Raw genomic sequence first — 72,089 nt, 5'->3', positions numbered from 1 at the left:
GCCTAAAAACACAGCCATGAATAAAGAATGGTACCAGAATGTCCTCCAAGAGCAACTTCTCCCAACCGTCCAAGAGCAGTTTGGCGCCCAACAATGCCTTTTCCAGCATGATGGAGCACCTTGCCATAAAGCAAAGGTGATAACAAAATGGCTCATGGAACAAAACATAGAGATTTTGGGTCCATGGCCTGGAAACTCCCCAGATCTTAATCCCATTGAGAACTTGTGGTCAATCATCAAGAGACGGGTGGACAAACAAAAACTAACAAATTCTGGCAAAATGCAAGCATTGATTATGCAAGAATGGACTGCTATCAGTCAGGATTTGGTACAAAAGTTGATTGAGAGCATGCCAGGGAGAATTACAGAGGTCTTGAAGAAGAAGGGGCAACACTAGTGTTGAGCCACCCCCGTAGTGTTCGGGTTCGGTTCGGTTCGTCGAACACCGGGATGTTCGAGGAACTGTTCGTCGAACTGTTCGTCGAACACCTTAGAACACCGTCGAACACCGTTAAAACCAATGGCAGGCAAACAAAAACACATAGAAACACATAGAAAACACCTGCAAAGGTGTCCAAAAGCTGACAAACTGCTCAGAAGACACTCTCTTTAAAAAAGCCGGCCGGCAAATTCAGCAGCGGCATACACCGGTACCCGACAATTTAGACAAGAAGGAATAGAGCATCACACATAGATTAGATAGATAGAAACATGTCAGTCACACATATAAGAAGCACAGTGACAGTGTTGGTTACTGCACTTGTCATTTAGTGTAAAGGATTTATCAAAAAAAATATTAGTGTTTTCATGCACCGTCTCTTTAAAAAAGCCGGCCGGCAATTCAGCATCTGTACCCGACAATTTAGAACAGAAAGAATAGAGCTTCACACATAGATTAGATAGATAGAAACATGTCAGTCACATATATAATAAGTACAGTGATAGTGTTGCTTACTGTACTTGTCATTTAGTGTAAAGGATTTATTTAAAAAAATAATAGTGTTTTCATGCACTGTCTCTTTAAAAAAGCCGGCCGGCAATTCAGCAGCGGTACCCGACAATTTAGAACAGAAAGATAGAGCATCACACATAGATTAGATAGATAGAAACATGTCAGTCACATATATATGAAGTACAGTGATAGTGTTGGTTACTGTACTTGTCATTTAGTATTAAAATAAAGGATTTATTATTAAAAAAATTGGCGTGGGGTTCCCCTTAATTTTAGGCTCTAGCGGAGGTTAAGCAGACGGCTGGGGCAGATGTTTGAAGCCTTGGAAGGGGGTAATACCCACGGAGCTTCCCAGTCTACTAATATCAGCCCCCAGCTGAATACATAGCCTTTACTAGCTATTAAAATGGGGGACCCCCCCAAAAAAATGACGTGGGGTCCCCCCTAATTTAATAGCTAGCAAAGGCTAGGCAGACAGCTGGGGGCTGATATTAATAGCCCAGGAAGGGAGCCATGAATATTGGCCCCCTCCCAGGCTAGAAACACCAGCCGTCAGCCGCCCCAGAAATGGCGCATTCATAATATGCGCCAATTCTGGCACTTAGCCTCGCTCTTCCACGCTGCCCTGGTGCGGTGGCAGGGGGTAATAGGGTTGGGGTTGATGTCAGCTTATAATGCCAGCTGACATCAAGCCCAGGTTAGTAATGGAGAGGCGTCTATAAGACACCCCCATTACTAACCCCATAGTCAAAGTTAAAAAAAACACAAACACCCAGAATAAAGTCCTTTAATTGAAATAAAGACACAATCCTTTATTGTTCTAAATTAAACCATACTTACCATCACGCCCATTCCAGCTGAAGCCAACGATCTCCTGCAATAAAAGAAAAATAATAAAGCAACCTCATCCTTACCTTTCCATGGTTCCCACGACAGCTTCAGCTCTGCTACATCGAGATGACAGGCTGGACCGCAGCAGAACGCTGCCATCCAGCCTGTCATCCCGCAGACACTGAGAAGCGCAGGCTTGCTTGCGCTGCTCAGCGTCTCTCTGTGACGACATCCAGATGAGCCGAGTTCATGTCCAATGAACTCGGCTCACCTCATTCACGTCACTGACAGCGTGGGAAAATTCTCACGCTGAAGCGCTGATTGCAGGAGAATTTTCCCACGCTGTCAGTGACGTGCAGGAGGTGAGCTGAGTTCATTGGACATGAGCTCACCTCATGCACATCACTGACAGCGTGGGAGAATTCTCCTGCACTCAGCACTTCAGCGTGAGAATTTTCCCACGCTGTCAGTGACGTGCATGAGGTGAGCCGAGTTCATTGGACATGACCTCGGCTCATCTGGATGCCGTCACAGCGAGACAGTGAGGAGCGCAAGCATGCCTGCGCTTCTCAGTGTCTGCGGGATGACAGACTGGATGGCAGCGTTCTGCTGCGGTCCAGCCAGTCATCTCGATGTAGCAGAGCTGAAGCTGTCGTGGGAACCATGGAAAGGTAAGGATGAGGTTGGTTTATTATTTTTCTTTTATTGCAGGAGATCGTTGGCTTCAGCTGGAATGGGTGTGATGGTAAGTATGGTTTAATTTAGAACAATAAAGAATTGTGTCTTTATTTCAATTAAAGGACTTTATTTTGGGTGTTGTGTTTTTTTTAAATACTTTACTAGAAATTCATGGCGGTCATGTCTAATACTGGCGTGACCCCATGAATTTTGGGCTTGGGGCCAGCTGATAATACCAAACTGGCCCTAACCCCTTTATTACCCAGTGAGCCACCGCACCAGGGCCCTGGATGAGTTGGGTACAGCGCCAGAAGATGGCGCTTCTATGAACGCGCCATTTTCCGGGGTGGCTGCGGACTGCAATTTGTAGCGGGGGGGGCCCAGAAAGCTTGGGCCTCCCTGCGCTGCAGATTCCAGACCCCAGCTGCCTAGTTGTACCTGGCTGGACACAAAAATAGGGCGAAGCCCCACGTACTTTTTTTTTAATTATTTCATGAAATTCATGAAATAATTAAGAAAAAAAGGTGTTCCCTATATTGTTGTGTCCGGCCAGGTACAAATAGGCAGCTGGTGGTTGGGGGCAGCCCGTTCCTGCCTGCTGTACCTGGCTGGACACAAATATAGTGCGAAGCCCCACTTCAATTTTTTTTAATTATTTCATGAAATTCATGAAATAATTAAGAAAAAAAGGGCTTCCCTATATTGTTGTGTCCGGCCAGGTACAAATAGGCAGCTGGTGGATGGGGGCAGCCCGTTCCTGCCTGCTGTACCTGGCTGGACACAAATATAGTGCGAAGCCCCACTTCAATTTTTTTTAATTATTTCATGAAATTCATGAAATAATTAAGAAAAAAAGGGCTTCCCTATATTGTTGTGTCCGGCCAGGTACAAATAGGCAGCTGGTGGATGGGGGCAGCCCGTTCCTGCCTGCTGTACCTGGCTGGACACAAATATAGTGCGAAGCCCCACTTCAATTTTTTTAAATTATTTCAGGAAATTCATGAAATAATTTAAAAAAAATTGACGTGGGGCTTCGCACTATATTTGTGTCCAGCCAGGTACAGCAGGCAGGAACGGGCTGCCCCCAACCACCAGCAGCCTATTTGTACCTGGCCGGACACAACAATATAGGGAAGCCCTTTTTTTCTTAATTATTTCATGAAATAATTTAAAGAAAATTGACATGGGGCTTCGCCCTGTTTTTGTGTCCAGCCAGGTACAACTAGGCAGCTGGGGGCTGGAATCCGCAGCGCAGGGAGGCCCAAGCTTTCTGGGCCACCCCCGCTGCAAATTGCAGTCCGCAGCCACCCCGGAAAATGGCGCGTTCATAGAAGCGCCATCTTCTGGCGCTGTACCCAACTCATCCAGGGCCCTGATGCGGTGGCTCACTGGGTAATAAAGGGGTTAGGGTCAGCTTGGCATTATCAGCTGGCCCTAAGCCCGAAATTCATGGGGTCACGCCAATATTAGACATGACCACCATGAATTTCTAGTAAAGTATTTAAAAAAAACACAACACCCAGAAAAAAGTCCTTTAATTGAAATAAACACACAATTCTTTATTGTTCTAAATTAAACCATACTTACCATCATGCCCATTCCAGCTGAAGCCAACGATCTCCTGAAATAAAAGAAAAATAATAAAGCAACATCATCCTTACCTTTCCATGGTTCCCATGACAGCTTCAGCTCTGCTACATCGAGATGACAGGCTGGACCGCAGCAGAACGCTGCCATCCAGCCTGTCATCCCGCAGACACTGAGAAGCGCAGGCTTGCTTGCGCTCCACAGTGTCTCTCTGTGAGGGCATCCAGATGAGCCGAGTTAATGTCCAATGAACTCGGCTCACCTCATGCACGTCACTGACAGCGTGGGAAAATTCTCCTGCACTCAGCGCTTCAGCGTGGGAGAATTCTCACACTGAAGCGCTGAGTGCAGGAGAATTCTCCCACGCTGTCAGTGACGTGCAGGAGGTGAGCTGAGTTCATTGGACATGAGCTCACCTTATGCACGTCACTAACAGCGTGGGAAAATTCTCCTGCACTCAGCGCTTCAGCGGGAGAATTCTCACGCTGAAGCGCTGAGTGCAGGAGAATTCTCCCACGCTGTCAGTGACGTGCAGGAGGTGAGCTGAGTTCATTGGACATGAGCTCACCTTATGCACGTCACTGACAGCGTGGGAGAATTCTCCTGCACTCACCGCTTCAGCTTGAGAATTTTCCCACTCTGTCAGTGACGTGCATGAGGTGAGCCGAGTTCATTGGACATGAACTCGGCTCATCTGGATGTCGTCACAGAGAGACGCTGAGCAGCGCAAGCAAGCCTGCGCTTCTCAGTGTCTGCGGGATGAGAGGCTGGATGGCAGCGTTCTGCTGCGGTCCAGCCTGTCATCTCGATGTAGCAGAGCTGAAGCTGTCGTGGGAACCATGGAAAGGTAAGGATGAGGTTGCTTTATTATTTTTCTTTTATTGCAGGAGATCGTTGGCTTCAGCTGGAATGGGCGTGACGGTAAGTATGGTTTAATTTAGAACAATAAAGGATTGTGTCTTTATTTCAATTAAAGGACTTTATTCTGGGTGTTTGTGTTTTTTTTAACTTTGACTATGGGGTTAGTAATGGGGGTGTCTTATAGACGCCTCTCCATTACTAACCTGGGCTTGATGTCAGCTGGCATTATAAGCTGACATCAACCCCAACCCTATTACCCCCTGCCACCGCACCAGGGCAGCGTGGAAGAGCGAGGCTAAGTGCCAGAATTGGCGCATCCTATGAATGCGCCATTTCTGGGGCGGCTGACGGCTGGTGTTTCTAGCCTGGGAGGGGGCCAATATTCATGGCTCCCTTCCTGGGCTATTAATATCAGCCCCCAGCTGTCTGCCTAGCCTTTGCTAGCTATTAAATTAGGGGGGACCCCACGTCATTTTTTTTGGGGGGTCCCCCATTTTAATAGCTAGTAAAGGCTATGTATTCAGCTGGGGGCTGATATTAGTAGCCTGGGAAGCTCCGTGGGTATTACCCCCTTCCCAGGCTTCAAACATCTGCCCCAGCCGTCTGCTTAACCTCCGCTAGAGCCTAAAATTAAGGGGAACCCCACGCCAATTTTTTTAATAATAAATCCTTTATTTTAATACTAAATGACAAGTACAGTAAGCAACACTGTCACTGTACTTCGTATATATGTGGCTGACATGTTTCTATCTATCTAATCTATGTATGATGCTCTATTCTGTCTGTTATAAATTGTCGGGTACCGCTGCTGAATTGCCGGCCGGCTTTTTTAAAGAGACGGTGCATGAAAACACTATTATTTTTTTTGATAAATCCTTTACGCTAAATGACAAGTACAGTAAGCAGCACTTTCACTGTACTTCGTATATATGTGGCTGACATGTTTATATCTACCTAATCTATGTGTGATGCTCTATTCTTTCGGTTCTAAATTGTCGGGTACCGGTGTATGCCGCTGCTGAATTGCCGGCTTTTCATGTTTCACTGTTGGCACTGTTCCCATCGATTTGGGCAATCACTGTAATGCCACAACCACCATGGCTGTGGCATTACAGTGAGTGGCAGACAATCCCTGCATGATTGGTGCTCTAAATAGCGCCAGACATGCAGGACACGCTTTTGGTGCACGAACAGTTATCGAACATAACCTCGAACAGCCGAATTTTTTGCAAATCGTTCGGGTTCGTCGAACAACTCGAACACCACCCAAAACAGCTCGAATTTGAGATTGGCGAACAGTTCAAGTCGAACACCGCTCATCTCTAGGCAACACTGCAAATATTGACTTGCTGCATTAACTCATTCTAACTGTCAATATAACCTATTGGTACTCATAATATGATTGCAATTATATTTCTGTATGTGATATAAACATCAGACAAACACTAATAAAAACCAGAGGCCAGCAGATCATGTGAAAATATAATTTTGGTGTCATTCTTAAAACTTTTGGCCATGACTGTACTCACTAAACTAACTTTCCTCTGTTCCCTCCTTCTAAATATTATTTAGAATCTGCACACTACTATTCCTCGGTCTACACATCCTCCATGCACACGATAACTGCAGTCAATACTTGATTATTGCACTTAAGCATACTGGCTGATGACCGGATTATGCAGCTTTATATGAAAATCCCTACGTTTTATAATTGTCAGACCTGAAATAACAAGCACTTTTCACCTATTGTGTCCACCCATTTCCTTGTAGAATGCAAGCTTGTGAGCAGGGACCTCTCTCCTAATGTAACTGTTTAAACTGTCTTACCTTGTATTGAATTTATTGTATGTACATGTCCTCACTTAATTGTAAAGTGCTGCGGAATATGTTGGCGCTTTACAAATAAAAATTATTATTATTATTGTTGGATAAAATGTGTATCACGCGAGGATCTTGCCACAGACACTTACACATGAACCGTGCCATGTGGGCCAAGCTGCAAAAAGGCAAATGTTCTGTGTCCCCAACAGTAGAAACAGTACCCATCCTCTCGTCACGCTGACTCGCCTCCTCCTCCTCCTCTCCAGCCCATCCAGGCTGGACAGACATGTAGCTTGAGTTGGGTGTCCCCTCTGTAGCATTACGAGTCCCCTCGGTAGCACAGAAAAACAAGTTCTCTCCCTCCTCATCCTTCTCATCTTCCTCCTCATCACCCATTGTTGTCTCAGAATATTGGCTGGGCTGGCTAATAACACCCATTGGGAAATCTGGTTACATATTAACATGCTGGGCACTCAAAGCTTCCCCTTTGAGATTATGCAGTGATTGTTTCAAGAGACACAGCAGTGGGAAGGTTACGCTGATAATAGCCTGATCACCGCTCACAAGGTTGGTGCAGTACTCAAAGTTTTCAAGAACCTCACAAATGTCAGCGATCCACACCTACTCGACAGTTGTTATGTGTGGTGGCTGACTCTCAGTCTGATGGGCATGTTGAAGCTAGTATTCAGCTACTGCCCTCTGCTGTTCACTAATCCTTGCTAACATATGATAGGTTGAGTATCACCGCATGGGCAGGTCACAAATGAGTCGGTGACTTGGCAAATTCAAGTGCTTTGCAGCGCTGTAAGAGCAGCAAAGCAGTAGAGGAATGGAGGAAATGGGCGCTAATATGGTGCACATTCTGAAGTAGGTAAGGCAAGTCATGTGAAGTTTTCTGAAATTTCTGAACAACTAGGTTCAGCACAAGAGCCATGCATGGCACGTGTTCCAGCTTGCCGACCTCTAAAGCCGCCACCAGGTTATGCCCATTATCACAGACGACCAGACTGGGTTGGAGGTGCAGCGGGGAGAGCCACTGATCGGTCTGTTGTTTTAAAGCTTGCCATAGCTCTGCTGCAGTTTGTGCTTTCTGACCTAAACAGATCAGCTGTGACAGAATTTGGGCCCGCTATTCTTGGCGTGGGTAGGATGTATGATGTTCCAGTTTGCGCCTTTGTCCCACCCTCCACCAGGTTCACCCAGTGTACCGTGACAGAAATGTATCGTCCCTGTCCACAACAACTTGTCCAGGTGTCTGTCATTAGGTGGACCTTCCCGGTTACGGCGTTGGTGAGAGCATGGCTCAGATTGTTTAACATGTACTTGTGTAATGCAGGGGCGGCACACAACGGGCAAAATAGTGGCGGCTGAGAACACTGTATCGTGGGGCAGCCACAGCCAAGAGATCACGGAAAGACTGTGTTCCCATAAGCCTAAACGGCAACATCTCCACAGCTAGCAATTTGGCAATCTGCAAGATTATTATTTGTGTCTGTGGGTGCATGGCTGGGTATTTACGCTTTCTTTCCAAGCTCTCAGGCACAGACAATTGGAAGCCTTGCTGGGACAAGGAAGTGGGTGTGGCTGATGTTTGTTGTGTGTGAGCAACCGCAGCTTGTGGGCAGGAGGTATGAGCGCCTGCTTCCTGAACAGCAGATTCTGAAGGACATAGCCCAAGCGACATGGCATTGGTTTGACCCGCAGATGCAGATTTGGTACACTGGTGTTCCACCCACCTACTGGGGTGCTTGGCTGCCAAGTGGTTTCGCATACTGTTGGTGCTCAGGTTGCCTTTGCCCTGGCCTCTGCTCAACTTGGTATGGCAGATGCTATAGACCACAATGTTTTTCTCTGAAGGACTTTCAGAAAAAAAATTCCACACAGCAGCTGAACGCTCCCTTGACCTGACTTGGCGCACAGCGGGGGTGCTCTTGGGAAGAGTTGACCCAGTTCTCAGTCTGGGCAAACCACGACCCCTTGGTGCCTGTGTTGGTGCTACACATCCATCTTCCTCTGTGTTGCTGTCATGGCTATGAGTGCCAATGGTCCAGGTCAGATCAGTGGACTCATCATCGACTACCTCATCTTCCATCTCATCCTCCTTCCCAGTTGACATTGTAGGCTGACCTGAAGGCAACTGTGTCTCATCATTATCAGCCTCCACCACTGGAGACAGTAAATGACGTTCCTCCATGTGGCTTTCTTCTGGCCGTAGGTCCTCAAATACTTGTGCATCAATGCATGCCACCTCCTCTTGTCCCTCTTCAATGCTGCACGGTGATAGGCCAGAGCCAACCAAAGGATACATACCAAACAAATCCTCGGAGTGGCCAAGCTTGGGGTCATATGTCTCCTGTGACTGATAATGGCGGGAGGAAGGAGAGCCAGTTTCAGGATTGGACGGGCCAGCATTCTGTGTATCCACAGTAGACTGTGTGGTCGTGGAAGATTTGTTGCTGCTTGACAAATGCGTAGAGGCCTTGTCTGCTATCCAAGACAGAATCTGCTCTAGCTCTTCTGGCTTCCACACACCTTTACGTTCCAGACCGGGAAATTTTTCCAGGAGCATAGTGGATGCATCAAGCTTCTTCTGACCTGACACAGACTGAGTGCCTTCTCACGCACCACTGACAACACCACGTCCCTTAACAACAGGCTTTTTTGGCATTTTGGGTTTTGTTGACAGATTTTCAGATGTTGATGGCACAAGCCAAGCTAGCTGTCACAGCCAAAATAGTGAGTCAAGCATGACTCAGCCCATAAGGCTAATTTTTACAAACCCTATGCACATTGTGCAGTGGGCAAATCTGGAATGTACAGTGGTCCTACCAAACTAAGTCATTGGACGCCCTTGTCACAGGTTGCACCATATTGTGTGTTAAGGGGACGGTTGCAAACAACTTTATTATAATGGAGCGCAACCGACGCCAGGGTCCACAATGCAGCATGGTGGACTGCTGCCGATCACTTTCTGGGTGAGAAGGAAAGCAACCAACTTAAATGATAAACCCTTCCGTGTTACTGCACACGGGAACGTGTATAGAGGTTCGCTCAATCTCCGTTAACGGCACGGGAGATGTGCGACCGGGGAAGTAGCTGTAGTCCTGTTAGGACAGGGACTACGCAGTGGGCGCTAGGATGCGTGTGTGACTCACGCCGGCGTGTAAGTGCTCTCAGCCGGCGTGCTACCGGACTGAGGAGAATCGCTCCACGTGGCTCACAGGCGGCACCGGGAATACGGCGTTTGCAGACTGCTCGGGTTGTATGGCGACCCCCTAGTCGGAGCCAGTCTGTACGGCCAAGCTACCTGCCTATTTCCACTAGCCTGCCTATTTCCACTACACCTGCCTATTTCAACTAAAGCACATGTGGAGCTCTATAGGCCAAGCGTCCACACAACAGCATCACTGCTGAATGATCAGAGCGCGCCGCCATGTTTGTGGGTGGGCCTTTTAAAGATTAAGCCCTGCCCACCATCGCACCATTGGTGACGTCACCCGCGACCAATCAGGCGGTGCCAGGTCACCAGATCAGCTGACTCCCAAACCACTAATCACGGTCCGCCATGTCACGGGCATGCTCAGTACAGAGAAACCTGGACTTAGACTTTAACAGCCCTGTCTCCCTCCGCAACCTATACTTCATGTTGCTAGGCACAAAGGCCCAAGAGGCAACCTGTACTACTCGTGGACCAGCTAGGCGTTGGGACTGATGACGATGCTGAGCAGCATCAGCCCTGGCTGGACCAGAATGGAAGACCACAGAAGGTTCTGGACCCATTTCGAAACCAGCAAACGCCCGACACCTAACATTATCCCCCCTTCTAATATCCCCCTTCACTTGACGCTCATTTTCCTCAACGAGCAGGGGAGGATGAAAGCGGTTCACAGGGATGATCCTCAGGTCCAAGGACCCTCCAGTGTACTGGGTAACCTTTTTACCCATGAACCATTTTAGACCCATAATAGCCTGCACCTCAAGATTATCACCCCTGGTGTCTGTAGCAGGTTGGGGTTCAGCGAGTTTTGACAGGTGAACGGGTCTAAGGAGCGACATATGGAAAGTGTCGTGACTCCTCAGGTGTCATGGTAACTGTAACCTGTACAATACAGAGTTTACTTGGGCCAAAATTTTGAAAGGACCAATAAAGCTGGGGGAGGGCAAACTTAGCAGATTCCCCGCATACTTTAGTATTGTGAGCCGTGAGCCACACTCTGTCGCCCGGATAGAATACGGGAGCAGGACGACAAAGAGTGTCAGCCGACTCTCTATCTGTGGAGTCCGCCACGGGTAACGGGTGGAGAAAGCCAGCCGGACTTTGACGGGAAGATTTATCTCTCGCACAGAAGGCACACGCAAGAACATATTCCTTAAAGTCCTGGCGCCACCCAGGCCACCAACAGGACCGTTGAAGGGACTTTGTGGTACGTTTGACCCCAAGATGGGCTCCGATCTTAGGGGCATGAGCCCAGGAGAGCACCTCATTTTGTAGATTAGGGGGAACGAACGTCCTCCCCATAGGAACCTGGTTCTTTTTGACATAATCTGACAAGACCTGGGTCTCGGGTTCAGACAGAGGATCTGTGCCGGGGGCCATATCGGTAGAAGAGTCAGAGACTACCCTCTGGGTGACTGTAACCATACACTGAGACCCACAATTTTCACGCCAGGAAAAAATTCTCCCCGTATTCCAGTCAATGTGTGGAGTGTGACAACGTAACCATGGAATACCCAATAACACCTCATCTAATCCACCAGGAATAATAAGAAAGGAGATAACCTCCCAGTGACCCTGAGGAAATGACATGGTGAGGGGAATCGACTGGTGGGTGATTTGCGTGTCCAGGAGTGAAACGTTGACTACCCTAATGTTCATTGGTATTGGCAGTAACTCTATAGGGATGGCATGACTCTGGGCAAACGTAAATGACAAAAAATTGCCATCGGCGCCAGAATCCACCCACGCCTTGGCAGTAACCGTGGTTGCTCCGAAGGACAATGTCACCTTATACAATAATTTGGAGGAAGAAGCCCCAGAATCTAACACACCTCCTCCAACGGTGGTTAGACACACTCGTTTACCCGACTGCTTGGAACCCTTATTAACGGGGGACTCCAAGAGATGTGCAGGTCGGGAACGAGAAGAGCTAGACTCAGTTCGGGATATATCCATAGCCTCAGGCTCCGAGTCGGGAGTCGCGGGTTTGGAAATGGGTCTAGAGAAGGATGGTGCCAACCGATACTGAAGTATGGTGACCTGCAGCTCTAATTTGTGTTGTGCATGACGTAAATCTAGTTGGTTAGCGAGAGATATTAACTCCTCCAGGGAGGTTGGAATCTCTCTGGTAGATAGAGCATTTTTAATATGCCCAGCCAGACCCTTCCAGAACACCGGGATTAAAGACCGCTCAGACCAATCCAATTCAGCTGCTAAGGTTCTGAATTGGATGGCATAGTGGCTTGCGGTGGCCAAACCCTGGATCAGTGCAAGAAGCTTAAGAGCTGTATCATGCATGACCTGAGGACCAAGGAATACACTCTTTAGGGCATTAAGAAAGAGACCCGCATTAGCCACTACCGGATCATTGCTCTCCCACAGAGGAGTAGCCCACTCCAGAGCCCTGTGGGAGAGTAACGAGATGACATAACCCACTTTGGCCCTTTCGGAGGGGAACCGTGCCTCCATCATCTCCAATTGAATGGAGCATAGGTTAAAGAAACCTCTGCAGGATTTGCTGTCCCCAGAAAAATTTTCCGGGAGAGCAAAACGGGGTATTGGGGCAATTGCAGCTGCTGCAGCATTCACCGCAGCTGTGTTTACCAGATTGGCGGCTTGAGAAGCTGCCTGGGTAGCTACTGCAGTGATATCAGCGACCGGGGCAGCTTGTTCCAGAGTCCTAAGTCTGGCCTCAAGCTGCTGTATATAGCGCTGCAGTTGCTGATTGTCAGCCATGTTCGGCAAGACCCTGGCACTCTGATACTGTTAAGGGGATGGTTGCACACAACTTTATTATAATGGAACGCAATTGACCCCGGGGTCCGCAATGCAGCCTGGTGGACTGCTGCCGAACATTTTCGGGGGGAGAAGGAAAGCAACCAACTTAAATGATAAACCCTTCCGTGTTGCTGCACACGGGAACGGGTATTGCGGTTCACTCAATCTCCGTTAACGGCACGGGAGATGTGCGACCGGGGAAGTAGCTGTAGTCCTGTTAACTACACAGGGACTACGCAGTGGGTGCTAGGATGCGTGTGGGACTCACGCTGGCATGTAAGTGCTCTCAGCCGGCGTGCTACCAGACTGAGGAGAATCGCTCCATGTGGCTCACAGGCGGCACCGGGAATACTGCGTTTGCAGACTGCTCGGGGTGTATGGTGACCTCCTAGTCGGAGCCAGTCTGTACGGCCAAGCTACCTGCCTATTTCCACTAGCCTGCCTATTTCCACTACACCTGCCTATTTCAACTAAAGCACACGTGGAGCTCTATAGGCCAAGCGTCCACACAACAGCATTACTGCTCAATGATCAGAGCGTGCCATGTTTGTGGGCGGACCTTTTAAAGATTAAGCCCTGCCCACCGTCGCACCATTGGTGACGTCACCCGTGACCAATCAGGCGGTGCCAGGTCACCGGATCAGCTGACTCCCAAACCACCAATCACGGTCCGCCATGTCACGGGCATGCTCAGTACAGAGAAACCTGGACTTAGACTTTAACAGCCCTGTCTCCCTCCGCAACCTATACTTCATGTTGCTAGGCACATAGGCCCAAGAAACAACCTGTACTTCTCGTGGACCAGCTAGGCGTTGGGACTGATAAGAATGCTGAGCATCAGCCCCAGCTGGACCAGAATGGGAGACCACAGAAGGTTCTGGTCCCGTTTCAAATCCAGCAAACGCCCGACGCCTAACATTGTGATTGAGATAGGGGATATATATTCAATAGAAATGTACTGTCAGTCACCCTATTTGGCAAAAAAACATGCCTGGCTTTTGATACATTGTGACTGAGATAGGGGATACATATTCAATAGAAATTTACACTGACCAACTGATGGCCCTCTGAAAACTTGAATTGAGGGCCGCAACTATTACAGTACTCCATCATAAATAATGTTTGTCAAGGGAGGCCCTTGTCATGGAATCTTCCTGTACCTATGACAGAGCAGTATTTTTTGCAAATACGATGCACACTCTGCACTGTACCAAGTAGTACAGTATCAAGAAGTCTTCTCTTGCTATATAATTTGGGGAATATTAACAATCAAAATCTCTGAGCCATTTGAGAAGCTTCTCCAACCCATCTTGGAGAGGGGGAACCATATATCCTTTGTCCATTGACTTGCACAAGTGATATATTTGAGCTCATCATCCAGTTGACTAGTGCAGCTTTTTTTTCCGGTTCACAGGGTTCAGCCATACCTGAGGATCGCAGGCCGCACTCACTGCTACCTTCTAGTACTCCATGTCTCTTGGCCTTTTTCTCTGTAGTCTCTGCCCTTAAATTAGTTAAATAATAGAGTGAGTGCCGTACAATATGAATAAGTGAATGCACTCTCAAATGTACACAAGAGGGACCTTCAAAATTTCTAGAGGAAGGCACTTCAAAATGTGTGTTACAGCGCCACACTAGGGCTCTCATAAAACTCAGCTTTTCTGCCTACTGCAGGCCCTCTGAACATTTGAATTTAGGGCCGTAGTATCACATGGTGGTGGAGGAGGAGGGGGGTCAAGCCCAATGCTACAATGAGCATATTGTAAACTGCTATGGAATATGTATTCCACTATCTGAGTGTCAATCATGGAGGGACCGCCCAAATGTCTAAGTAACAGCTGTCCCTCCAAAACGCAGTGCTGGGGAATAGCAAACTAAAATTGATGTATGACAGAGGGACCTACAAAATGTATAAGTCAGGGCCTTCCAAAATTAAAAGGCGAAAAAAAGCCCCAATAGTATGTGTGAACAAACGCTAAAAGGGATATTTTTGGTTTCTCCGCTTTATTTAGCCTTATATACAAGTGATTATGCAGGAAAAACTGTTTCTTAACCTTTTTGGCCTGTTAAATGCAATTTAGGTTAGGTTTGGTAGTTGTTCTTGTGTGTCTGTAAAAGTGGCGTAATACTGCGACAAACTTATTCCCAGAAACCATATGTGAGTCAGAAATGCATTCAGGCATATTCTCCAGGCTCTTCTCATTCTGTTTCATCACTTTTCCATCCATTTCAGCCTTTTCCTCAGGCCCTCAGACCCTTTTGTAGGGTCCAGCAGAAAATTACTCGCATTTCCCATTGACTTATTGTACACTGTACTCGCTATTCGGAACGAATACGTGATTATTGCAAAGTACTCGTTACGAGTATAGCGATTACGAATATTACGGTACTCGCTTATCACTATCAATCAGGATTCTCCACATTTCCAAAAATTAGTGGCAGACACCCTCAAAGTGGCTTCAATTTCACTACAGTAGAAATAGTGTAAATAAGACCCACACCTCTTCGGGTACAGCCAACCCAGGAGATGGAGACCTAACCAGGACTGTTCACATTTCCCTAAATGATGGCCTAACACCAATGAAGTGCCATCAATTTCATCAGACTACAAGTAGTTTAACGGAGACCCAAACCTCTCCCACTAGAGCCAACCCAATGGATGGAGACCCAATCAGGATTCTCCACATTTCCCAAAATTAGGGCCTAAAACCTGCAGCAGCAGCAGCAAGAGCAGGCACAGAAGCCATATGACAGACTGCAATTCCGCGAGATCGATGCAGCACACTAAAAACTACAACATCGCCTACTCTGTACAGTCTGCAATTGGGGTTCAAAAGTCCTTGTAGATCCATGACTTGTTCATCTTGATAAAAGTTAGGCGGTCTACACTTTCATGAGACCTGAAAACGTTGGCTGCCGGGCATGATAAAGCCTCCAAGGCATGACAAGCGAGCTCAGGCCATTCATCCATTTTTGAAGACCAAAATGTAAAAGGGTCCAAATCCTCCCTGATGGTATTCATATTAAGCTCTAGATACTCCTCCACCATCCTCTCCAGTCGTTCACCACTTGTCAGACTTCTACTCTGTTGTACTGGTGCACGAGGTGGTATAAAAAATGTGTGAAAGGACTCACAGAAATTGCCTCTGCCACTTACTCTGCTGCTGCGAATCTTTTGGCGTTGAAGAACTGATGTGCTGGAGGTTGAAAGAATGCAGCTGCGATGCACACTGTGTGCCTCACTGCTATCTTGGGGAAAAGCTCTATTAAGGTTGCTTAAAAGCTTGTTTCGATACTCCAACATACTCCAGGGTTGGAAGCATCTGGCAAAATTGACTCTTATAACGTGGATCTAACAGAGTGGCAGCCCAGTAGTCAGCATTATTTTGTATCCTAACAATACGGGGATCAAGAAGGCACTCATATGTCGGGCTCTTCCAGGAGGTCCAAAGCCAGGATGTATTGTGGGTTGTGTAACACTGATGCTTGTTTCCTCCATCCCCTCCTGCCAACCATGTTCAACTGAGAGGGGATGATTATCCTCTTCATCCTCTGACAGCTGCTCGCCCATCACCTCTTCCTCCTCCATTAGTTCCTCAGCTCTTGGACCTTCACTAACAGTTTGCCTGGTATTACCAAACCCCCTTGATCGCAGGAATCCACCGTCACTTGGCATCCGCCTGTGTGACAAGAGTCTAGAACTTTGAGACATTCTCATCTCTTCTTCTGGGACCACCACCTCTGCCGCAGGTTATTCAAAGTCTGCTCCAACATGTAGATGACCGAAATAGTGATGCTGATGATGGCATCGCCAGCGCTAACCAGTTTAGCAGCCATTTCAAAACTGTGCTGAAGGGTGCAGAAGTCCTTAATCTGTTCCCACTCTGCAAACGTGATATGCCCCAAGTCCATACTGCATTGGCCCAGGCTATACGACATGACATACTGTGTCAGAGCTCATTGCTGCTGCCACAATCGCTGCAACATGTGCAGAGTGGAATTACACCGCGTCAGCACATTACAGATCAACCTGTTAACTGGCATGAACAATGACCTCTATATCCATGCAAGTCAATGACATGAGGGGTGTGAACGGCGGAAGTGAGCACACAGCTTCCATACTTTGTGAAGCAGCTCATGTAGGCCAGGATAGTGGCTGATAAATTGCTGTACCACCAGGTTGAGGACGTGAGCCGTGTAAGGCATGTGTGAGAGCTTGCTTCGGCCTAGGGCCGCTAACAGGTTTGCACCATTATTTCACACGATCTTCCCTGGCTCTAGGCTCAGCAGAGACAGCCATTGCTCAAACTGAGCCTGGAGAGCTGCAAAAACTCTTCACCTGTATGACTGCTATCTCATATTAATTTTAATACTGCCTGATTGCGGTGAGCCCTGACTGCGCAGTACAGAGGTGGTGTGGATTCGCTCTGCATCCTTGGAACGTGTGTCTCGTTAAGGCAGAGGTTGAGTGTGCAGGTGGAGGCCGTAGAGGAGGTGGAGGACACAGAAACAGTAGAGGAAGTGGAAAATAAAGAGGTTTCTTTTGCAAGCCTTGGGGATTCCGAGAGTTGTGGAACAGCCCCTTCCCTGCCTGACTCCACAGCCACCAGAGTCACCTAGTGCCCAGTCAGCGAGATTTAACGCCCTTGGTCATGCTTACTCGTCCAGGTGTCTGTGGTGAAATGCACCCTGGCACACATAGATTTAGACAAGGAATGGGTGATGTTGTCTGCGACATGCTGGTGTAGCACAGGCACAGCTTTCTTAGAGAAGTAATGGCGACTGGGCAACTGGTTCTGGGGCACTGTGACGGCAGCATTTCCATGGTCAACAGATTGGAGATGATGGAGCTCAACCCCTTAGCTTTGTCATGCGTAGGATGAAACAATTCATTACATTAGCAAGTGCAAAAATAGATTGAAAGTATACTCATGCATGGAGCTCAATACAAGCGGTGCACAACACTGTTCTATGGCATGGGCCCTGCTCATTCTGTCAGAATCTCAGTACTTGCACAAGAAAACAAAAAAACAAAAAAACCATCGATTGCACAGGTACACACACCAGGAATTATCTACACTATCTGACTTCCATACAAGTGCCCATCTAGCTAGCTAATATCGGTCATTATACAGAAACACACTGAGGTATATCTGTCTCCCCAGCAGTTACATGGATAGAATGCCGCTGAGGGAACATGGCTGCTTTTTATATAGGGAGGACATGTGATTTCAGCAGCCAATTGCACAAGCCCTTTTGTCTGGACACTGTGGAGGCTTCCTGCGCTCTGATTGGATGGCCGCACTTTGCTGACTTAAAGTTACCACCTACCGGAAAAAAAAAAAAAACTTGCGCCGCTGATCTGACCTGTTCTAAGCTCTCCACAGCCCCCACACTCACCTACCACGTCTCCCCGCTCAACATACACTTGCACTATGCTAGCAAAACTGTTCAAAATGCTGTGGTTGCCCGTATTCGCGTTCCCGCGCTTATTTGTCGAACAATTTCCGATTTTAACAAATTTTTATTGCCTTTCCGACCACGAATCCGAATGTGCCATATTGATGCCGAATTTGAAACTTTAGAACATTCGCCTAGCAAATTTGCTCAACACTATTCATAAACCGTTCAAAAGAAAAATGCAAACAAACAGCCTTTAGGGCAGGCAAAAACAAAGAAAATGGCATTTGCAGGTCTCTGCTTACTCAGGCCTGTGTAACACACAGGCTGGGGTAGCGTCCAGTGTCCTGGCTTGGTCTGAAGACAAACATACACAGGAGGCCTTCTCCCTCCAAACACACAGACCATGTGCCAAGCAACAGCCTCCATTTTATAGGCTGTTAACCATACCCACAGGTGAGGTATGTGGGTAGCTGGACCCGCACATTCTTTCCTAGCTACCCGTAACCCGGCTCCCAGGTGCACCAAACAATCCTCTTAGTGCTTATGTGCACTAGAGAAACACTGTGGGCTACATCACAGAGACAAGCCATCTCTGTGATACATACCTCCCATCGCCTATGCGACCATTAGCCACCTTGCAATATATATATATATATATACTGTATATACAGTTAAAACCAGAAGATTACTTACTGTACACTATATAAAAAGACACATATGCATCTTTTTCTCAATATCTGACATGAACTCAGAATAAACCTTTCCCATTTTATGTCAGTTGGGATTACCATAATTTTTAATATTTGCCAAATGCCAGAATAATGAGAGAGAGAGAATGTTTTAAGGCATTTTTATTACTTACTGCAAAGTCAAAAGTTTACATACATTTCATTAGTATTTGGTACCATTGCCTTTAAACTGAATAACTTGGGTCAAACATTTCAGATATTCTTCCACAAGCTTCTCACAATAGTTGGTCGGAATTTGGGCCTACTCCTCCTGACAAAACTGGTGTAACTGATCCAGGTTTGTAGGTCGCCTTTTTTGCAACTGTCTTTTCAGTTTGCCCATAAATTTTCAATAGGATTGAGATCAGGGCTTTGTTATGGCCACTCCAAAACATTCACTTTGTTATCCTTAAGCCACTTTGTTACCATTTTGGCAGTATGCTTCGGGTCATTGTCCATTTGGAAGACCCATTTCCGCCCAAGCTTTAACTTCCTGGCTGATGTCCTGAGATGTTGCTTCAATATTGCCACATAATCTTCTTTTCTCATCATGCCATCTATTTTGTGAAGTGCACTAGTCCCTCCTGCAGCAAAACAACCCCACAACATAATGTTGCCACCCCCGTGTTTCACAGTTGGGATAGTGTTCTTAGGCTTCCAAGCTTCTCCTTTTTTCCTGCAAACGTAGCGATGGTCATTATATTCAAAAAGTTCAATTTTAGCTTCATCAGACCACAGGACATGTCTCCAAAAATTAAGGTCTTTTTTCCTGTGTGCATTTGCAAACATTAATCTGGCTTTTTTATGTTTCTTTTGGAGTAATGGCTTCTTCCTGTCAGAGTGGCCTTTCAGCCCATGTTAATAAAGTACTCGTTTCATTGTGGTTATTGACACAATCTTACCAGCTAGCACTATCATCTTCACAAGGTCTTTTGCTTTTGTCTTTGGGTTGATAAGCACATGTCGGACCAAAGCACGTTCATCTCTGGGACACAGAACCCGTCTCCTTCCTGAGCGGTATGATGGCTGGACATTCCCATCTTGTTTGTACTTGAGTATAATTGTTTGTACAGATGAACGAGGCATCTTCAGGTATCTTGAAATTGTACCCAAGGATGAGCCAGACTTGTGCAAGTTCACAATTCTCTTCCTGATATCTTGGCTGATTTCTTTAGACTTTCCCATGATGCTACACAAAGAAGCAGTGAGTTTCAGGTGTGCATTAAAATACATCCACAGGTGTGTCTCTAATTAACTCAGATGTTGCCAAAAAAACAGAATCTTCCAAAAATCATATTGGCAGTCCAGAATTGTTTAAAGGCATAGTAATCTTACTGTATATAAACTTTTGCCTTTTCAGTAAGTAATAAAAATGCCTTAAAACATTCTCTCTCTCTCATTATTCTGGCATTTGGCAAATGTTAAAAATTATGGTAATCCTAATTGACCTAAAATGGGAAAGTTTATTCTGATTTCGTGTCAGATATCGAGAAAAACATGCATATGTGTCTTTTTATATAGTGTATGGAAACTTCTAATTTCAACTGTAGATCACATTACAACCTTGGGTGGAAAATATGGGTGGTTAAGGGTGGTAAGTCTTGGCCACACCCCTACATATTTAAACACACAAAGAAAAAGATAAGGCCCCTCATACCTTTATTATTATATTATTGTACAGGTGCACAAATGTGCAATATGACCAATATATATACATATTAATTTACTACTACAAGTGTGGAGGCTCTATTTTTTTTTTTTTTTCCTCTGTTTTGTCTCTTTTCTTTTATTTCCTTTTCTCTTTTCAGAATAGGTCACAATATCAGATCACCAGAATTATGACATCTTGCGACCTACTAATCAGTTGTTTGCAGGTCTTAATGGAAAGTTAGCTGCACTACCCAAGAATGACCACTACATAGTGCATTTGTGGAACCCCAGGGGTCTGGTTACCACAGTAATAGCAATATTACGTCTGTGAGCAGGTGGGAGGTCTCCTGGTCAGGAATCCTAAGCATGCCACACCTCCTGCCCAGTCCTGGGAGGGGAAGAACTTCCCTTATATAAACTGGGGCTGAGGTGGGGTTAGAAGGAGAACACAGACAGAGACAGAGACACAGTCTGGTCTGGTGTGGAGCAGTTACAGGGAAAGTAAGAACAGGAGCTCTGTGGGAGCAGTGATAAAAGGAGTCCGGGACTGGAAGCTGTAGAGCTCGTCCGGACTGAAGAGATCTCACCGGACACGGAGTCCGAGGCTGTGGGGACTGTTCCATACCCAGCAGCAGAAACCGACCGGCAGGGGATTTCAGGTCCTCTGGCCAAGAAACCCGAAGGCACGGTCACACGCAAGGGACCAGCACCGCCGTCGTGGAGCGGAGGCTACCAGAAGGCCCCGAGTCACCGGCCATACGTGTGAGCACCACACGGTACACTCAGGGACGTGGGCTACTTTTACCCGCTTCTAGCAGGGTAGCCAAGAAGAGTACAGTTAGTTGGGGAGGCCTACAACTCCGCCTGGCCAGGGGAGATCCTGTCTGCTCACGGACTGACCAGACCCCGACCGCTAGCCAGTACTCCCGGGAGGGTCTATCTTTGTCACCAGTAAAGACCCTGAACTACACCGCACCGTCTCTGAGTGGTTCCTGGTGCCTGCGTGCAATTCTACCATCCCCATCATCCACGTCCGCTGCCCTGAGGCCATACCCCTCCCGTTGGGGGTTATACTACCCACGCTGCACAACTGTACCACCGGCCTCAGCGGTCTGCCCTGCAGCGGCGGTTTCGTAACCGCATTCAACGGGTGGCGTAGTCGAACAATATCACATCTGCCACTAAAAACATCGCCACTTAGTTTGACACCCTGGGCACGGACCGGGTCACCGCCACGAGGACTACCACCCCCAACGGATCCGGCTCCGGGTATTCCCCAAACATGGCCCAGGGGGCGCGTCAACTTTTGGCGTAGTCGGCAGGATTCCGTGCCCGCAACCACCGGGTACTGCGCGCCTGAAAAAGACTGATAAACTTACCTGTGGTGAAGATTCCCGCCATCCGTGGAGTTTTTCCGCCATCCGACGCCATCTTCTGCCTTCTTCCCGCCATCCGTGGAGTTTTCCCGCCGTTGGACGCCATCTTGAGGACGCCGCGCGGGAAGAAGAGGGGCGTGGACTCCGAAAGCGCGCGAGAACTGAAGCCCCGCCTCACGTCCGGACGTTGCGTAAGGTCCTGGAAGGAGCCCAGCAGACGCCGACGTCACAGGAGCGCGACGGAAGGTCCTCAACCCTGACGATCCACTGCGGAGCCACGGCCTACGGAAGAGGATCATCGCAAGGTAGGCCACGGTCCACTAGGAGGGAAGAGGATGTCGGATACGGAGGAGAGCTTCACTGCTACAGCCACCGCCAGCACCACCGCTGCTGCGGTCATGCCTTTCACCATGCCCTACATCCCGGGGGCAGCCTGGCTACCCCAGTACTCAGGGGAGTCCCATACCCTAAATGACTTCAGAGAAAGGCTGGATAGCCTCTTCCAGGTGTACCCCCTCACAGAAGAGCAAAAAGTGAGCATCCTGGTGGCTCAATTAACAGGGGCAGCCCAAAGGGAGGTAAAGTCCTGGCCACTTGGGAGGAGGAGGACTGTCGCAGAGATACTAGCCCGGCTGAGGGACACCTTTGATACCCGTACCTCAGCCGAGATCAAGCTTAGATTCTACGGGTGCAAGCAGCGAGCACATGAGAATATAAGGGACTATGCACTAAACCTACAAGAGGCCCTGAGAGCCATAAAGCAGGCTGACCCTGACGGTGTGGGAAACGAAGACAAGCTGTTGACTGAATAATTTATAGGGGGTCTACATTGTAATGCCCACCGAACCCAGTTGCGGGCAATGGCCTTACAGGACCCTCATCTGGACTTTGCACAGTTCAAGGACAGAGCCATCTGGGTGCTCCGAGAACCGGCACCAGGTGGCGCTGTGACCCACAAACGCCCTGCTACCATTTACCACCAGGAGACGGCGCCCTTGTCGGCAGGGCCTGTGGGAGCTGATGCGCAGGCTTTAAACAATGACCCGGCTACAGACCTACACCGTCAGATCCAAGAGCTAACTAAAAGCGTTGCCGCGCTAACCCGAACTGTGCAGTCCTTACAGGTTTCTACTCCAGGGAAGATCCAGCTGGCATCCGGACCGGAGGATATCCCGTGGCGCCGACCAAGGAGGACCCCACCGGCCAGAGGAAGACCCAGCGACCGATACAACGAGGACGGACAACCCATCTGCCGCCGCTGCAATCAACCCGGACATATGGCAAGGTACTGTCCTTTTAAACCGGCACAACCTGGGGTAGAGGGCCAACCCCTAGGAATAAGATCACCAGGCCCATCGAACTGGCGTGACAAATACGTGGGAGGACGTCCAGTCTTGCCTGTAGTACTGGATGGCATTCCTATAAGTGCCCTACTTGACACCGGGTCACAGGTCACCACCATCCCGTACGTGCTCTTCAAGCAGTACTGGAATGACTCGGATATAACCCGCTACCCAGACGACGAATTGAGTATCATCGCCAGCAATGGTCAGCCCGTGCCACAGATCGGATTTAAAGAGGTGACCATTAAAATCGGTAGAGTCGAACTGGCAGCACAGGGACTGATCATTGTAGACATTGACAAGCGCGAGAGTCACCCAAAGATAACTCTAGGAACTAATGTGATTGAAAATTGTCTTGCAGAGGTGATTCTCATTTTACAGCAGGTTGCCAAGAACGCCAGCTCCGGCCAGCAGAGAGTGCTCCAAAAAGAGATCCGGGCACTGATGCGACGGCAACAGGTGGAACTCTCCGGTGGTGAGATTGGTAGCGTGCGAATGTGTGACCCTTTCCCTATTGCCATGCCCCCGAAAAGCGAAATGATGATTTGGTGCCGGGCAGCTATTGGTCTGAGAGGTAGAGATTACCAAGCAATGGTAGAACCAGTCTACTCAGATAGTAGGCCCACCATTTTGACGGCACGGGGGGTGGTTGATGTACGCCATGGGAGGGTGCCCGTTCGCATAATAAATATCGGGAAGAGGGAAGTGTACCTGCCCCGGTATGCTACGCTAGCCAAATTGTATACCATCAACCAAAATTCTGTACAGTCCGTGGAACCCTTGCCTCCATCTCATCCAGAGGAAGGTAACGGCTCTAAGCAACAAATGGAGGACTGGTGTCAGCAACTGCATTTGGGTACTGACTCCACTCCTGCTCACCAAAAGCAGGGAGTCTACCGGGTGATCCAGGAATACGAGAGAGTGTTCAGTAAACACCCGCTGGACTTCGGGCGAGTAAAGGGAGTGGAACATAACATCCCCACGGGAGATCATCCTCCCATAAAGGAAAGGTATCGTCCCGTACCCCCTGCACACTACCAACACGCCAAGGGGATGCTTAGAGACATGAAGGAGGCTGGGGTAATCAGGGATAGCTGTAGCCCCTGGGCAGCTCCACTAGTCTTGGTTAAAAAGAAAGACAACACTATGAGAATGTGTGTAGATTACCGGAAAATCAACCGTATCACACACAAAGATGCGTACCCCTTACCAAGGATAGAGGAGTCTTTGGCTGCTTTAAAATCTGCTAACTTCTTCTCCACTTTGGATCTCACTAGCGGGTACTGGCAGGTTCCTGTAGCAGAGGCGGACCGGGAGAAGACCGCATTCACCACCCCGATGGGACTTAGCGAGTTTACCTGCATGCCGTTCGGACTCTGCAACGCACCAGGAACCTTCCAACGATTGATGGAATGCTGTCTGGGACACCGGAACTTTGAGACGGTCCTGCTGTACCTGGACGATGTTATAGTTTATTCCAAAACCTACGAGGACCACCTGAAACACCTGGCGGAAGTGTTTGAAGCCCTGGCAAACTACTGTCTGAAGGTGAAACCGTCGAAGTGTCACCTGCTAAAACCAAAAGTGCAGTACCTGGGACACGTGGTGAGTGCTGAAGGAGTGGCTCCCGACCCTGATAAGATCACCGCGATTAAGGAATGGCCAAGACCCTCCAGCGTAAAGGAAGTGCGGCAGTTCCTCGGGTTGGTAGGCTACTACCGAAGATTCATTCCCGGTTTCACCAAAAAGGCAGCTCCTATGCAGGACCTCCTGATAGGCCAGTCCAGGAAGGCCAAGAACCAGAAGCCGCCCTTCAGATGGGAGAAGCTGGAAGAAGAGTCCTTCCGCCAGCTGAAGATGGCCCTCACGGGGGATGAAATCCTGGCGTACCCGGATTACAGCCAGCCCTTTATCCTCTACACCGACGCAAGTAACATCGGGCTAGGAGCCGTACTGTCCCAGATCCAGCAGGGGAGAGAACGGGTAATTGCTTACGCCAGCCGAAAACTGCGACCCACCGAAAGAAACCCTGAGAATTACAGCTCATTCAAGCTAGAGTTCCTGGCAGTGGTGTGGGCAGTCACCGAACGCTTTAAGCACTACCTCGCCTCTTCCCGGTTCACCGTGTACACGGATAACAACCCGTTGACACACCTGGACACTGCAAGACTCGGTGCCCTGGAGCAGAGATGGATGGCCCGCCTGTCCAACTATGAGTTCACGATCAAATACCGGGCAGGACGCTCCAATACCAACGCGGATGCCTTGTCCAGAATGCCAAACCTACCGGACGTAGGGGAAGATCCAGAGGAACTGGAAGAAGTTGAACTCCCCGCGTTTCACCGTCATGGGACTACCCAGTATTCCCACCGTGTAAGGGGTAAGCAATCCGCTACGTTCAACCCCTTACCTCATTACAACTGGGCGGAAACACAAGACAGTGACCCCGCCGTCCGACTAGTGAAGGAGATGCTGACTCGGCCAGATGCCCGCCTTGACCCAGACGCTCCAGAGGAGACCAAGCAACTGTGGGCTGAGAAGAGTCGACTGTTCCTTTACAAGGGGAAGTTGTGCCGCAGAATGGTTAACTCCCGGACGCATGAACTGATCTGGCAAGTAGTGGTGCCAAGAAGTCATGCCTAGGGTGACCATCTCCATTCTCAAACTCGGATCAAGAAGTTTCCTGTTTTTTGAGAGTAGATTGAAACATTCAAGAGTAGATGACTTTTCTGGCCACAGTACACACACAAACACAGAATCAGTCTGTTGGACATCTCCCCTTTGGAGCGCAGGGAGATCCACTTGCATAGGCCCATCAATGATAGGTAGATGGATGAAGATAGCATTTGTGTACTGTTGAATACATGAGTCAGAAGTGGAAAAAAAGGGAGAACTGCTTGTTTTAAGCCCTCTTTTTGAAACCAATATTCAGTAACAGGAAACAGAATCGCATCAAGAAAATATATTATAAATTGACAGCCAGTATCTTCAAGTATGAGGTTATTAAAGTTTAGTTGTTCCAGAATAAGTTGGAAGCCAAAGTATACAACATGTTAAATTGACCAATAGAAGAAGCTTAGGAAGGAACATATCAAAAGCAGCAGAGGAGATGCATTCAAGTTCCCAAGTGAGGAGATGGTAAGATGGTTGTGTTATCTGAGAAGTGAGTCCTAGATAAAGCATTCTCCAGAGAGCCAGGAAGTAATATTGGAATTTTTAGCCAAGCTGGAGGAAAATTGGGTATCACATTGTACATTACATCACAAGTATTAGTAGTAGATTGATAGGGTTTTGTAGTAGCTACAAATAGTACAACCACCTATCTATGATGGAAATGTGAAAGCAAAGCAAAAACACTTAATTGGACTGGTAAATGTTCAGAGTCACGAGTTGCCAGTAATCATGGATGTAGAAAGTGGAGCAATATAATCAGTGTTACAGTAAATAAACTGGTTCAATCTCACCAACTCCATAATGCAGAGAACGATTCATCAGGTGTAAGGAAAGGATTAGTGATGAGCGAGCATGCTCGCCACTGCTCGGTACTCGCCCGAGCATCTCCATACTCGAGATGCTCGGAGCTCGCCGAGTACTTGCGCGATGCTCGGGCAGGAGCTCGGGTCCCCGTCCTGCATGTCTGGCGCTATTTAGAGCACCAATCATGCAGGGATTGTCAGCAACTCACTGTAATGCCACAGCCATGGTGGTTGTGGCATTACAGAGATTGCCCAAATCGATGGGAACAGTGCTCACAGTGAAACATGAAAAGCCGGCAATTCAGCAGCGGCATACACCAGTACCCGACAATTTAGAACAGAAAGAATAGAGCATCACACATAGATTATATAGATAGAAACATGTCAGTCACATATATAATAAATACAGTGACAGTGTTGGTTACTGTACTTGTCATTTACTGTTAAAGGATCTGACGCGCCCCCTGGGCCGTGTGTGGGGGAATACCCGGAGCCGGATCTCTGTGTAATGCTAGGGGTTGTAGTCTACGTGGCGGCGACCCGGTCCCGTGGCTCAGGGTGGTCAAACCAGTGGCGGATCTGTTTACTTGGTTTTTAATGTTGAAATGTCCGACTACGCCACCCGTGGATTGCGATCACTGAGAACCGCCGCTGAGGGGCAGACCGCTGAGGCTGATGTTGTGTGCGCAGCAGAGGGTAGTATAACTCCCCACGGGAGGAGTATAGCCCCAGGGCAGCGTGTGTAGATGGTGAGGGTCATGGTGCATGGGCGCAGCAGAAATAACTCAGAGTCCGTGCAGTGCAGTTCAGGGTCTTTACTGTTGGCAATGAAGAAGGTTCTGCCGGGAGTACTGGCTAACATTAGAGGCCTGGTCAGTCTGTGAGCGAACAAGAGTCCCCCTGGCCAGGTGGAGGTGTAGACCTTCCCGTCTGACTGCACTCTTCCTGGCTACCCTGCTGTAGTCGTGTAGTAGCCCACGTCCCTGAGTGTACCGTGCAGTGCTCACCCGTATGGCTGGTGACTTGGGGCCTTTGGTACCTTCCGCTCCTCGATGGCGGTGCCGGTCCCTTGCGTGTGACTGAGCCTCCGGGCTTTCTATGGCCAGAGGACCAGAAATCCCCTGCCAGGTGGTTTCTGCTGCTGGATGTGGATATCCTCACAGCCTCGGACTCCGGTGTCCGGTTCTCTGCGTCTTCGGCCAGGACGAGCTCTGCTAGCTCCAGTCCCTGGACTTCAGCTCCTGTCTCCTACAGAGCTCCTTGCTGCTCTTCTGTCCCTTCCTCTGGACTACTCAACTCGACTCTCTAACCCCGACCCAGATCCAGTTTATAAAGGGCAGGTTCCTCCCCTCCCTGGACTGGGGCAGGAGGCGTTGCATGCAATAGTGCTCCTGAGCAGGGAAACCCATGCTCGCTCTCAGACATGGTATTTCTACCACTGTGGCAACCAGACCCCCTGGGGTGCCACAGATTCATTAAAAAAAATAATAGTGTTTTCATGCACCTGTCTCTTTAAAAAAGCCGGCCGGCATTTCATCATCGGTACCCGACAATTTAGAACAGAAAGAATTGAGCATCACACATAGATTGGATAGATAGAAACATGTCACTCACATATATAATAAGTACAGTGACAGTGTTGGTTACCGTGCTTGTCATTTAGTGTTAAAATAAAGGATTTATAAAAAAAAAAATGGCGTGGGGTTCTCCGTAATTTTAGTCTCTAGCGGAGGTTAAGCGGACGGCTGGGGCAGATGTTTGAAGCCTGGGAAGGGGGTAATACCCACAGAGCTTCCCAGGCTTCTAATATCAGCCCCCAGCTGAATACCTAGCCTTTACTAGCTATTAAAATGGGGGACCCAAAAAAAATCCATTGGGGTCCCCCCTATTTTAATTACTAGCAAAGGCTAGGCAGACAGCTGGGGGCTGATATTAATAGCCCAGGAAGGGTGCCATAAATATTGGCCCCCTCCCAGGCTAGAAACACCAGCCGTCAGCCGCCTCAGAATTGGTGCATCCATAGGATGCACCAAATTCTGGCACTTAGCCTCGCTCTTCCCACTGCCCTGTAGCGGTGGCAGTGGGGTAATAGGGTTGGGGTTGATGTCAGATTATAATGCCAGCTGACATCAAGCCCAGGTTAGTAATGGAGAGGCGTCTATAAGACACCCCCATTACTAACCCCATAGTCAAAGTTAAAAAAAACACAAACACCCAGAATAAAGTCCTTTAATTGAAATAAACACACAATTCTTTAATGTTCTAAATTAAACTCTACTTACCATCACGCCCATTCCAGCTGAAGCCAACGATCTCCTGCAATAAAAATAAAATAATAAACCAACCTCATCCTTACCTTTCCATGGTTCCCAGGACAGCTTCAGCTCTGCTACATCAAGATGACAGGCTGGTCCGCAGCAGAACGCTGCCATCCTGCTTGTCATGCCGCAGACACTGAGAACGTGTATTTATTTCAATTAAAGGACTTTATTCTGGGCGTTGTGTTTTTTTAAAATATTTTACTAGAAATTTATGGCGGTCATGTCTAATATTGGTGTGACCCCATGAATTTCGGGCTTAGGGCCAGCTGATAATACCAAGTTGGCCCTTACCCCTTTATTACCCAGTGAGCCACCGCACAAGGGCCCTGGATGAGTTGAGTACAGCGTCAGAAGATGGCGCTTCTATGAACACGCCATTTTCTTGGGTGGCTGCGGACTGCAATTTATAGTGGGGGGGGGGCCAGAAAGCTTGGGCCTCCCTGCACTGTGGATTCCAGCCCCAGCTGTCTAGTTGTACCTGGCTGGACACAAAAATAGGGCGAAGCCCCACTTATTTTTTTTTTTTAATTATTTCATGAAATTCATGAAATAATAAAAAAAAAGGGCTTCCCTATATTGTTGTGTCCGGCCAGGTACAAATAGGCAGCTGGTGGTTGGGGGCAGCCCGTTCCTGCCTGCTGTACCTGGCTGGCATACAAAAATATGGCGGAGCCCACGTCAAAATTTTTGGGAAAAATTAATTTAAAAAAAATAATAATTTAGGGACTGCATCTTTATTAAACCCTAAAGTTAAGTGGTAAATAAATATGCAGTCCCTAAATGTGTTTTTTTTTTTAAATTAATTTTTCACCAAAAATTTGACGTGGCCTTCGCCACATTTATGTGTCCAGCCAGGTACAGCAGGCAGGAACGGGCTGCCCCCAATCCCCAGATGCCTATTTGTACCTGGCTGGAAACAAAATCACAGGGAAGCCATTTTTTTTTAATTATTTCATGAATTCATGAAATAATTAAAAAAAATTTGACGTGGGGCTTCGCCCTATTTTTGTGTCCAGCCAGGTACAACTAGGCAGCTGGGGGCTGGAATCCGCAGCGCAGGGAGGCCCAAGCTTTCTGGGCCACCACCCCCCCGCTGCAAATTGCAGTCCGCAGCCACCCCAGAAAATGGCGTGTTCATAGAAGCGCCATCTTCTGGTGCTGTGCCCAAATCATCCAGTGCCCTGGTGCAGTGGCTCACTGGGTAATAAAGGGGTTAGGGCCAGCTTGGTATTATCAGCTGGCTCTAAGCCCGAAATTCATGGGGTCACACCAATATTAGACATGACCGCCATGAATTTCTAGTAAAGTATTTAAAAAAAACACAACACCCAGAATAAAGTCCTTTAATTGAAATAAATACACATTCCTTTAATATTCTAAATTAAACTCTACTTACCGTCACGCCCATTCCAGCTGAAGCCAATGTCTTCTGCAATAAAAGTAAAATAATAAACCAACCTCATCCTTACCTTTCCATGGTTCGCAGGACAGCTTCAGCTCTGCTACATCGAGATGACAGGCTGGACCGCAGAAGAACGCTGCCATCCAGCTTACCATGCCGCAGACACTGAGAAGCTCCTCAGTGAAGCTCCTCAGTGTCTGGCTGTGACGGCATCCAGATGAGCCGAGTTCATGTCCAATGAACTCAGCTCACCTCATGCACGTCACTGACAGCGCAGGAGAATACTCCCACGCTTGGATGGCATTGAGATTACATCCCAGCGTGGGAGAATTCTCCTGCGCTCACTGCATGCACAGGAGAATTCTCCTGCGCTGTCAGTGACATGCATGAGGTGAGCTGAGTTCATTGGACATGAACTCGGCTCATCTGGATGCCGTCACAGCGAGACACTGAGGAGCTTCACTGAGAAGCTTCTCAGTGTCTGTGGCATGGCAAGCTGGATGGCAGCGTTCTGCTGCGGTCCAGCTTGTCATCTCGATGTAGCAGAGCTGAAGCTGTACTGGGAACCATGGAAAGGTAAGGATGAGGTTGGTTTATTATTCTATTTTTATTGCAGGAGATCGTTGGCTTCAGCTGGAATGGGCGTGACGGTAAGTAAGGTTTAATTTAGAACATTAAAGAATTGTGTTTTTATTTCAAATAAAGGACTTTATTCTGGGTGTTTGTGGTTTTTTTAACTTTGACTATGGGGTTAGTAATGGGGGTGTCTTATAGATGCCTCTCCATTACTAACCTGGGCTTGATGTCAGCTGGCATTATAATCTGACATCAACCCCAACCCTATTACCCCACTGCCACAGCTACAGGGCAGTGGGAAGAGCGAGGCTAAGTGCCAGAATTGGCGCATCCTATGAATGCGCCATTTCTGGGGCTTCTGACGGCTGGTGTTTCTAGCCTGGGAGGGGGCCAATATTCATGGCACCCTTCCTGGGCAATTAATATCAGCCCCCAGCTGTCTGCCTAGCCTTTGCTAGTTATTAAAATAGGGGGGACCCCACGTCATTTTTTTGGGGGGTCCCCCATTTTAATAGCTAGTAAAGGTTAGGTATTCTGCTGGGGGCTGATATTAGTAGCCTGGGAAGCTCCGTGGGTATTACCCCCTTCCCAGGAATCAAACATCTGCCCCAGCCGTCTGCTTAACCTCCACTAGAGACTAAAATTAAGGGGAACCCCAAGCCAAGTTGTTTTTTTTTATAAATCCTTTATTTTAACACTAAATGACAAGTACAGTAACCAACACTGTCACTGTACATCTTATATATGTGACTGACATGTTTCTATCTATGTAATCTATGTGTGATGCTCTATTCATTCTGTTCTAAATTGTCGGGTACCGATGATTAATTGCCGGCCGGCTTTTTTAAAGAGACAGGTGCATGAAAACACTATTATTTTTTTTTAATAAATCCTTTAACACTAAATGACAAGTACAGTAACCAACACTGTCACTGTACATCTTATATATGTGACTGACATGTTTCTATCTATGTAATTTATGTGTGATGCTCTATTCATTCTGTTCTAAATTATCGGGTACCGGTGAATGCCGCTGATGAATTGCCGGCCGGCTTTTTTAAAGAGACGGGTGCATGAAAATCGGAGGGCACTAGTGTGTTCCAAGTGCCCTGCTATGTTTTTCATGCACCCTCCTATATACCCTGCCTGCCTGTCTGCGTATATATTCTCCCTGCCTGACGTTTAATTTTATTTGGGCAATTTTTGACCCTCTGCAGACCGCCGGGGGGCACCGCCAGAAAAATGCTCGAGTTTCCCATAGACTTACATTGGGCTCGTTGCTCAGGACGAGCACCCGAGTATTCCAATGTGCTTGACCCGAGCTTTGAGTGCCCGAGCATTTTAGTGCTCGCTCATCACTAGAAAGGATCCATCAGGAGTGAGGCTAACAAATTCCCTAGTTGCCCTTATTAAATTAACTTGTCCCCTATTTATCACAATATTCTCTAGCTCCTGCCCTGACATGAGCAGTGCTCAGCTGTTCCTTACCTACCCTCACTCTACTATGCTCCTAATGTGTTTTGTTAGATACTCTTCAGGGGAATGCTGCTATGGTAGATACGACTCTGGAAGAAATGACAACTAACCCTGACATAGTTACGACATATTTGAACACCCTGCAATATTAATTTAACAGGAAAAGGGTTGGAGTTAGCCTACAGCATCTGGCACGGCACCACCTGTTTGGCCAGCATCAAGAGGATGGTACATGGACTTAGCTCAGCCCAGAACGTAAAGATCTACCCACCTAACCGATGGTTTACTAACAAGTGTAGATATAGCCTAACACATCAAATTTGGTATCAATCAAGGGGCAATATATACTGATTTGATCTGTTCTGTTTGTTTTACGGTTGGAGTAAAGATGAACAGTATTGGATTATAATGGCATTAAAGCCAGTATTAATATGGTTTTGTAGGCAGGTATCAAGATCTTATTGCTACACTACCAATACTTGGGATGTATTCAGTGTATTTTCATAAGTTTTATCTAGGTATAATAAAGGTTACGTTTTATGCTTGATCTATGTTGATGTTGCCTGCTTATATCGAACAAACCACTTTGCTCAACCATTATTTAGTAGATTCATATAGCACAAAATGAATATAACACTGGAAATATTTTAATATTCACAGAAAATAATTCTTCCAGATATCCAAATCAGTCTGTGTAGCATCGGCGTCTCGGCCTCCTGTCTGGCAGAGACGTCGCTCCCCTAACCGCCACGGCCCTGGTTCGGCATCTTCCGGCTCCCATCCTGAAGCTACTGTGGCCGCACTGTGCGCAGCTTCCCGGGCACTGTGCTTAGGGCACTCGTGCTCCTTCCCTCTTAAAGGGGCCGCACGCGCCATCCTAAAAAGTCCCCAGCCAATGGCCAGAGGACTTCCCCTATTTAAAGCACCTCCTCTAATATGGAGGTGCCTGTGCAAGGTTGTTGTTCCGTGTGCTTACCCTTGCTTCAGCCCTCAGGTCCCGCTGCCTGTCAGTCCTGCCCACTAGTCTGTCTACAGTCCTGCCTGCCAGTCTGTCTGCAGTCCAGCCCACCAGTCTCTCTATAGTTGTGCCCGCCAGCCTGCTTACCTGGAAGCAACTGCCAATTACCTGCCGTGTCCACCTGCCTGCTTACCTGGAAGCACCTGTCTGTTACCTGTTGTGCCCGCCAGCCTGCCTACCCGGACCATCCGTCAGCCTTCCTGCCGTGCTCATCCGCTGTACCGGTCAGTTCCTGCCATCTGACCCGTGGGAGTCACCTGCTCTCACACAAGGTCGGTCCCAGAGTGACACCTGGTCCCCTTGCTTGGTCCCTCCCTGGTTCACAGAGTTGATTGAGCCGCCGTGCGACCTTCGTCAGGCCAAGTAGGCACTTAGTCACGCCCCTCTGGTCCCTCCTTGCACCAAAGCACAGAGGTTCCACCACCCGGACTCGTAGCAGTCTGAAAGGGGCTTCATTAGAGAAAATAACTTAATTCAAGTACTCTACAGTCTAATCTTGTATTTCCTGCAAAGCTTTTTCTATCATGAAGCCCTTTCAGACTTTATGGGATATCTAGAAGAATGATTGTGAGGAGAACAAAAAATGAGTACTATCATACATATGTGGGGCTATATTTCATCCAATAGAGTGGTCACTCACAATTGTTCCTCAGATCATTTGCATGAATAATGAATGGTATCTAAATATCCTCCAAGAGAAAATGCTTCCAAAGATTTAGGAGCAATATAGTTATGATGAACAATACTTTTTCCTGCATGGTGGAGCACCAAATCGCAAGGCAAAGGCGATAGGTAAGCAGTTTGTGTGCAAAACATTGAAATTTGGAGTCCATGGCCCAGGAACTTCCAACTTTTCAATCCCATTGAAAACCTGTGGTCTATCCTCAAAAAGTATGTGGGAAATTATACAGAAATTGTGATAAACTCCAAGCACTGATTAGCCAAGAACAGTGTTATGCTCGCGCCCGGACTGACTGGCGTGAGCGTGATTAGTGATACCACTGTACCATGAACTGAGGAGTAATGTACCAAAAAAAGAACCAGACTTTGATATAAATCATGCTAACTCCATTATTAAGCATTTTACTTAGAGAGACAGAGTAATTACACATGCAGCAATTTTTATGAAAAAGTATAAATCCATTTATTTTACATATATGCTGACAAACAATTAAAAACAATTATTTAGCAGACAGTGAGCCATAGTAAATAATGAACCGATCAATTGGGGTGGTTTGCAGGTTTACAAATATATATCCTGAGTGGTATTAACATCAGTTAAATCACATTGCAGTAAACAGTTTAACACCAGTCTTTTTAGTAATCAGAAGGGCTTTATCTTCCCCTCTCCACGGCAGGTGGCAAACAGAGCAGAGAAAACACAAGTCACAGTTTAACAGCACACCATTATGTGTATATATATATCTCAGTCTATGCCTCAGGTGCAATCATAAATACAGGCTGCAGACTATCAATGCTCATGTGCCCAGTACACAGTTACCCTGTGCTGAAATCTCAGACCCCAGTTAGTGTCACCTCACTGAATCAAGCAAGAATATCTCATTTTGTGGTGTTAGCAGTGTTGAATCATGCTATTACCAGTCAGGAAGGCTGTTAGGACCCACTTACCACGTGACCCCTGGCCAGGGGTCACGTGGTAAGTGGGTCCTAACAGCCTTCCTGACTGGTAATAGCATGATGAGATATTCTTGCTTGATTCAGTGAGGTGACACTAACTGGGGTCTGAGATTTCAGCACAGGGTAACTGTGTACTGGGCACATGAGCATTGATAGTCTGCAGCCTGTATTTATGATTGCACCTGAGGCATAGACTGAGATATATATACACATAATGGTGTGCTGTTAAACTGTGACTTGTGTTTTCTCTGCTTTGTTTGCTACCTCCCGTGGAGAGGGGAAGATAAAGCCCTTCTGATTACTAAAAAGACTGGTGTTAAACTGTTTACTGCAATGTGATTTAACTGATGTTAATACCACTCAGGATATATATTTGTAAACCTGCAAACCACCCCAATTGATCAGTTCATTATTTACTATGGCTCACTGTCTGCTAAATAATTGTTTTTAATTGTTTGTCAGCATATATGTAAAATAAATGGATTTATACTTTTTCATAAAAATTGCTGCATGTGTAATTACTCTGTCTCTCTAAGTAAAATCATGAACTGAGGAGTGCCTGGAGGGGCGTAACTAAGTATCAACCCGATCCGACCAAGGTCACACGGCGACTCAGTCGACTCCGTGAACCAAGGAGGAACCGAGCAGAGGGACCAGGTGCTACTCCAGGTCAGACCCCGGTCACAGCTGTTGACCCACACCGGGGAATGCAGTAACAGGCAGGTTAGACTGGCATACAGGAAGGTGGGTATTGGCAGGCACGGCTGGTATGCAGACAGTTGGATACTGGTAAGCACGGCTGGTATGCAGACAGGTGGATACTAGCAAGCACGGCTGGAGTGCAGACAAGGAGATACAGGCAAGCACGGCTGGAGTGCAGACAGGGAGGTACTAGCAGGTTGGAGCGCAGGCTGGATAGGGTCCAGTACAGACTGGGAGACAGGAACAGAGCCGCAGATGCGGTAGACAAGCAGAGTAAAGCGAAACCGCCGGAGCAGAGGACAAGGCAGAGCAGAGAGGAACCGCTGGTGCGGTGAGCAAGCAGAGCAGAGCGAAAACCGCAGATGCGGTTGGCAAGGCAAAGCAGAGCGGAACCGCCGGAGCGGTGGACAAGGCAGAGCAGAGAGGAACCGTCGGATCGGTGGTCAAGGCAGAGCAGAGAGGAACCGCTGGAGCGGTGGACAAGGCAGAGCAGAGCGAAACCGCAAGTGTGGTGGACAAGGCAGAGCAGAGCGAAACCGCAGGTGCGGTGGACAAGGCAGAGCAGAGCGAAACCGCAGGTGCAGTGGACAAGGCAGAGAAGAGCGAAACCGCAGGTGCGGTGGACAAGGCAGAGAAGAGCGAAACCGCAGGTGCGGTGGACAAGGCAGAGCAGAGCGAAACCACAGGTGCAGTGAACAAGGCAGAGGAGAGCGAAACCACCGGAGTGGTGGGCAAGGCAGAGCAGAGAGAAGCCGCCGGAGCGGTGGGCAATTCAGAGCAGAGGGAAACCGCTGGCGCGGTGAGAAAGCAGAACCGAACAGGGCTGAAGGAGCAGGCAGAGACGACTGGGCTCTATTCACATGGAATAGACTGGAAAATGCAGGAAGATGGCTAGAACACAGGAAGTAGATACGGAGGAAGGGAAAAGGGACAAGCAGAACCAGATACACACAAGGTACTTACAATGAAGTAGCGAGTGGACACAAAACTCACAAACAGAAGTACAGAGACAATGAGTTGGAGTTAGGTGCAGGTTCAGATACTGCAGGAAAAGGGAAGGTACGGACATAGAGACAAACAGGTACCAGGCTAGGACACAGTTCAGACAGGAACTGCTACTGCAACGAGATACAAGAACGAGCCTGGGTATACAGCCCCCAGAGTGTCGGAAACAGACTAGAAGTCAGAGATAACAGGCCTGGGTATACAGCCCCCAGAGCTGCGGAACAGACTAGAAGTTAGAGATAACAGGCCTGGGTATGCAGCCCCCAGGATGGCAGAACAGACAAGATACAGGACAGGACCTGGCAATTCAGTTGCAAGACAAACTGAGTGAAGGTGTTGCTCAGGCACCTCCTTCTGGGTAGAGGGGGTTTAAATATCCAGTGACTCACAGCAATAGGCTGGGAACGCATTAGGAGTGCGCCCACAGCAGCTATAAGAATCAGGAAGTAACCGGGCCGCCGCCCTAAGCAATCAGACAAGAGACATGCACACAGCATGAACTGGAGCAAGGTTTGCAGGCTGGACTGACAGGTAAGATTGCGGTCTTGCATAGTGGGAGGTGGTGCACTATGCATGCACACCGCCAGGGATGTTACAAACAGCCTGCCATTGGTCGAGATTTGGCCCAGAAGCTGATAACCAGCAGCCAGAGTGAAATACAGAAGTCTTGAAAAATTTGGGTCAACGCTGTAAATGTTGAGTCTTTGGCATAAACTTCATGTATTTGTCAATATATGTTTAAAAACTTATGAAGTACAGATAATTGAACTTCAGGAACCATAGAAATATCTGATTGAAACATTGTAGCAGAAAACTTTCTGAAAAGTAAAATTTGTGTATTTTTCCAAACTTTTGGTCACAACTGTAGTGCTAACTAGTATGATATGCCGAGTCTAAAGTATTGTCCGGTTTTTCACCAAGATCATCAGAAATAATGTTTGGATGTTACAGGCTGTTATTGTACACCTGGAATATAAAAGGAATAGAGTAGACTATAGGGTGAAATCCAACAGAAAAGTTCTAGATGTAAATGTGTATAGTGAAGCACAACTCTAATAAAAGAAGGTGAAATTGAATTACTGTGGTTGCAACTCCCCCAGACACTAGAGATCCAACATAGAAAATTGCAATGCATAAGGAGGAATAAGAATCACTGTTATTGTAAGTGCTGCCGGGGCTAAAGATGAAGTTCAAAATCTTTATTATGATGAGTAGGTCCAGACACCGATGTTCTGAAGTAGAAAATGGCAATGCACAAGGAAGAAAAATTGCTGTCAACAGAAGTACTGCTCGGACTGAAGATGAAGTTTTATTCAAGTGCTTTATTATGATGAGTAAAACTTACCACTCATCATAATAAAGATCTTGAACTTTATCTTCCATCTCTGCAATGTTTCTGTTCAGTCATTTTAATACCTTCTGTATTGTTTAACTGTGTCAATGTAACAAAAAAATCCTTGCTCAGTTAGTAAGAAACATACAATTTTTTTATACTGGTCGTTGCAAAGTACAGCCCCTTTCCAGTTTTTTCTATGCAGGTTACAGTATATCCTTGTATATGTATTCAAATATTCAACATTCATTTTAATAGAAGCCAGTGTAAATAAAGAAATACTGGAGGCGTGGCAGCACATTGCCTACAGAATAAGCACTATTAACCGCAACGTTCTGCCTGGAATATAATTAAAATCAGGACATCGTCTATAACTGCATGATGGTTTCCACTACAAATAGTTCTGCTTTATTTTAAAGGTCAAAAGTCATTAGGATTTTATTCCCCAAACTAATGGCATAAATTTAAAGATGCTTTAATGCTGATGAAATCCTTACGTTGCTTGTAGATATCCCTTTTTCCATTTTAGAAAAATCCATCATTAAAATTGAAAAAGGAAATATTGCCTGACCATGTAAAGTAGGAAAGGAAACCGTTCATATTTGGAAATACATCAATTCTTGAAAGAATCGCTGACCAATGGCGACCATATCGCAAGAGAAAAATTTTGGATTGTGGTAGAGCTGATAAAAATCTTCAATGCTTTATTCCATGCTAATTAAAAAATAATAAAATGTCCATGATGGTGAAAGAGAATTTACTTAACGCGTTTCTGGCATTGCCTCCATTAGTTACTGAGCATATCAAAGAATCATAAGATGTTTCATTTAAAACAATGTACAACCAATCACGGAGGTGCACAAAAACACGTGAACATAGAAAATTACGCAACATATAGCACTATAAGGAATATGATCAAAAATACTGATATAAGATATCAATAAACAAGCATAATATTGTTTCTGTAATTCTTTTCCTTAGGTTGTTCGGTGTCAAGTTTGATTATTCAAAACGCCTACCCTAAGTAACAGTTTTTTCTTGCCAATCTCTGACTCTGTCTGAACAGTTTACTTTTTCAATGACAAGGAGGTAAGAACCTGGGTGTTTCCATTGTGCATTTCCAAAAAAATCTCACTTCTTTAATATTACACAAATTGCATTGTATACAATACACGACATAATTAGTGTTACAACTGATGAAAGAGTTAATATTACAAGTATCATTGATCTTTTGCGTTTCATGTGCATATTGACACATGCTACATTTTGTGCCTTCACATTTTAAAAAAAACTTTAATGGAAAGCCAGGTTTTCTCTGACTGTGGTTTATGATAGGGGAAAGCATATTGCCGAGGGAATGTCCTCTCTTGGCAACACATATATGTAATTCCGATAGTATTTGATTTAAAATAGTGTCCTGAGGTAAAATAGAGATATATTTCCCAATAATGTGCTTTATGCTATTAAATTGCAGAGGAGTGCTCAAAACAACCATTTTTTATTAATTTTACTATTATTTCCTTTTGTGTTGGCCTTATTCTTATTGTTGGGGGTTGCAAAGGATTAATTTTGATTAATTTTGTCTCATCTTTTGATGTAATCATTGTCCTTACAGTTGAATTCATTATTGGCAAGATGTAACATGTCTTTTCTTGACATCGTCTGTACTTTATTGAATGAACTGTCAATATTATATTTTTGGTATCCTCTGCCTTTTAATCTTTTTTTTATATTCATACATACATCACAAAATATTTTATCTTGCTCTGATAAATTCACCATAGGGGATAGAATTGATTGTATGGGCAGGATGACAACTGTCAGCACGAAGTGTAGTGTTACCGCTAACTGCTTTGCGATGCATGCGACTTTGTATAATACCAGATTCAGAATTCTCCTCGAGTATGAGATAAAGGAAATCTATTTTATCATTGGGACTAGAAAATGTAAGTTTAAAGGGAACCTGTCACCAGAAAAAACACTATTAACCTGCAGATATGAGGTTAATGGGCATGTTATTAGCGTTATTAACCTGCCCGGCACCCACACTTACCTGAACACTGCGGGGAGAAAATTAACTTTATTCCCCCAGGCTGCATTAATGTTTCAGTCATGGGGTGGAACTGGAATGGGTTCAGTCTCCGCTCTGACAATACAAAGCGGCACTATAACCACGCAGCTCGGCATTACTGATACTTGCTTTGCATTGGGGCCAGATGTCAGTCAGGGCTGGGGACTTGGTTACAGCTGAACCATACTGGACTGAAACCTTGACTGAAACCCGAATGCTGCGGGGGGCAATAAAATTTATTTTCATCCCGCAGGGCAGGTTAGTAACACTATTAACCTGCAGATTAACACATATCTGCAGGTTAATAGCATTTCTTTCTGGTGACAGTTTCCCTTTAAGATTTACATCATTACAGTTGAGGTATTGGATGAAATTAAGGATGATAGATGTTTCACCAGACCAAATAATTAAAACATCGTCCACATATCTACCATACCATGAGTTACTGAAAAACTAATTAAAGTCTGAAAAAATTAAACATTTTTCCACCATGATACATATAGAACTGCCAGAGAGGGGGAGAAGTGTGATCCCATTGGAGTGCCTTTGATTTGAAAGTAATATGCAGAATTAAACATAAAAAAATATGCTTTAGTAGATAGTCAATGGCCATTAAGGTTTTTTGTTTACTTTTTGCGTCATAAGAATTTAGATGGTAATTGCTCTAAAAGCTATATGATGGGATAGGAAATGCAAGAATAAAGATTGACTATGTTGTATGTCAAAAATTTAAAAACAAGCAGAGCATACGCCTTTTTCAGTAATTTTTAGGACAGATGAGATATCTTTATGAAAGCTTGGAATTAATGTTACTAAGGGTTGGAGATGTCAATCAACCCATAAAACATATTTGGGATTAAAAAACATTTTTTGGAAATGCACAATGGAAACAAGTAGGGTCTTACTTTTTTTGGCATTCAAAAAATAAATCGTATAGACAGAATCAGAGATTGGCAAAAAAAAAAATGTTACTTAGGGAGGCGTTTTGGATAATCAAACTTGACATCAAACAACCTAAGGGAATGAATTACAGAAACAATATTATGCTTATTTATTGATATATTAGTATTTTTAGTCATATTCCTTATAGTGCTATATGGATTAATTTGTATTAGGTTCACTATATCTGTTGTGTAATTCTCTATGTTCACGTGTTATTGTGCACTTTCATGCTTGGTTTTCCATTGTTTTAAATGAAACATCTCATGATTCTTTGATATACTCAATGACTAAGGGCGGCAACGCCAGAAACGCGTAGAGTAAATTCTCTTTCAACATCATGGACATTTTACTATTTTTTAATTAGTATGGAATAAAGTTTTGAAGATTTTTATCAGCTCTAGTACAATTCAAATTTTTTCTCTTGCGACATCATTAAAATATAAGATGCTATATGATTTAAAAATAACATAAGTATGATATTGATTCGCAAGTGCAAAAGGGTTGGACACCGCACTTGCAATTCTCCTGCATCTTACAATATTCCCTGCCTGCCTCCTGTCTCTGACTGACAGTTCACACGTGTTTCAGTGACCTGCTTCTCCTGCCCACGATCTTTCAGTCAGAGATAAAAGGCAGGTGGAGAGTGTGGAATAGGGAGAGAGGTAGGAGAGATGCAAGTGCATTATCCAACCCCGCTGCACTTGCAACTCATTGGCATACAATTTCAATGATGGATTCTTCTAAAATGAAAAAACAGCTATCTACAAGCAAGATAAGGATCTTATCAGGATTAGGACTTGCTCACACTGCCCTGTAACACAGCCGAGTGCAATACAATGTTTTATCAGATAAGAACTCAGCCCATTGTTGTACTATAGGGCAGTGAAGATCTGCACAGAGACAATGGAGAAGATTGATAAATTACATTCTCCATTCTCTCCACAACTGTGATGCCATTCCCTCGCGGGAGAGAATCTGATCACACTCAGATGACACTGGGCTCAAACTTTGACAAAGTTTGAGCCAAGTGTCATTAGCATAATCGGCCCGACACTCTCGCATGAGAGAACATACGGCAGTGTGAACGAAGCCTTTAAATGTATTTACATTCATGCCATTAGTTTGGAGTATACTGTAAAATTTAAATGATGGTTCCCTTTAAGTTTTGATCAAATTGGGATTCATAATGTTTGTATTTTTATACCAGTTTTATTTTCACAATGTACATAATAATAATATAATTTATCTCTATAGCGCCAACATATTACACAACAATTTACAATATAGAGAGGATATGTATAAACATGTTTATGCATATGTATGACATAAGACAGAATAAGAAAATTCTATAATTAACAAGAAGAGCAAAGACCCTGCTCACAAGCTTATAAACTGTAATCAAATAAAGGTGGCACAAAACGTAATAAGTGTTTATCGTGAATGGTTCAGCCATCAAAATAAGAAATGAGGATATTCAAATAAAGTTATGAACCGCTCATCAGCCAGTATCTAATGTATATAGTGTATATAGTACATACCAGTATATACAGTGGTGGCCAAAAGTATTGACACCCCTGCAATTCTGTCAGATAATACTCAGTTTCTTCCTGAAAATGATTGCAATCACAAATTCTTTGGTATTATTATCTTCATTTAATTTGCTTGCAAGGAAAAAACACAAAAGAGAATGAAGCAAAAATCAAATCATTGATCATTTCACACAAAACTCCAAAAATGGGCCAGACAAAAGTATTGGCACCCTCAGCCTAATACTTGGTTGCACAACCTTTAGCCAAAATAACTGCGAACAACGGCTTCCCGAAACCATCAATGAGTTTCTTACAATGCTCTGCTGGAATTATAGACCATTCTTCTTTGGCAAACTACTCCAGGTCCCTGATATTTGAAGGGTGCCTTCTCCAAACTGCCATTTTGAGATCTCTCCACAGGTGTTCTATGGGATTCAGGTCTGGACTCATTGCTGGCCACCTTAGAAGTCTCCAGTGCTTTCTCTCAAACCATTTTATAGTGCTTTTGGAAGTGTGTTTTGAGTCATTGTCCTGCTGGAAGACCCATGACCTCTGAGGGAGACCCAGCTTTCTCACCCTGGGCCCTACATTATGCTGCAAAATTTGTTGGTAGTCTTCAGACTTCATAATGCCATGCACATGGTCAAGCAGTCCAGTGCCAGGGGCAGCAAAGCAACCCCAAAACATCAGGGAACCTCCGCCATGTTTGACTGTAGGGACCGTGTTCTTTTCTTTGAATGCCTCTTTTCTTTTCCTGTACACTCTATGTTGATGCATTTTGCCAAAAAGCTCTACTCTTGTCTCATCTGACCAGAGAACATTCTTCCAAAACGTTTTAGGCTTTCTCAGGTAAGTTTTGGCAAACTCCAGCCTGGCTTTTTTATGTCTCAGGGTAAGAAGTGGGGTCTTCCTGGGTATCCTACCATACAATCCCTTTTCATTCAGACGCCGACGGATAGTACGGGTTGACACTGTTGTACCCTCGGACTGCAGGGCAGCTTGAACTTGTTTGGATGTTAGTCGAGGTTCTTTATCCACCATCCGCACAATCTTGCATTGAAATCTCTCGTCAATTTTTCTTTTCCGTCCACATCTAGGGAGGTTAGCCACAGTGCCATGGGCTTTAAACTTCTTGATGACACTGCGCACGGAAGACACAGGAACATTCAGGTCTTTGGAGATGGACTTGTAGCCATTAGATTGCTCATGCTTCCTCACAATTTGGTTTCTCAAGTCCTCAGACAGTTCATTGGTCTTCTTTCTTTTCTCCATGCTCAATGTGGTACACACAAGGACACAGGACAGAGGTTGAGTCAACTTTAATCCATGTTAACTGGCTGCAAGTGTGATTTAGTTATTGCCAACACGTGTTAGGTGCCACAGGTAAGTTACAGGTGCTGTTAATTACACGAATTAGAGAAGCATCACATGATTTTTCAAACAGTGCCAATACTTTTGTCCACCCCCTTTTTAGGTTTGGTGTGGAATTGTATCCAATTTGGCTTTAGGGCAATTCTTTTTGTGTTTTTTCATTGAAGACAAATTAAATGAAGATAATAATACCAAAGAATTTGTGATTGCAATCATTTTCAGGAAGAAGCTGAGTATTATCTGACAGAATTGCAGGGGTGCCAATGCTTTTGGCCACCACTGTACCACATGGCAGTGCTGTGCCAGTCAGAATCAGGAAACTTCACAAACCTGATTAAAGCCCATTTTATAGTCTAGAATAGTTTTGTAATGGTGTTTTGTTATCATAGGCTTCAATTAATTAAATCTTTAGTCAGACAGTAGTGGCTTGACTTGTTTTAATTATATATCATGGCTTCAAGCACAAGCAAGTAAAAGAACTTGATTAAGGAGAATTGACCTTTTAATAATTAATTGTAAACCGGAATAGATTTGACAGTAGAGTTTACAGTTAAATACCTCATAAATACAGTGGCTCATGAACTGCAGTGCAGACTTTCAATGGCCATTGGGACAGAAATCAAGAAGGCAGAAGTTTTCTACACAGGAAAAAATAATGTGGCACTTCTTGGCTTTTTTTTACTCTCAGATGTATCAATGAGATATAGTGCATGAAAGTGACAATTTGGCTGCTATTTGCTATGAACATGATAAAGATATTTTCCAGACTTTCAATGCTAGTGATAAAGATATGCATTATATTGTATAAATAATATATAAATATATATATACAGTTATGCTCAAAAGTTCACATACCCCGGCAGAATTTTTCCTTTCTTTGCCTGGTTTTAGAGAATTTGAATGATAACAAAAAAACTTTTTCTCCACTCATGGTTATTGGTTGGGTGAAGCCATTTATTGTCAAACTACTGTGTTTTCAATATATATATATATATATATATATATATATATATATATATATATAATGCACAATGTATGTATATACTATGCATATACAGGTGCATCTTACTAAATTGGAATACCATCAAAAAGTTCATTTATTTCAGTTCTTCAATACAAAAAGTGACACTCATATATTATATAGAGTCATTACAAACAGAGTGATCTATTTCAAGTGTTTATTTATGTTAATATTGATGATTATGGCTTACAGCCAATGAAAACGTTCAAAAAGGTGCCTTAGTCTGTTTCAGTAAGCTCCACAATCATGCAGAAGACTGCTGATTTGACAGATGTTCAGAAGGCATTCATTGACACACTCCACAAGGTCCTAGAGTTCCCATTTTCATTTGGAAATCAAAGTCCCAGAATCTGGAGGAAGAGTGGAGAGGCACATAATCCACAATCAGTGATGGTTTGAGGAGCCATGTCATCTTCTGGTGTAGGTCCACTGTGTTTTATCAAGACCAAAGTCAGCGCGGCCGTCTACCAGGAAATTTTAGGGCACTTCATGCTTTCCTCTGCCAACAATCTTTTTGGAGGTGGAAATTTCATTCTCCAGCAGGACTTGGCACCTGTCCACACTGCCAAAAGTACCAATACCTGGTTTAAAAACAACAGTATCACTGTGCTTGATTCGTCAGCAAACTCGCCTGACCTTAACCCCATAGAGAATCTATGAGGTATTGTCAAGAGGAAGATGAGAGACACCAGACCCAACAATGCAGACGAGCTGAAGGCTGCTGTCAAAGCAACCTGGGCTTCCATAACACCTCAGCAGTGCCACAGGCTGATCGCTTCCATGCCACACCACATTGCCACACCACATTGATGCAGTAATTGATGCAAAAGGAGCCCCGATCAAGTATTGAATGCATTTACAGAACATACATTTCAGTAGGCCAACATTTCGGATTTTAAAAACATTTTTCAAGCTTTTGTTTAAAGTATTCTAGTATTCTAATTTACTGAGATAATGACTTTTCTATTTTCATTGACTGTAAGCCATAATCATCAACATTAACAGAAATAAACACTTGAAATAGATCACTATGTTTGTAATGACTATATATACTATATTTACTTTTTGTATTGAAGAACTGAAATAAATTAACTTTTTGATGATATTCTAATTTAGTGAGATGCACCTGTGTCTTCCATCTCTCTACATACAGTGCCTTGAATTTTTCCACATTTTTTTCACATTACACCCCCAAATTTACATATATTTTATTGGGATTTTATGTGATATACCAACGCAAAGAAGAAAGTATTTGTGAAGTATAAAGGAAATGATACATGGTTTTCTAATTATTTAAAAAATATCAATATAACTGTGACGTGGATTTGTATTCAGCGCCCTGTAGTCTGATACCCCTAAATAAAATCCTGAGTGACCAATTTCCTCCAGAAGTCACATAATTAATAAATTGAGTCTACCTGTGTATACTTTATTCTCAAAAGTTTTTCAAGGCTCAGCATAAATGAGTACACCCCCCTTTGAAAAGTAAGATTTTAATTAGTACCTCACTAGACACAAGAACAATTTCCAAAATTTTGACAAGATTGAGTTTCATAGAACATTTTTTAACCCATAACATTAACACCTTCATTACCCAGTGATTTTCTTTTTTTCCTCCCCTTCTTCCAAGAGCCTTAACTTTTTTATTTTTCTGACCATATTAGCCATATGTGGGCTTGATTTTTGCAGAACGAGTTGTATTTTTGAATGACGACATTCATTTTACCATTTATTGTACAGGAAAACGAGAAAAAATTCCAAGTGCGTTGAAATTGCAAAAAAGTGCAATTCCACAATTTTTGTTTATTTACCTTACTCACTATATGGTAAAACTGACCTGGCAGTATGATTCCCCAGGTCACTATGAATATGCAGACACCAAACATGTATAGTTTTTACTTTTATTTAGGTTGTAAAAAAAAATCAAAAATTTATTAAAAAAAATCTATTTTTCTTTTGACACCATTTTCCGAGACCTGCCCATAGCATTTCTATTTTTCAGAATCTGGGGCTATGTCGTATTCTATTTTTTGGGCCCGGAGCTGACGTTTTTAATGATATCATTTGGGGATAGTTGCAATGTTTTAATCGCCTCTTATTGCATTTTATTGCAATGTTGCAGCAGCCAAAAAAGAGTAATTCCGCCATTTCAGTCTTTTTTCTCGTTATGCCGTTTACCGATTGGATTAATTTATTTTATAAATTGATAGATTGGATATTACTGAACACAGCGATACCAAATATGTGTATTTTTTATAATTGTTTAATGTTCAATGGGGCAAAAGGGATGGGGTGATTTGTACTTTTTTTTTCTTTTTTTTTTAAACTAAACTACTAAACAGTTAGAGTTGGAGAATGAAACAAATAAACACCAGAACACGGAGAACTAAACTAATAGGCAAGAGGAGTTGGAAAACGAAACTACTAAACAGCTAGGGTTGGAGAACTAAACTACTACAGACCAGGGGATGGAGAACTAAACCACTAGACACCAAGGTGTCACTAGACAGCAAGTGTTGGAATCCCCAAGGCTTGTGGGACAAACCTCTGTATCTAACACTTCCTCCAGTGCTTCTGCCTCTTCCACCTCCTCTTGAGCCTCCACCTGCACCCTCAACCTCTGCATTAATCATACACATGTTCCAGCAGCGCAAATAGAATCCCCCCCAACTCTGTACCGCACAGCCAGGGCTCACAACAATTAGGCAGTGTTTCAATTAATATGCCTTGGATATCACAGTCAAACTGAACAAGAGTTATGGACAGTTATCCATGCCGAGTTTGAACAATGGCTGTCTCCACTGAACCTGGAGCAATAGAAGGCAGTGTGCAATAACGGTGCAAACCTGGGGGCAGCTCTATGCTGGGGTAACCTCACGCACATGCCTTGCATGGCTCGCATCCTGAACCTGATGATACAGCAATTTCTCTGCCACTAACCTGACCTGGATGCGCTGCTTCAGGAACCACGGTCTCTGTGTGCTCACTTAAAACTCTAAAAACACAGCAGGATCTTTAGTATAAAAACCAGACTTGCCAATGTAACCTCTTAATCCTTGTGTCACAAATCTGTTGTTGGGTATCCCAAGGTCAGGGGCTCCTTCTCTGTCCCTAATGCTAGGGGTGCCCTAGCTGGCCCTCTTCCCCAGATTAGTTCTGAAGGTGAAGACGTCAGGGCCATGTACCTTGTCTGAGCTCCTCAATCCGCCCTCAGTCTGTTCCCTTCCCCCGACCAGGGAAGAGGGGATTAGTAGTGTATGGTAGTACACCAATCAGACTAACAAAGTTATACAAACAGGGCTAAAGAAAAATACCAATCATACAAATATATGCACACAAACAACAGAGGTTAACACAGGGGAGTGGAGGATGGGGAAAAAACAAATAGAAGAAGAAAAAGATTACACTCAACCTAAACCACACAACAGTCTTAGTATTAATCCTCAAAACGCCTTTTCAAACAACAACTCTCCTCCACACTCCTAGCACCATGCAGCCAAAGCTAGCTCTGGCAATGATAGCTTGCCAAAACCCAGTATATATAGGAGGTAAGTCTCTAGGAGCTCACAACTGAGCAGATTAACCCCTGCACTGCTAAAAGACACCTGCACCGATTAATATGAAGACGAAAGGCTTCTAATGAGTGTAGGAGTGGGAGGAATCAGACGCTGCGGTAAACCTGTGATACCATCCAAGCTTCAACACAATGTTCACCTAGACAATGAGCTAACTCCTTCATGATGATAGAGGCCACCATCTCCTTATCTTGCGGGTACTTTTCTGTGGGAATGAGTCTGTCTCAAACCAGCCAGGAATATCCAGTGAATTGTGGCATGCCATGGTTTGGTATTAGTACCCAGTACCAGAAGCGAAGATGTTCACAATTTCCCTATCTCAGGAATTTTATTTGGTAGACTGGTTGCCAAAACATTAATTTTTCACAAAGGAGCTGAAGACAATGAATGGCTATAGATGCAGGCTTCTCAAGCATGACCTGTTTGTTAGTGTCACGCTAGGTATAGGGAAAACCTAGCGTATAACGATGGAATAGGGGAGGGAGCTCTACAACTAGGGAAAGGGAGAGTGGAGATCCCTAAACAGATCTATCGACACCCTGACTCCCCTATTGACCCTACATAGGTACTGCACCTATCGCCGAGCAGGATACCTTAGCCCTAACTGACCCTAGAGCTAGGCCCTAGGTAGGGAGGGGAAGGGATGAGCACTAGTCAGCCCCACTGCAAACAACAGTACAAACCAGGCAAACATACAAACACATACACTTAGCTTTAAAATGGCACCGGAGAGATCTCGGCTACAATCCACAAAGGAACTCCAGGGAAATTCTAGCCTAATACTAGAATTCCAGGCCTGAATAGAGAATAAACTCTATCACCAGCAACTCTGTGGAGAAACTGAGTGCATTTAAGGATTCAGCAAGGGTGTGGTAATTACCAGCAGAAGGTGAAGATCACCGCTGGATCCTAAAAGTATAATCCCCAAGCAAGGTGAAGATCACCACTGGGTCCTAGAGAGAGAGGGATAATGAAAGGATCAGGAACATGTTTGCAAGGCGAAACGCTGTGACCTTCTACAGCCGGATCCCGAATGACTGTCTGTCAAACCTGACACACCCTTGACAGATATCAGAGGGAGAACACAATTGGGCTTTGCCAAGGTGCCAGATTGCATCTCAAGTCTTAGAGATTGCTGGAGCCAGTCCACAGTAAAAAAAGCAGCCATAGAGTGTCCAGTAATTTTCACACAGACTTTTCTTAGCCAGGGCTGCTTCTCAGTGAGAGTTGTATTTCACCACAGCCATATTCCTTAGGTTGGTGAAAGGACTGGCACAGAGGGAAACCGTATCTACTCCGGCTATCATTTCTCTGAGGAACTCCTCTAATGTAGCTTTATCCATAAGCAATGGCAGCCCTTCCAACATCAGCAAACTCTTCTCGGTGATGCTTCAACACACAAAGATCTTTACGCTTTTAATTTCATGACTACAGAGTTGGGCAATGGCCTAATCTGCAATGCATTTTAAGAAATAACGTGCATAAGCAAAGCCACTGAAGGTCATGATTAAGCGAAACTCATACAGCTTTCCCACAGACTGAAAGAGGGGTATAGAGACTTACAAGACAGCCAAGACTTCCCTGTCCTCACCAAGAGAATCACTGTCCATGTTCTTCTCCTCATCCTCCTACTCATTATCATCCAATCCGCATTTAGATGAGATGAGGCTGGGCTGTGTAGCATTACCCTGTTCCTTGCTCCGCCTGCAATGCATCCTCTTTAATTGTGAACAGCGAGCGTTTCAGTAAACAGAGTAGCGGGATGGTGATGCTAATTATGGTGTCATCGCCACTCACAATCATGGTGGAGTCCTCAAAGTTTTGGAGTACGGCACAGATGTCAGACATCCATGTCCACTCATGAGCTCTTATGCGCGGAGGCTGATCTGAATTCTAACGGGCGTGTTGAAGCTGGTACTCAACAACTGCCCTCTGCTGCTCACAAATCCTTCCCAACATCTGCAACGTTGATGTCCAACGTGTGGTGACATCGCACACCAGTCGATGAGCTGGAAGCAGCAAATGCTGCTGAAGCACTGCCAGGGTGGCGGAAGCTGTAGCTGACGTTCTGAAATGGGCACACACGTGGCATACTTTCACAAGCAGCTCTGGCAGATCTGGGTAGGTTTTGATAAACCGCTGAACCACTTAGTTGAGCACATTTAGTGCTCGCTCATCACTAATCTGTATCCCTGTATGGAGAACAATATCAGCACCAAAGAATTAAAAGATGAAATGTAGCCTGCTTTATATACCACAGTAGTAAGAAAACCAATTTCGAATTTATCATGTGTACCCCTGTTAAAGATGAAATGTAACCTGCTTTATACACCACGGAAGTAAGAAAAACAATTTTTATTTTATCATGTCTACTCCTATGAGAACAATATCTGCACCAAAGAATTTAAAGATAAAATGTAGCCTGCTTTATATACCACGGTAGTATGAAAACCAATTTCTATTTTATCATGAATAGTGTTGAGCCACCCCCGTAGTGTTCGAGTTCGGTTCGGTTCGTCGAACACCCGTGTGTTCGCCGAACTGTTCGTCGAACTGTTCGTCGAACACCTTCGAACACCGTTAAAACCAATGGCAGGCAAACAAAAACACATAGAAACACATAGAAAACACCTTCAAAGGTGTCCAAAAGCTGACAAACTGCTCAGAAGACACAACTAACACATGGAAAAGTGACAAGTCATATAGTCATGCGAAAAGAAAAGAGGTGGAGGAGTAAAAGGAGGGGGAGACACAGATATAGGCATGTCATGCCCTTCTAAAGCCAAAAAAGTGCGAAGCCGACACGGCCAGTCCGTTCCTGCCCGTGCGACCTCCGTGTCGCCGGCTTTGTGCCAGAGCCGCGGTGGACCCTGACGGCCAGCCCCCCTCTCCCAATACTGGTGCCTGTCCGCTGGTGGGTCGAGCGAGCCCCCCTGCGGTAGAGGCAGGTCTAATCTTTTTAATTTAAATTGTCTCTCTAATTTGAATGAGTACACTTTAAATCCTTTTACAAGGATCTATTGGAGGGCAAGTCTCATGCCAGCAGCCGCGTAATTCTAGCTCCAGTAGCGTCCACTAAAGCTGCTGTAGTTAAAAAGCTTTTATAAGGATCGAGCTCGGTGGTCTACCGCAAGGCATCCTACCGCCAGTCCCAGCCCCTACGCCTTGGGGTGCCTCCCCGATGCTCTTCACTGAGTGTCCCGGGGGCCCGAACCATTTCCTTTGAAAAAATTAAGTGTCCAAACTACAGGTGGTGTAGCTTGCTTAACAGCTGGGATAATCCGCTGAGTAGCAGACACTGCTACTAGGCACAAAGTATTTCCTGGGCTAGATGCAATTAAAAATTTGGAATTAGATACTCTCGTTGGATGCTGAGAAAGCATTCCATAGAGTCTCCTGGCACGCCATATATTATTCTCTTTAAAAGCTTGGGGTAGGGGTCTAGGGGACCCTTTTATAGGCAAAATCACAGCCCTCTATCGCAATACATCAACTAGGCTGAAGATAAATGGAACATTTTCATCACCTTTCATAATCATCAATGGGACAAGGCAGGGATGTCCTCTGTCCCCTCTCTTATACATCCTAGTGACGGAGCACCTGCTCTCATCAATTCGCCATAACCCCAATATTAGGTGGATTGAGGTGGGAGGCACCGAGTACAAGTGCTCTGCATTTGCTGATGATGTCCTAGTATATATCACTCAATCACATATATCCATCCCTGCTGTTATGGCTGAAATAGATCACTTTGTTACATGGTCAAATATTAAAATCAATGCAGCGAAGTCTGAGGCCCTCGATGTCTCCCTCCCCAAATCCATACAGGATTCCATCCAGTCCAAATTTCCCTTTGCCTGGCCCTCACAGGGTATCAAATACTTAGGAATTCGTATTCATAGAGACCTCTCCCGTCTATGTTATCTTAATTTTGGGCCCTTTATTGAACAACTCCATACAGACCACGGTTGGCAAGTTAGAACTGTAAGATTCACTACGTGAACCATTGGTGTTTTGTGGAAAAGCACATGTACACTGTGTTCCAAATTATTATGCAAAAAGTGTTTAGGAGTGATAAGGTAAGAATTTTTTTGTTTGTCAGTTAAACTCATTGATGGTGATGTGTGTCAGGGCTCTTTATATCACTGTAAGCAATTGCAGACACCTGTGCTAATTAGTTTGGCAGGTGTGTCCAATGAAAGGCAAGACTACTTAAGAAGGCTGTCCCACATTATTAAGCAGCCTACATTCTCTGCCAAAATGGGAAAGAAAAAGAATGTGTCGGCTGCTGAGAAGCAACAAATTGTGGAGTGTTTAGGTCAAGGCATGACTACAATCAACATTGCCAAGACTCTTCATCCTGATCATCGCACAGGTTAAAAGAGCAGCGGCAACACAGCCTTGTCATAGCAGCAGACAAGTTTTTGAAGCTGCTGGTGCCTCCAACGTCCCCCATACAACACGATGCAGAGTCCTTCAGAGGTTTGCAGCGGTGCGTAAGCCATCAAGTCGACCTCCTCTATCCACTGCACACAAGCAGAAATGGCTCCAGTGGGCCAAATACATGAAGACTGACTTCAAAACTGTATTGTTCACCGATGAGTGCTGTGCAACGCTCGATGGTCCAGATGGATGGAGTGGAGGATGGATGGTTGATGGACACCCCATGCAAACACGGCTACGGCACCAACAAGGAGGAGGTGGAGTAATGTTTTGGGCTGGAATCATGGGGAGAGAGATTGTCGGCCCATTTAGGATCCCTGAAGGGGTAAAGATGAACTCCATAATGTATGTGGAGTTTCTCAAACAGCACTTCCTGCCATGGTTCAAGAAGAAGAACCGTGTATTCCGCAGCAAGATCATTTTCATGCATGATAATGCACCATCTCATGCTGCACATAACACATCTGCATCTCTGGCTGATATGGGCATAAAAGGGGACAAACTTATGGTGTGACCCCCATGCTCCCCTGACCTCAACCCCATTCAGAACCTCTGGAGCATCATTGAAAGGAGTGTCTGTGATGGCGGGAGGCAGTTCACATCTAAGCAACAGCTCTAGGAGGGTATTCTGTCCTCATGCAAAACAATTGAAGCAGAAACCATCCAAAACCTGACAAATTCAATGGAAGAGAGAGTTCAGAAGCTCCTTTCGAACAAGGGGTCGTATTTGCAAATGTAACATCACCTAGAATAAAGTTTTGAGTTGAAAACTGTTTGATTTCAGTTTCTAATAACCTGATAATGCTTATAATTTCAAAAATGACCATTTTTTTGCTCTTTATTAAATTATAAGGTTGATCGAAGAGTGTGGGGGATCAAAGAGTGTGGCAACCCAGTAGTCAGGATTACTTCAAATTCTGACAATCTGAGGGTCATGTTGCAGGTAGTGCAGCAAGAAGGCACTCATGTGTCTTGCGCATCTAGGAGCCCCAAAATTATTTTCCGGGCTAGATGCAGCTAAAAATTATTATTAATTTGAAAGCTGGTGGAGCTTAGTATAGATGGCCTAATAGAATCAGTACTGCAAACTGCTACAAAGCCCAAATTATTTTCCAGCCAAGATACAGATAAACATGATTAGTAATTTTAAATCTGGTGGAGTTTAGTATAGATGGCCTAATAGAATCAGTACTGCACACTGCTACAAGGCCCAAATTATTTTCCAGCCAAGATACAGATAAACATGATTAGTAATTTTAAATCTGGTGGAGTTTAGTATAGATGGCCTAATAGAATCAGTACTGCACATTGCTACAAGGCCCAAATTATTTTCCAGCCAAGATACAGATAAACATGATTAGTAATTTGAAAGCTAAAAACGGTTGGTGAGGTGATTTTAACAAATCATCAAGCTTTTACTCTCCCCAGGATGACACAGGGGTAGAAAAGTCGTTTCGGATCCATGATTTGTTCATCTTTATGAACGTGAGTCTGTCTACATTATCAGAGGAGAGCCGCGTGCGCTTATCTGTCAGCACACCACCAGCAGCGCTGAACACACGTTCAGACAGAACGCTGGCTGCGGGGCATGACAAGATCTCCAAGGCGTAAGTGGCGAGCTAGGGCCATTTATCCAGATTGGAAGCCCAAAAAGAGCAAGGGTCCAGTGACACAGTCATGGCTTCAATGTTTACTTGGAGATACTCCTGTACCATCGTCTTTAGGCGTTGACTATGTGTCAGACTTCTTGTCTCCTGTGGCCTTGCAAAGGATGGGCTAAAAATGTGGTGAAATGATACCGCAAAATTAATGCTACCAGCAGATACTGTGTTTCTGTTACGTTTTGAGTGCTGAACACTCGACGGTCCCACGGTTGGCAAGTTGGAACTGTGAGATTCACTACATGCACCACTAGTGTTTTGGGGAAAAGCACATGTAAAATTCTGCAACAGTCTCTGCTGATACTCCTGCACGCGTACATCTCTTTCTATGGCAGGAATAATTTCTGCAAATTTACTTTTGTACCGGGGATCTAAGAGTGTGGCAACCCAGTAGTCAGGATTATTTCTAATTCTCACAATTCGAGGGTCATGTTGCAGGTAGTGCAGCAAGAAGGCACTCATGTGTCTTGCGCATCCTGGAGCACCAAGTCGCTGTTGTGTTGGTGGCGAGGTAAGAATCATGCTTCCTTCCTCTGCCCTCTCCCCCCAACCTCACACAACAGAAATGTGATCAAGGTCTCCCTCATCTGATGAGTCTTCCATCAGTTCGTCCTCCACTTCTTCCTGGGCTCCTGCACCTTCCTCACTAGTTTGGCTGCTACCATGCGCCCTAGTAAAACCATCTCCCCCACCCTCACATGCCTGCCGCCTTGGTGCTGCTGACCGTCTGGACCTTGCAGATGTTAGCCCTTACGCATACAACTCCTCCTCCTCTACTTCCTCCACCTCCTCTTGTGCCACCACCTGACTCCGAATTCTGTTCATCATGTGCTCCAGCATGTAAATCACTGGAATAGTCATGCTGATAATGGCATCGTCAGCACTAAACATCTTCGTTGCCATTTCAAAACTGTGCACAAGGGTGCATAGGTCCCTGATCTGAGACCACTCCTCCAGCGTTATTTGCCCCACCTCTGGATCTCGTTGGCCCAGGTTATACTTCAGAACGTATTGCACCAGGGCTTGTCGGTGCTGCCACAGTCGCTGCAACATGTGCAGAGTTGAATTCCACCGGGTAGGCACATCGTATTTTAGTCGATGAAGTGCCAGGCCCAACAACTTTTGTAGAGATGTAAGTCGCTGAGCTGCGGGATGCGAATGGCGGAAGTGAGCACACAGCGACCGTGCCCTCTGCAGAAGGCCATCTAGTCCGGGATAGTGGGCTAAAAATTGTTGGACAACCAGGTTCAACACGTGAGCCATACAAGGCACGTGTGTGACATTGCCCCGGCGAAGGGCCGCACCCAGGTTTGCAGATTTGTCGCACACGGCCTTACCTGGTTTCAGGTCCAGTGGAGACAACCATTCATGAAACTGGGTCTCCAGAGCTGACCACAACTCCTCAGCTGTGTGACTCACATTTCCCAGACATTTCAAAGTAAAAACCGCCTGATGATGTTGAGCCCTGCTGCCAGCATAGTAAGGAGGTGTGCAGGATCCCTTCTGCACAGTTAGAAAGCTTGTGGCATGACCAGACAGGCTTTGGGTGCAGGTGGAGGACCGAGAGGAGGTTGAGGAGGCAGAAGCAGTGGAGGAACTTTGAGATAAAGAGGATTGATGCACAGCTCGTGGGGACGGGAAGACTTGGACAGCAGCCCCTTGTCCTGCTGTCACCATAGTTACCCAGTGCCCAGTCAGCGACATGTAACGCCCCTGTCCATGCCTACTCGTCCAAGTGTCTGTGGTGAAATGCACCCTGTCACACACAGAGTTTCTCAAAGAAGCGGTGATGTTGTGTGCGACATGCTGGTGGAGCGCAGGCACACCTTTCTTTGAGAAGTAGTGCCGACTGGGCATCTGGTACTGGGGCACTGCGACGGACATAAGGTCTCGAAAATCCTCTGTGTCCTCCAGGCGGAAAGGAAGCATTTCTGAAGCCAAGAGCTTGCAGATGGTGAAATTCAACCTCTTAGCTTTCTCATGGCTAGGAGGAAATGGTCTTTTACTTGTCCACATCTGAGGGACCAAGGACTGGCTGTTGTGCTTAGACGGGGTTGAGAAGGGTGTCCCCGGCAAACTGCCGGTCTGTGAGGAAGATGCAGGCAGACATGTTAGGTTGCCTTGATCCAAAGGTGGTGTTATCAATGTCGGACAGCGCTCAACACCAGTTGGTGTTTCCACCTCCAAAGAAAATGATGACCTGAAAATCACGCTGTCTGTTGCGGGTAAAGAGGTGGCAGGTCTGCGTCCCAAAACAGGCGTGACTTATGTCCCCCCAGTCACAGAGGATGAAGAGGCCGCGGATGCACAAGATGTGGCAGACGGTGGTTTGCCCGGCCGGCTAGGCCGCATTGTAGCACAGTGAGCTTCCCACTGCAACTTATGCTTCATATCCATGTGCCGGTTCATGCATGAAGTACTCAAACTATGTATTTTTTGGCCTCTACTTAGCTTTTGCTGACAAATGTTACAGATAACACGAGTTGGGTCATCTTTATCGATCTGAAAAAATGCCCAGGCTATGTAAGGCTTAGCACCCATGCGACCAGAAGAGCCACCACGACTTGTGGTCAGAGGCAGAGTTGTGTTTGAGGATGCATTTGTTGACTTGCTTCCAGTACTACGTCTCTGTCCAGGAAGGCGCAACCTGACCTCGTCGTCACTAGCATCCTCCTCCACCTCCTCTGCTGACCTCATCTCTTGGCTGACTGTGGGTTGACAGTAAGTGTGATCTCCAAACTCGTCATCATCACCCTGTGTGTTATCACACCCGTCGTCCTCAGAGCCAACCTCTTCCTGCACTGACAAAAAACTAAAATTGTCGCTCCAATCAGGTATTTGAGTCTCATCATCATCTTCCTCATTGTCTCCACCAACAGGAGTTACAGTTTGGGAACGAGGGTCTACATTATGGTCAGAACCTTCTGCGTCTGGTACTGGATCCGACTCATAAAGATTCTGGGCATCAGTGCAGATCATTTCCTTGTCTGGATTCACAGAAGCTCTGGAGCCGACCTCTGATTCCCAGGCTATAGTATGAGTAAACAGCTCTGCAGAGTCAACCATCTGTTCTACCCCATACTCAGACGGGCAGCTGGAGACTTGGGAGCTGTGAGGAAGCAAGTGCGATTGGGGTGACACCTCTGAGGACTGGAGTATTTATGATGTTGAAGTTGAGTTGGAGGAAAGCCCACTTAAAGAAGCACTTGATATCCATTGAAGCACCTGCTGTTTTTGTGCCTCATCTGGAATTTGTAGCGATTGGCGTGGCCGTAAGAAAGGGAACTTATCACATTGTCTGCTAAAAGAAGTAGACATCTTAGTTTGGCTGGAAGATGGTCTTTCTTCTGCAGATGTTACTGTTGCTTTAACACCTACCCCACGGACACAACATTTTTTGCCCTTCCCAACACGCCTATTCCCCTTTCCACCAGCAGCAGGCCTTTTTCCACTAATTTTGGTGGTTAACTAATTCACAACTCTGGAGTTGTTTGCACAAAAATCAATGGATGGGAACCGAGCAGAGCTGAGTGCCCAAACTGTGGTATTAGCCCAAAAGTATTGGCCACGTTAGATGCAAATAAAAATTATATTGAATTTGCAACCTGGTGGAGGTTAGTATAGATGGACAAATAGAACAAGTCCCACACACTGCTACAAGCCGAAATATTTTTTCAGAGCTAGATGCAGAAAAAAATTATATTGAATTTGCAACCTGATGGAGGTTAGTATAGATGGACTAATAGAACAAGTCCCACACACTGCTACAAGCCGAAGCCCAAATATTTTTTCAGAGCTAGATGCAGAAAAAATCAGATTGAATTTGCAACCTGGTGGAGGTTAGTATAGATGGACTAATAGAACAAGTCCCACACACTGCTACAAGCCGAAATATTTTTTCAGAGCTAGATGCAGAAAAAAAATATATTGAATTTGCAACCTGATGGAGGTTAGTATAGATGGACTAATAGAACAAGTCCCACACACTGCTACAAGCCGAAGCCCAAATATTTTTTAAGAGCTAAATACAGATAAAAATTATTTTGAATTTGCAACCTGCTGGAGGTTAGTATAGATGGACTAATAGAGCAAGTCCCACACACTGCTACAAGCCGAAATTTTTTTTCAGAGCTAGATGCAGAAAAAAATTGGATTGAATTTGCAACCTGGTGGAGGTTAGTATAGATGGACTAATAGAACAAGTCCCACACATTGCTACAAGCCGAAATATGTTTATAGAGCTAGATGCAGAAAAAAATTATATTGAATTTGCAACCTGATGGAGGTTAGTATAGATGGACTAATAGAACAAGTCCCACACACTGCTAGAAGCCGAAGCCCAAATATTTTTTCAGAGCTAGATGCAGATAAAAATTATTTTAAATTTGCAACCTGCTGGAGGTTAGTATAGATGGACTAATAGAACAAGTCCCACACACTGCTACAAGCCGAAATATTTTTTCAGAGCTAGATGCAGAAAAAAATTATATTGAATTTGCAACCTGCTGGAGGTTAGTATAGATGGACTAATAGAACAAGTCCCACACACTGCTACAAGCCGAAATATTTTTTCAGAGCTAGATGCAGAAAAAAATTATATTGAATTTGCAACCTGCTGGAGGTTAGTATAGATGGACTAATAGAACAAGTCCCACACACTGCTACAAGCCGAAATATTTTTTCAGAGCTAGATGCAGAAAAAAATTATATTGAATTTGCAACCTGATGGAGGTTAGTATAGATGGACTAATACAACAAGTCCCACACACTGCTAGAAGCCGAAGCCCAAATATTTTTTTAGAGCTAGATGCTGAAAAAAATTGGATTGAATTTGCAACCTGGTGGAGGTTAGTATAGATGGACTAATAGAACAAGTCCCACACACTGCTACAAGCTGAAATATTTTTTCAGAGCTGGATGCAGAAAAAAATTATATTGAATTTGCAACCTGATGGAGGTTAGTATAGATGGACTAATAGAACAAGTCCCACACACTGCTAGAAGCCGAAGCCCAAATATTTTTTCAGAGCTAGATGCAGATAAAAATTATTTTAAATTTGCAACCTGCTGGAGGTTAGTATAGATGGACTAATAGAACAAGTCCCACACACTGCTACAAGCCGAAATATTTTTTCAGAGCTAGATGCAGAAAAAAATTATATTGAATTTGCAACCTGCTGGAGGTTAGTATAGATGGACTAATAGAACAAGTCCCACACACTGCTACAAGCCGAAGCCCAAATATTTTTTCAGAGCTTGATGCAGATAAAATTATTTTGAATTTGCAACCTGCTGGAGGTTAGTATAGATGGACTAATAGAACAAGTCCCACATACTGCTACAAGCCGAAATATTTTTTCAGAGCTAGATGCAGAAAAAAATTATATTGAATTTGCAACCTGATGGAGGTTAGTATAGATGGACTAAAAGAACAAGTCCCACACACTGCTACAAGCCGAAGCCCAAATATTTTTTCAGAGCTAGATGCAGATAAAAATTATTTTGAATTTGCAACCTGCTGGAGGTTTGTATAGATGGACTAATAGAACCAGTCCCACACACTGCTACAAGCCGAAATATTTTTTCAGACCTAGATGCTGAAAAAAATTATATTGAATTTGCTACCTGCTGGAGGTTAGTATAGATGGACTAATAGAACAAGTCCGACACACTGCTACAAGCCGAAGCCCAAATATTTTTTTAGAGCTAGATGCAGCTAAAAAGTAGATTGAATTTGCAACCTGCTGGAGGTTAGTATAGATGGACTAAGAGAACAAGTCCCACACACTGCTACAAGCCGAAATATTTTTTCAGAGCTAGATGCAGAAAAAAATTATATTGAATTTGCAACCTGCTGGAGGTTAGTATAGATGGACTAATAGAACAAGTCCCACACACTGCTCCAAGCCGAGGCCCAAATATTTTTTCAGAGCTAGATGCAGATAAAAATTCTTTTGAATTTGCAACCTGCTGGAGGTTAGTATAGATAGACTAATAGAACAAGTCCCACACACTGCTACAAGCCGAAGCCCAAATATTTTTTCAGAGCTATATGCAGATAAAAATTATTTTGAATTTGCAACCTGGTGAAGGTTAGTATAGATGGACTAATAGAATGATGCTGTGCCCAAAAGGTTTTACTTCACTAGGTGCAGTAAAAAAATTGGTATTCTATACACAGGTGGTGTAGCTTGCAACACTGATAGGCTTCTCCACTGACTAACACACACTGCAAGAGGACAAAAAGGATTTCCTTTGCTAGATTTAGCCAAATGCTGTGAAAAAAACTTGCACAGCACTGGCACAGACCTGCCTGGCAAAAAGTGATAGGAACTGATGTAACCTAGCCCTGAAAAGGACTGCAATTACAATTAGTCTTTACTCCCAACCTATCTATTTAAGAGCACAGACCTGCCTGATAAAAGTGATAGGAACTGATGTAACCTAGCCCTGAAAAGGACTGCAATTACAATTAGTCTTTACTCCCAACCTATCTATTTAAGAGCATAGACCTGCCTGATAAAAGTCGTAGGAAATTATGTAACCTAGTCCTCAAAAGGACTGCAATCATAACTATTCCCTACTCCCAAGCTATCTGTAGATTTGTGCGAAAATTGGCTTCAAATTAACAAAGTTTAGCGCATACAGCAACAGCGGTGCCGTCTAACACGCAGCTGCAGCAGTGAGAAAATGGTGGCGACGGGGAAAATGGCTGGGTCTTATAGGGCAAGGACATGTGACATACACTGCCAATGAGACATGCCCTTGCTTGTGTGAAAAAAAGCAGTTCGCTCCGTGTGTGCGCTGCTGATAGGCTGACAGACTGCACCTCCCCACTGTAAATGCGGGAAAGAGAAAAAAAAATGGAGATCTTCATTATTTCTGCAGAGATCCATCCCCTGCCCCTCCCCCAGCCCTGCTGTACACTCAAACTGCGTATTAACATTAATTTTCAGCATTACTGAGAAAAAATCCAGTTATGATTTTGGTGCACGAACAGTTATCGAACATAACCTCGAACAGCCGAATTTTTTTCAAATCGTTCGGGTTCGCTGAATGGCTCGAACACCGCCCAAAACAGCTCGAATTTGAGATTGGCGAACACCGCTCATCTCTAATCATGAATACCCCTGTGAGAACAATATCTGCACCAAAGAATAAATTTCACTAGAGTATAACTATTATAATGGGGATCGACACCTCTTCCACTACAGCCAACCCAGCAGATGGAGACCCAATCAAGAGTCTCCACATTTCCAAAAATTAGGGCCTGACTCCATCGAAGTGCCATCAATTTCAGTAGAGTAGAACTAGTGTAATGGGGACCGACACTTCTTACACTACAGCCAACCCAGCAGATGGAGACCCAATCAGGAGTGTTCAAATTTTAAACAATTAAAGTGGCATCATTTTCACCAGAGTAGAAATAGTATAATGGGGACTGACATGTCTTCCACTACAGCTAACCCAGCAGATGGAGACCCAACCAGAAGTGTTCACATTACATTTCCAAAAATTTGTGTTAACATCTTCAGTAGCAGCAGCAACAGCAGGCACAGAAGCCACACTAAAGATATCATAGACTGCAGTTGCGCAAGATCAATACAGCACACTAAAAACTACAACATAGCCTAATCTGTACAGTCTGTGATTGGGATGCAAAAGTCCTTAGAGATCCATGACTTGTTCATCTTGATTAAAGTTAGGCGGTCAACACTTTCAGGGGACAGCGGGCTGCACTTATTCGTCAGGACACCACCAGTAGCGCTGAAGATATGTTCTGAGAGAATGCTGGCTGCCGGGCATGATAAAACCTTCAAGGCTGGACAGGCAAGATCAGGCCACTCATCCATTTTTGAAGACCAAAATGTCAAAGGGTCCAAACCCTCCCTGATGGTATTGATATTGAGTTCTAGATACTCCTGCACCATCCTCTCCAGTCGTTCACCATGTGTCAGACTTGTAATCTGTTGTGCAGGTGCACGAGCTGGTCTAAAAAATGTGTGAAAGGACTCACAGAAATTGCTTCTGCCACTTACATTGTTGCTGCTGCTAATATTTTGGCATTGATGAATTGACTAGTGAAGAGCGAGCATGTTCGCTACTGCTTGCTGCTCGGCCGAGCATTTCACTGCTCGACATGCTCGGCGCTCACCGAGTATTTCCGGGGTTGCTCGGTGCGAGCTTAGGTCTCCTCCCTGCATGTTTGGCGCTCTTTAGAGTGCCAATGAACATGCAGGGATTGCCTTCCACTCACTGTAATGCCGTAGCCATGTTGGTTGTGGCATTACAGTGATTGGCTGGCCGCACAGCATCATCAGGTCTATATCAGACATAGCACCTCCATGCTCATCACAGTCACTCCGGAATCAGACAGTGTAGGGAGAGGTGCTGCTGAGCTAGGGAGAGATTTGCTTGTTTCTATTTACTGTAGGTGTACCAAACTATATTAGAGACACATATCCATCTCAACAAACAGTTTGTCTGAGGACTAATCCATCTGCAGAGTTTTCAGGCAGGCAGTGTATATAGGCTGGCAGGGTATAAAGCAGACTACAGTGCACATAGGACAAGAGGCTCCATTCCTGTTTTGTCTGCTGCTGCTGTTAGATATTTCTAGAAATAGGCCCAGGACTCAGGGGCCAGGTATAATTTTTTTTTGGATCTTAATCCTCATTATTTGCTTAAAAAGCAATCCAGAGAATACAGTTTTTCTGCGCCATTTGCTTCTTGGCATTGCAGAATACAGCCAGGTCCTTTCCATATTACAGCGCTAAAAATCCAGCTATTTAAAATGGCGTTTTCTCCGTCACCAGGATCACATATACGTTTTCAGAAAATACTGCCATTTCTGGCCTCCATTAAAAAAATTTTCAGTGTGTCAGTGAAGCAATTGACACCAGTTTGCTGTTCAAAATAGTTGCCTACAGGCCAGGTATTTAAAACTGTGTTTTCTCCATCACACGGATCACATATACATTTTCAAAAAAACATGCCATTTCCGGCCTCCATTAAAATTTTGTATCAATGTGTCAGTGACGCAATTGACACCAGTTTGCTGTTCAAAATAGTTACCTACAGGCCAGGTATTTAAAACTGTGTTTTCTCCGTCACATGGATCATATTTACGTTTTCAGGAAATACTGCGATTTCTGACCTTCTTCACACCAGATTGACTGTGGTTTGTCCGTCACACGGATCACATATAAGTTCACTCCATATTCAGTAATTTGTTGTGAGCGTGGAAGATATTGTCCTCCATTTAAAATGGGCAAGGCACGTGTCAAGGGATGGGGAACTGGACGTGATGGTGATGATGGTGCATGCAGAGGCCGAGGCCGTGGGCAAGCTGAAATTGCGCCACAACAAACACCCACATCTTCTTGCTCAACCTTCCTGTCCCAATTAATAGGGGACCGCAGAACACCACTATTGAACACAGAGCAGTGTGAAAAGGTTATTGGTTGGATAGCAGATAATGCTTCCAGTCACTAAGCCGCCACCACCACCACCACCTTGTCTTCCACATGGTCAAGTTTCAGTAGCCGTGAGTCTGGACCGCATATTCCTCACCCTGAACCTCCTTCCTCCCACCATGCTGAGTGCCCAGAGACAACTGATCCCACACTTGGACACTCCGAAGAGCTGTTCACTTTTCTATTTATAGTTTCCGGCCTCTTGCCCGGTCCAATTGAAGGCAAAAGGAGATCACATATAGCGATACCCAAATATTTGAGCAGCTATGGTCACATGAAGGCGACGGTGAGAAAGTGTCACAAGAGTTGGACGTTGATGAGACACAATTGCCAGAAAGTCAGGAGTAGGATCAGGGTGCGGAAGTGGAAGATGAGGTGGTGGATGATATAGTTACTGACCAAACCTGGCAGGAGGACATGCAGAGCGAGGAGAGCAGCACACAGGGGGTGGGAGGCAGAGCACCCCAACAGGCAGGAAGAAGCAGTGTGGTGGCCGCAGAAAAAAGTCAGGCAACTTTTCCCCGTAACACCAACATGAAGGGAGTTGCCTGAGCAACTGTTAGGTCTTCCCGAGTCTGGTTGTTTTTTAAAAACTCTGCCGATAACCGCAAAAAGGCCATTTGCACCACCTGCCAGGCCAGCATCAGCAGGGGTGGCAAAATGACCAGCCTGACCACCACCAGCATGGTCAAGCATATGGCAGCAAAGCACCCGACTTTGTGGGCAGAACCCCAGGGTCCAGGAACAGTGTCTGCGGATGGCACCATTGCTTTTTCTGCTGTTGTGCATGCTAGCCAATCTCCTGTCCATGATGCATGCGAAGATGCCTCCTGCCCTGCACCTGTCATTTCACACTCTCAAGTAGCAGCATCAGGAAGGTCCACGTCCTTGTCCCAGCGCAGAATTCAGTTGTTCATACCCCAGTCCTTGGAACGCAAGCGCAAATATGCAACCAACGCCCCACAGGCCACAGTACTAAAGTCCCACATTTCACTACTGCTTGCGCTTGAAATGTTGCCTTTTAGGCTCGTGGAGACGTAAGCATTCACCAAACTGATAGCGGCAGCCGTCCCTTGGTACTTGGTCCCCAGCCGCAACTATTTCTCCCGGTGTGCCGTCCCCGCATTACACAAGCACGTGTCCCAAAACATTAGCTGTGCCCTCAACAATGCAGTTACCGGGAAAGTCCAACTAACCACGGACATGTGGACAAGTGCTTGAGGGCAGGGACTGTATGTCTCTCTGACGGCACACTGGGTTAACATAGTGGAAGCCAGGACTGGCTGACAGGCTGTGCTGAAGCTAATATGCTTAGGTGACAAACAGCACAATGCTGAAGAGTTGTGGACAGGTCTGAAAGAGCAAGCAGATCTGTGGCTCACACCGCTGAACCTACAGCCAGGCATGGTCATGTGTGACATTGGCCGGAACCTCGTGGCCGCTCTGAGGTGAGGCGAGCTCACACACGTACAATGTCTGGCCCATGTGCTTAACCTCGTGGTTCAGTGGTTTCTCAAATCCTACCCAGAGCTGCCGGATCTGCTTGTTAAAGTACGCCATCTGTGTGCCCATTTTAGAAACTCACCTACAGCTTCCGCCGCCTTTGCCATGTTTTAGCAGCGTTGCTTCCGCCTCACAGACTGGTATTTGATGTCCCCACGCATTGGAACTCTACATTGCAGATGTTGGGAAGGATTTGTGAGCAGAAGAGGGCAGTTGTTGAGTACCAGCATCAACAAGGCCGTCGGTATTCAGTTCAGACTCCACACATAAGACCTCAGGAGTGGACATGGATGTCAGACATATGTACCATTCTCCAAAACATTAAGGACTCCACCAAGATGATGAGCGGCGTTGACGCCATAATTAGCGTCACCATCCTGCTTCTCTGTCTTCTGAAATGCTCTCTACTCATAATCAAAGAGGATGCATTGCAGATGGAGCACGATGAGATGGAGCAAGGAACCATACAGGGTGATTACACACCGCCCATCCTCATCTCATCTCAACGTGGATTGGGTGAAAATGAGGAAGAGGAGGAGGAAGAACAGGAGTAGTTTCATGCGCTGTAGATGGTACTACCTGCACAGCTATCATACTGTCTGTTCAGCATGGATGGTCAGAGGACAGAGAGGAGGAGGAGGAGAGCATGGTCAGTCATCCTCTTGGTGAGGACACGGAAGTCTTGCCTGTTAGTAGTCTGGCACGCATGGCTGAGTTTATGTTACGCTGCCTTTCCCATGACCCTTCGCGTTCTCAAAATTTTGGGTGACAGTCATTACTGGTTGGTGAAACTTCTAGACCCACGCTACAAAGAGAACTTTATATCTCTTATTCCTGAAGGAGACAGGTCTACAAAAATGGGGCCCTTGTTGCGGAACTATTAAAAAAATTCCCTTCTGAAAATGCTGTCGGCAAAGGTCACACTTCGTTGGACAACCAAGGAGTACAGGCGAGAGACACAACTTCAATCCAGCAGAGGCAGGGGAAGACTGTCAAAGTTCTGGGAGAATTTTCTCAGCCTCTCCCATCGCACAAGCCCTGAGGCACGGGGTACTCTCACAAGGAGTACAAAGATTGGGAAGATGCTGAGGGAGTACCTTGCCAACCGTACCAACATCCTCCGTGATTCCTCTGTGCCTTATAATTATTGGGTATCCAAGCTGGATTCGTGGAATGATCTAGCTCTCTACGCCTTGGAGGTCCTGGCCTGTCCTGCCACCAGCGTTTTATCAGAGCAGGTTTTTAGTGCCGCTGGTGGAATTATAACTGATAAGCGCATCCGCCTTTTAACTGAAAATGCTGACAGGCTGACTCTTATAAAAATGAACAAGGGCTGGATTGGGCCACTGAATGATAGCAGTGCAACATAAACTCAAATCCAGTGTCTTTTTTTGGGAGGTGTATTCCCATGCACCTCTTCACATCCACACATGGGTATAAGCTTCCTGATTTTGTCTCTTTGCTCTTGTACTCCTCCTTCTCCTCAATCTTCCACCACCATATCACCAGTGTGACCGTGGTCGGTGATGAAACACCCACATAATTTTTTTAAAGGGTGTTTATGATGCCTGTAAAAAAAAATTATACAGTGTGTTCAAGTATACCCCCCAGGGGTAAATGTTTGTCAGCCCATACACTTAGTGCATGGGCATTACAAGTATAGGAGATCCGCTCCTTTCTAATGGGAACATTTTTTATGAGTCCCTCCTCCACGTCTATTCCAAGGGGCATTGGAGTACCTTCCAATTTTTGGCAGCCCTTGCATTCACTGCATAGGCAAACACAATGGGAGACCCATTTCCTAATAATGGGAACATTGTTTTAAGGAGGCCCTCTGACCTCCACATCTCTTGCAAGGGGCATTGGAGTGCCTCCAAAGTTTTGGCAGCCCTTGCATTCACTGCATAGGCAAACACAATGGGAGACCCACTTCCTAATAATGGGAACATTGCTGTCAGGAGGCCCTCTGACCTCCACATCTCTTCCAAGGGGCATTGGAGTGCCTCCAAATTTTTGCCAACCCTTGCATTCACTGCATAGGGAAACACAATGGAAGCCCCACTTCCTAATAATGGGAACATTGTTTTAAGGAGGCCCTCTGACCTCCACATCTCTTCCAAGGGGCATTGGAGTGCCTCCAAAGTTTTGGTAACCCTTGCATTCACTGCATAGGCAAACACAATGGGAGACCTACTTCCTAATAATGGGAACATTGTTCTCAGGAGGCCCTTCTCTAAGTCTCTTCAAAGGGGTATTGGGGTGCATCCAAATTTTCAAAGTGGTATTGGGGTGCATCCAAATTTTGGGCAGCCCTGTCACTGTATATTCAATAACAGTATAGGAGACCCACTCTTTAGTAATGAGAACAATAAAACATAGCCGGCTGATCGTTCTCTAAGAATAGTGAGAGCCGACTGCTGGCCCTTTAAGAATAGTAAAAGTCTCCTGATGGCCCCATAAAAATAGGCTTTGTAACTTTCAGAGTCCCTCCTTCATAAATGAAACATGATGTGTCTGATGATATCTCACACATCACATGGCCAGATAAGGTTGTAAAATGTTAAAATGACATTTCCTGGTGAATGCTTTTGTCACTGTTAAAAGCAATGCAAAAGTGAAATAACGCATCAAAAACACTACTTGTGAACATATCCCAAGGTGTGGAGGAGCATTTTTGCTTTTGGTTATTTATTTTGCTTTATATACAAGTGATTACCCTGGAAAGGATGTTCCTTAACATATTTCCCAGGAAAATCCATTTTGGACCATAAAAGTGGTGTAATACCTCTGAAAATGTTGTTGACAGAAGTGATCTGTGAGTCATAAATGCTTCCAGGGGTCTTCCCCATGCTGTCCCCATGTCATTTGAGCACTGTTCTCATCGATTTGGACAATTTTTAGGCCCTCTGCAGACCGCCGGGGGGAGCCGTCTGAAAAATGCTCGAGTTTCCCATAGACTTACATTGGGATCATTGCTCGGATCGAGCACCCGAGTATTCCAATGTGCTCGACCCGAGCATTGAGCACCAGAGCATTTTAGTGCTCGCCCATCACTAGAATTGATGTGTTGGAGGTTTGAAGTGTAGCGCTGCGATGCACACTGTGTACCTCACTGCTGTCTTGGGGAAAACCTCTCAAGGTTGTGTAAAGGCATGTTTCAATACTCCAGAATTCACGGGTCCTTTTACAAGGTGGGAAGCATCTGGCAAAATTTACTCTTATAACATGGATCTAACAGAGTGGCAACCCAGTAGTCAGCACTATTTCGAATTATAACTATACAGGGATCATGTTGCAGATAGTTTAGCAAGAAGGCACTCAAATGTTGGGCTCTTCCATGAGGTCCAAGCCCATTCTGTGTTGGTGGCTGGGTAACTCTGATGCTTGTTTCCTCCATCCCCTCCCGCCAACCACGAACAACAGAGAGGGGAGTTTTGTCCTCTTCATCTTTTGACAGTTGCTCGCCCATCACCTCTTCCTCCTCCATTTGTTCCTCGGCTCTTGCACCTTCACTTACAGTTTGTCTGGTATCACCAGCCCCCTTTAGCAGTAATCCACCCTCCCAGGGCACCATGAGATGTCCCCCACTGTATCACGCTAGTAAGTTAAGAAAATATTTTTTTAGTGTGGATGAGGCCTGTATAACATACAGATATGCTCCAAACAATTTGAAACTGAGATCTCCCCTACTGTATCACGTTAATAACAAAAGAAAGTGATTTTTAGTGTTGATGAGGCCTGGATAACATAAAAGATATGCTCCAAACAATTTCAAACTGAGATCTCCCCTACTGTATCACATTATTAACAGAAGAAAGTATATTTTTTTACTGTGGCTGAGGCCTGTGTACAATAGAATATATGCTCCAAGAAATTTCAAACTGAAATCTAGCCTGTTGTATCACGTTTGTCACAGAAGAAATTTTTTTTACTCTGCATGAGCTGTGCATACAGCTGAATTTCAACACCACAAATGGCAAACTTAGATATGGTATGCTGCATCACGTTAGTTACAGAAAAAAATAGACTTTTTTACTCTTCATACAGCTGAATTTCACCGCCACAAAATGACAGGGTTGGCTATGGCATGCTGCATCACGTTAGTCACAAAAAAATGTAGTTTTTTACTCTGCATACAGCTGAATTTCACTGCCACAAAATTTCAAGGTGGGCTATGGCGTGCTGCATCACGTTGGTCACAGAAAAAAAATATTTTTTTATTCTGCATGAGCTCTGCATACAGCGGAATTTCACCACCACAAAATGACAAGGTGGCCTATGGCTTGCTGTATCACATTATCAACTGAAAAAAAATAGATTTTTAAAGGTGTACTCATGCATGGAACACAATAGAAGCAGTGCACAACCGACTTCTTTGAAATGTGCCCTGCTGTCTTTGTCTGGACCTCACTAATGGCACAAGAAAAAAAATCTGCTGGAAGGTCAATTTCACAGCCACACAGGACACTAGCTACCTAAACTATTTGACTTAGAAGCAACCGCTGAGCTAACTAGCTAAAATATCTCAGTATCCAGGAGAAGCATCAGAAGAATCCTCTGTGTTCTGTTATACTGACAAAATGGTGCTAAAACAACATGTCCGCTCTTTATATAGAGAGGGACATGTGATTTCAGCAGCCAATGGCACAAGCCTTGTGTCTGGAGTTTTTGGATGGTTCCTGCGCCCTGATTGGCTAGCCATAATTTGTACTCATAAAGTTAAGAAAAAAAAGTTTACAAGCACGCCTCTCCTATGAGCTCTCACCAGCCCCTCTCCTCATGAAACATGTCCCTCCTGCTCATCATACATCACCACATTCCTAGCCAAAGTACTAAAATATTTTAGTGTCAACTAGTGTTGAGCGATACCTTCCGATATCGGGAAATATCGGATCGGATTGGATCGGACTGATACCGAAAAAGTATCGGATATCGCCGATTCCGATACCGGAAACCAATGCAAGTCAATGGGACAGAAATATCGGAATGAAAATAAACCCTTTCTTTCCTTGTAGGTTAATTCTACATGAAGGAAAACAACTAAGAATAATGTAGAATGTATTGGGGGAGGTGGGGGAGACAATAAAGGCATAGAGGTTTAGCCCAATCAAATGGAATAGCAGGAATTCATATTTTTTTTAAGACGTTCTGAGCTACGGAAATATTGACTATGTTAAGTATTTTTATATTTTGTCAGATATTTATGTTTCACTACTTCCATGCTCTTCACCTTCTTTTTTACTTCTCCCACACTTTCTCCTTCATCATCCTCAGCATCTTTTTCATCCACTTCTTCTTAACCTTCTTCATCTTCTTCTTCTTCACCTTCTTCGTATTCTTTTTTTTTACATTCTTCATATTCTACTTCTTCATCTTCTTCATATTCTTCTTCTTCATCATATTCTTATTTGTGACAGGCATTCCTGTAGTTGTTATCTATAAAAGGTTGGACATTACACCTTTCGTTCTGCCCGTCACAAAAGATTTACAACAGGATTTGTCCGCGTTCAGTTTGGCCTGCAGCAGCAGGTCTTTTCCAGGGGCACCACGAGGAGGAACGGACTCACCCCCATACACTGCTTAGTCATCTTCTGCTTATAATTTAGATATTATCTTTTGCTCTGATTTTTAGTCTTATGCTTAATGTTCTTCCGCTTTTTGTGCTGCATCTTCTTGTATTTCTGCTTCTTGGTTTTCTGTCTCTTGTTCTTCTGTATCTTGGTGCTGGTCTTCTCTTCTTTGTCCTCTTGGTCAACTTCTTCAGGGTCATCTTCTTGGTCTTCTTGGGGGTGGTCTTCAGGGTCGTCGTCTTCGGGGGTCCTCGTCTTCGGGGTCCTCGTCTTCTTTGGGTTGGTCTTCTGGGTCCTCGTCTTCGGGGTCCTCGTCTTCTTCGGGGTGGTCTTCAGGGTCCTGGTCTTCAGGGTCCTCGTCTTCAGGGTCGTCGTCTTTGGGGTCCTCGTCTTCTTTGGGTTGGTCTTCAGGGTCCTCGTCTTCAGGGTCCTCGTCTTCAGGGTCCTCGTCTTCAGGGTCCTCGTCAGGGAGATCCAGAGTGATTACCAAGAACCATTTCAAAAAGCTTGAACTTGGAAATGTAGCAGAAGGTACAAGAAGGCTGAAGAACTACCGAGGATCAGCTGACGGTACTGGAACCCGGATGGGTAGCAGAAGGTACAAGAGCCAATGGAACTGCCGAAGACCAGCTGACGGTACTGGAACTCGGTTACTAAGAAGGAGGTACCTGTGCCAGAAAGCACTACCAAGGACCAGCAGACGTTGGTGGAACTTGGATACCAAGAAGGAGGCACCTAATCCAAAGGCACTGCCG

Source organism: Phyllobates terribilis, unplaced genomic scaffold (genome assembly GCF_046119375.1).
Source record: "Phyllobates terribilis strain yellow unplaced genomic scaffold, ASM4611937v1 Scaffold_1__5_contigs__length_1240528914, whole genome shotgun sequence".
NCBI classification, from domain to species: Eukaryota; Metazoa; Chordata; class Amphibia; order Anura; family Dendrobatidae; genus Phyllobates; species Phyllobates terribilis.
This window is presented reverse-complemented; position numbering follows the sequence as displayed.